The sequence below is a fragment of the Ornithodoros turicata genome, unplaced genomic scaffold (assembly GCF_037126465.1).
Source record: "Ornithodoros turicata isolate Travis unplaced genomic scaffold, ASM3712646v1 Chromosome16, whole genome shotgun sequence".
Lineage (NCBI taxonomy): Eukaryota > Metazoa > Arthropoda > Arachnida > Ixodida > Argasidae > Ornithodoros > Ornithodoros turicata.
Window position 1 is genome coordinate 1,815,824 of NW_026999320.1, and position 72,089 is coordinate 1,887,912.

Here is a 72,089-nt window from a genome sequence, read left to right on the forward strand (position 1 = left end):
TTGTTCGAGACTTGTATGCAATGGGACTTCGCGGTCGCATGCTGCGCTGTATTTTGAACTTTTGAACTTCCTCGAAGGGAGAACCTTCAGAGTCCAGGTGGGAACAACATCCAGTTTTTCCCACCATTTGTACAGGAGAATGGTGTCCCACAGGGGTCAGTTCTAAGTGTCACGCTCTTTATCGTGAAAATGAACTCAATAGCAAAAGTAATTCCTCCTTCAATTAAGTACTCGTTGTACGTTGATGACGTGCAGATTTCTTATTGCTCTTCAAATGTGTCTGCATGCGAGCGCCAGCTTCAGCTGGCAATCAACAGGTTAGTGAAGTGGTCAAATGAAAATGGCTTTCAGTTCTCTCCTGAAAAAGACTGTCTGTGTCCACTTTTCGAGGCTCCAGGGAGTTTTCCCTGAGCCAGCTTTGAAGTTGCGCAGCCACCCAATTAATGTACAGCCTGAGCACAAATTTCTCAGGCCCATCTTTGACAAAAAACTGACATTTCTGCCACACATGAAACAACTCAAGAATAAGTGTATTAAATCCCTTAGCATTCTAAAGGTACTTTCACACCGGTCCTGGGGAGCAGATCGCGAAGTACTGAACCGCATCTACATCTCCCCTGTCCTTTCTAGATTGGACTATGGATGCGCTGTGTATGGGTCGGCTCGAACAACTGCTTTGGAGATACTTGATCCGATACATCACCAGGGACTACGCTTAGTCCTTGGTGCATTCATAACATCGCCAGCGGAGAGTTTGTATGTCGAGTCGAACCACTGGTCACTCGCAAGACGGAGGTTTTTTCTTAGTGCCACATATACATACATACATACATACATACATACATACGTCTTTATTTCCATCAGAAAGATGGGAGGAGACGAGGCTAAAAGCTTCGCAGCTTGAGAGGTGCCTCGACTCTTCTACAGTAACAGCAACTGCAAGGGCCATAGAAATTCAGTGTAAATTCAAGACAGGAAAGATAACAGTAAAACAGGAAGGAGAAAAATGAAAACGTGGTAACACTGCATTAATCAATTAGGCACAGAACACTGGTTACTACAATAAGGCACACCAACAGCAATACCGCACTGTAGCTTGAAAACAGAAAAGAAAAGCGTACATCGCTTTATAAAGACAGCTGCACATATCAGGATGGCAAAAGCATCATCGGGATATTGTGTACGCGAAACAAAACAAACACATATCAAAAAGGGGTAATGATATTGTGGAACAAAAATTGTTTTAATTCACGAAAGGACATCGGAAATAAGTCGCCGTTATGAAGGCTTAAGTGATTTAAGAGACGTGGGATAGCCGCCTCAAGTCTTTGACGTCCGTAATTTGTCCTAGAGAATGGTTCAGAGAACAGGTCACTGGTACGAAGAGTGTACTGTTTAGTATTGTTGCGCACCAGTGCTTGCGTAAACAATTCACTGGGAAGTTTTAAAAATTGTTTGTATGTTAGTGCTAAGCGAAAGGGATACTGCTGGAAGATTGGTAAGACGTTATATTTCGGAAAAAGAGGCTGTGCGGGTGAGTCATACGGCGCCGCATCAATGAAACGGAGAGCCCTTTTTTGAAGAGTAAATAACCTTTGCAAAGACGTGTTGGACGCCGACCCTCATACAAGATTACAGTAGGTTAAGCGGGAATGGATTAGTGCCTGATAAAGTAGACGTTTGCACCATGGTGGGAGTAACGACTTGTATCTGTTGAGCGAACCGAGTGTCCGACTAATCTGAGAAGCGACATCAGAAATATGGTCGGACCACAAGAGATTGCTATCAAATGTGACGTGATGATGATGATATGTGATATGATTACGTGATATGATTTTTGTGCAGTCTGTGAACCTGACCTTGGAATCTCCGAGAAATAGATCCCGGCCAAGATCAACACGTTGCCCACGTGGTGCAAACGGCATAGCAACCGTTTTATGAGTGTTGATTGTTAGATGGTTAAGAGAGGCACAGGTAATAATTTCCTGTAACCCAAGGTCGGCAGATTGATAAACATCATCGCGTGTTTTCCCTGCAACGAGGAGAGAGACATCGTCGGCGTAAAGCACTATCCCCGGGTGAAGTGTTGTGATATCATTTATGAAAACTAAGAACAGTAGGGGGCCTAGAATGCTTCCCTGTGGCACCCCTGTCTTTATGCGGAGCGGACTGGAAACATCAGAATGACTTAACCAAACGAACTGACTGCGACCGGATAGGTAAGATTGAAAAAACAGAAGGAACCGAGCCGCGGACACCATAGTCTTTTAACTTGGAAAGGAGGAGACTATGATTAATGGTGTCGAACGCCTTGGAAAAATCTATATACAGGCCTAAGGTGGTGTTTTTACGTTCGAAATTACGTAGAATAAACTCTTTATGTCGAATAAGTGCATGTTGTGTTCATTTGTTTTGTCTGAAACCGTACTGCCGGGGGGACAGAATGCCGTTCTTTTCAAGGAAGCAGGTTAGTCTTTTGTAGATTACCTTCTCGATAACCTTTGAAAAATGGGGCAGGATGGAAATAGGCTTATAGTTGGAAAGTTTGTTGCGATCGCCTTTTTTGAATATGGGCACGACCTTCGCAATTTTCAACTGAGCAGGAAATCTGCTCCGCTGGATACTTATGTTAATAATGGAAGTGAGCAAAGGCGCAATAACATATGCCACGTGCTTTATGCTCTTCAGGTCCAATCCAAAATGGCTCACTATATGCACTATATGCACTCAATACAAGCAACAATTTTTGAATAAACCGTCACAATCACTTCCTTTTTGTATGCGCATCTCTCAGGAAGTTAAACGATGCAACTTTGCTGAATGCGATTACAAGGTCATGGAATTTAACCAAAGGCTGCCTCAATGGCAACCACCTCCAAGTTTCAACAAGTCACTAACAAAATTCAAGAAATCTGACACTTCACAGGCTGTTTTGTTACAAGAATTCCTTCATCTTAGAGAAAGCTTCAGCAAGCACACAGAATTTTACACTGACGGTTCAAAAACCAGCACAGGGGTTTCGTGCGCCATGGTTACGAGTTCACACACAAGCTCACACCGTCTCAGAACCAGCATGTCCATTTTTAGCGCAGAAATGTATGCGATAATTTTAGCACTCCAGTACATATTGCACAATGAAATTACATCATCTGTAGTATATACAGATTCTCTGAGCTCACTGCAAGCTATTTGCAACTTGCACCGAACTAAGGACTTGCTTGTTCACCATGCGAGGTGTTTATCGAGTATGATCTCGGAGAGGTCTTACAACCTGATGTTCTGCTGGGTACCCAGCCCTGTCGGGATACCTGGTAATGAGAGAGCTGATAGTGTTGCCACAAGTGCACTAACTGAAGATATAACCCCTCTTGAGGCCCCGATCCAGGATATTAGACGGGCATTAGGAAACGTCATCAATGACCAGTGGCAGATACTTTGGGACACGCAGGATAAAAATAAGTTACATTCTGTCAAGCCTAATCTCGGGAGAAACTCATCTCCACTTCCAAACCGTCTTACATGTCCATCCTATGAAGATGTTCGTCGACACCACTTCTATCGATTTTACAGATATTGTTTACCGTTTCACCCGGCCCTTTTGCTGGGTGATTACGCTGAAGTACCTTTTACAGCTGTGCATGAATATTTCAAGGACATCCAGCTAATTGGTCTCTTGTGATCTCATACTGTTATTTTAGTGATTTTATCAGTTATCAGTTATTTTATTATATGCGGTAACTGTCTCCGGTAGTTCTTAAATAATCGTCTCTGATTTTACTTTTGCCATTGTACATACCATTGCTTGGCACTCCATAGCCTTGGTAGCTTTTGCGCCAATAAACCCTAATTATCATCATTTTTTGGTCATGACCTCTCCTGGCTTTTGGTCTATCTTCAAAGCAGAACATGAACCAGCACCAACATACTTTGTTCCATCCCCATTCGCTCCTCTCTCTATCCGGTGCAGCACACCTGCATCAAGGCACACGCCTAATCCACTGTCAGGGCTGGGCAGTAGTAGAAGGGCAGAGATATGCAGAACCAAAGAGCATGGTGACCATCATTCCCCACCGCTGTAGATAGGAAGGTATTTGGAGCAAGAGCGTTCGCGCCAAGGAGGAGCACGCACCAAGACCGCCCCGCGCGTTTCCCGGCCGCGCGTCGCGTAGAGAGGGGTTTCCTTCTCGCATTTGAACATGCGTGAACATGCAAAATACATCTTATTCCCTTTCCACATCTTTTAATACATCCCCGAGCGGGGAGTTTTAATCGTCATTTACCAACGATCAACTCACCTATCAACTTTCTACACAAAATGGGAGCTGCATGGAAGCTTTTCACTCGATGTTTTGGAAAGGAATATGATGATGAGCGGGAGACGGCGGACGAGAAAAAATGGCGACTTAAACAAGAAATATATGAAGCAAAAGCAGAAGCTGTGAGGAGGTTCCTCGCACACGAGCGTCTTATAGAAATGAAGCGTCGTTCCGCGAAAAGTCAAGACGATCAAATCGATTGGTGAGATGTACAATAAATCCATTTCTCACACCATCACTTATTCATTGTCTCATTTACTTTTGCATCGTGATGTCTGACGCAGGTCGATTTGCTTTTATCCACCCTGCAAGGGTTATTATTTGCGGTCCTTCAATGTCGGGTAAAACCTATCTCATTCGTAACATTTTAAGAAATCTTACAGTATTCACTGTAGTCCCAGAGCAAATCTTTTACGTTAGCAAATATGATGCGACCTGGCAAAATGAATTCGCAAATGATGTTACATTCCAGAAAGAGCTACCAAAGACATGGGATGAGAGCGTGCCTACTTTGATTATAGTCGACGATCTCATGACTCAGAAGAATGTGATGCAAGAAATGGTTCATCTCTATACGAGAGCATCACATCATAAGAACGCATCCATTGTTTTTCTTTGTCAGTACTTATTTCACAACGACGTCAACTATAGAACATTATCTCACAATAGCACATATATAATATTATTTAATAATTTAAGGTCACGTACGCAGCTGGAACTTTTAGGACGCCAGATCTTCGGCAAAGCTCAATTACCATACTTTATCAGTGCATTTGAGCAGGCAACAGCGAAACCATTTGGTTATCTAGTGATTGACCTACACCCTCTGACGCAGTCTCAATTTCGTCTGCGAACAGGCATTACTGGAAACGTTCGACAGTTTGTTTTCTTGCCAAAATGAAAACTCTGCGTCATCATTTAACTTTTCTAAAAGTCCTTGCAACATGTACACCTAAAGAGCGCGATGAGATTTTAAAGGAGGCGCCACCTCATAGCATAGAAGCTCTTTCTGAAGTCTGTAAGAATATATTGAATGGTAATATTAAGCTACCGCCCAGATTGTTCAAAGAGCTGGAAAAGTATAAACACACCATTCGATACATTGCATATAAAACGCTGCACAAATCACCAAAAAGACTAAGATCCTTCCTCTATCGTCAGAGGGGTGGATTAGTGCCACTAATCCCCTTATTACTCACGGGATTAACCAGTGTGCTCGGTGGTGTCGCAGGTCGTGCTCTAGCAAAGACGGTAGGTGTCTAAAAAATGGCTACAAAGGTTGAGGTATTGACTCCTATCGAATCAATTCTGGAATCTAACGAAAGCGATGATATTAAAGTAAAACGAATGTTAACTGCTATGTACTACATTATAAAAAATCATCAGAAACCATCTAATGAAACAGAGCCAGCATCCACAGTACAGGAAGAAAAAAATGATGAGTCACTTCCAATGGGACGCTCATTTGATTACAATTCACTACCTTCTAATGTCAACATTAAAAAGTAAGACGTGTAGTCTCAGTGCTACCTAGGAGCTTGACTTGGAATGATAAGGGAGAAATCATTCATAACGACCAAACAATCGCTGGTTCTAATATAAAAGAATTGGTGTTGCATCTGTCCGGACACAAGAAAGGGAAGCCTGCCTGGTATCGAAAAGTGGCAAAGTTCTTGCAGCCACACAAAATACGTCAGAAGAGGAAAGCAAGGAAACGTATACTCTGGGAAACATATAAATCGCCCCAAAGAACAAAGTTGCTTTCATCATCATCATCAGATGAATATATCACAGAAGAAGAATGAATTATAGGGATCCAAACGCTGGTTTGGGGGGGGTTGCCCGATACTGCAGAGGTCGAAACATCTCTAAGAAACAGGCAATCGAAGAACTACAGCGAGATGATGTCTACACACTTTACAAAGAAGGAAGACGTAGATTTAAGAGAAGAAAGACCATCTCACTGCACATCGACGATCTTCATCAAGCAGACCTGATTTCATTCCTGCAGTACAAGAAACAAAATAAAGGATTTTCCTTCATACTCATTGTGATAGACTGCCTATCAAGACGACTCATGGCTACACCCATTAAGACCAAGCGTGGTGAAGATGTGAAGAAAGGATTGATCAAGCTGTATAGGAGTCATAAAGTCTATCCAAATCACCTGCAGGTAGATAGAGGGCGAGAGTTCTATAACAAACATGTGAAAGCATGGTGTAAACGTCACTCAATACATATGTATAGCTCTAGATCAATATACAAATGTGCTTTAATTGAGAGGGCGATCAGGACTATTAAAGCTAGACTTTATCGTTATTTCGCCAGTAAAGGTCATCACAAGTACATTGCTGTTCTCCCAAAGATCATCGCTGACTACAATTCATCATATCACTCGACTATCAAGATGGCCCCGAACGACGTCGATAAAAATAACGAGATTGAACTATTCAATAGACTTCACAGTAAAAATGACAACAAACCAAACAAGATTACATTGAATATTGGTGATCAGGTGCGCATACTCACAAGTAGATCAATTTTTGACAAGGGGTACATTGGGCACTGGTCCTTAGTTGTCTACACGATCACACGATACAAGAACTCGGATCCACCAGTGTTTTACATAGCTGGACCAGATGGGGTCGAAGATGATGCAACTTACTATGCCAATGAATTGAAACGTGTAGTGAAATCGCAAGACGACCCATACCCGATTGAACGCATAGTAAGTCGAAAGAAAATAAACGGTGTCACACATTATCAAGTGAAATGGCTAGGTTACGATGACTCATTTAATTCCTGGGTTCCAGCCCAAGATGTCGCGAAGTTCTGATTTTTACATGTATCTCCTATCCAATGATTGCATGGATATGCACCCGAACAACAGTCTCAATGACTTTACAATCACTCTGAGTGCACCACTACAAGTGAATGAAGAATATGAAGTCGGCCTGCATGAACTTTCCATCTCTAATGTATTCTACAACGTTCCACGGACTAACGATGCTACTATGCATATTACTTCCAGAAGCATTATTGAGCTGCGTAAGGAAGTTGTTGTGATATCGACTTTGGAACACGCGCTGCAAGATTTTTTAAAAGAATTCAACATCGCATTTGGTTATGTTGATGGAAGGTACACATTCCAACTACCTCAAATAATTCGTTCTATTAAGTTTTTGGATGAAGAACTGCAACAAGCCATGGGTGTGTCCACTATACAGGGTTTGAAAGTTGCAGGTGCTAAAGTTCCACGTCAGAACATGTACATGGGAGAGGAAGCTATCTCAAAGATGCTTTTAAAGGAAGAGGTGACTATCATTACACAATATGCTCCAATCATATTCATACCAGGTCGCCCTATCACTGTCACACTAAATCGCTTCTTTAAAAGATATGAAATCGATGGAAAGATACTATTTCAAAACAATACCTATACATTATTGGTCCCACGTCTCTTTGTTATCCCTGAACAACTCAAGAGACTCCTCAAATTAAACTCCAGTAAACTGTTAGAAAATACAACACAATACATTGGAGATCCATTTACATTCAGTTTTAGTGTTGTTCTAGAAAAAGTAATACTTGCAAGGGAAGAAGTCCAAATTCCACCAAATTATTACGAGACACCACGTTCGCTTCTACAAGCTATCAGAGGTGTGATAGGCAGCAATGCTATACTAACGTACAATGAAGATACACAGCTTTTACTTTCACTCCACTTGATGGAGTAACTATAGATCTTTCTGAATATTTGAGTAATATGTTGGGTTTCGCACCAATTCAGTCTATTGCAAACACCACCACCGGAACCACACCTCTCAATCTTAAACCATTGTTTCATAATTTCGTGATTTATTGTGATATTATCGAATCATCTCATATAGGTGCAAAAAAGTTTCCCATTTTGAAACTCGTCCCATATTTACATAAAGATGATCCCCAGATTCATTACAGCTTCCATAACGTGCAATATTTGAAGCTGTTACAGAACGAAATCACGTCAATTTCGATTAAGTTGTATGATGAGACAGGTCGTCCACTTCATTTTAGAGGACCAGGTCGTACAGCTCTAGTTCTACACTTCAAAAATGTATCTTAAAGAAGTGCCGGAGATCCATTATGGATTGGGACTTGGTGATTTAGTGCCGTATAAAGGACCTCTTTTTCAATCTGGGAATGGCTTCTTTAGTTCTTTGCGTAAGCTAGCATTGCCACTATTGCATCGTGCAAAGCCTTACATAGCCCGTACTGCGATGAGCGCAGCGAAAAATTTGGCGAAAAAGTTATCTGAAGGGCAAAACATCAAGCAAGCACTGAGAGCAAGCTCAAATGAATTAGGCACACAGATTTTGAAGGACATTGCAGGCAGCGGACATCGAAGGAAAAAGAGGAACAGAAGAGACATTTTCGATTAATCCTCTGTAACCATGAAATAAAGAAGACACTTTTTTTTTTTCATATGTTGATGTTTCTTCTTTATAAAGAAAAAAGGTTTTTCTATGGAAAAGGGTCGCACTCCGAAAATGGCGACCAAGAGGGGTTAGAAGTCGGGACAATGGGTCGCCCCCTTTCACCTGTAGAAAGTGTGGCGGACAATGCTTCGAAGCGGTCATCGCGTTCCGAAAAAACAGGTGGCCCCAGGTAGGGCTGGCTTGTGAGGGTGTTGTCAAAAGGTAAAGGGGGATTGGAGGACAATGATTCCAATCGTGAACGGGATCGCATTCAAAAAAGTGGTCGGCGGGGGGTTAGAGGAGTGGAACGGCTGATGGTTAGCAAAAACGGACCATGCTCGCCAGCGGACAATGTCAAATTGTAGGGGGACTGGAGGACAATGATTCCAATTGTGAACAGGATCGCATTCTGAAAACAGCGGGTCAGTGGGGGGTTAAAAGTGTGCATCAGCATCCAAGCTGGTTAGAAGTTGAGCAATGGGGCGCCTTTCACTTGTAGAAAGCGTGGTGGACAATGCTTCGAAACGGCCATCGCATTCCGAAATACAGGTGGCCCAGGTAGGGTTGGGTTGAGAGGGCGATGTCAAAAGGTGAAGGGGGATTGGAAGAGTCTTTTTGCTCGGGTAAGATGCTAACAAATAAAGCTATGAGGAAAGCATTGTACCTTTTCATTTGCAAAGATGTCGCAGGTCAACGTTGTACACGCACAGTCCCAGCTGGCTTTGAAGGGGGAGTGTGAGTTATTCAACATACCTCCGACCCAAGTTTCAATAGAATCATGCGAGGCGCAAGTTTATTATCCTGTTTCTACAATCAGCGGAGGAGAATCGACGATCGAATGGAACATAACAAATCTCTCAGACTTGTATCTCGATTTATCATCTCTGTATTTTAATATAACTATGCAGATATTGAGGTCGGATGGGAGTGAACCAATTACCCGAAGAGCAGACGGTATCACTGAGGACATTGTATTCCCAGTCAACAACTTGGGTGCCGCTTTATTTAAATATGTAACCATTCACTTGAATCAACGTCTTGCAAGCAGCAACTGTTTGAACTCCTATCGATGTATGATTGATACCCTACTTCATACGAATACTCATCTGCAGAAGACTTTAGATGATTGTGCAATGTATACATATGATACAGGAGAGCATGCAGCAAATGATCCAGTCGCTCGGGATGCAAAGTTGCGCATAGCTAGGACAAGTGGGGGGAAACTATTTGAAATTGTCATGAAAGTTAACACAGACCTCACAAACCAAGGGAGGCTTTTGTTACCCGGTGTGGGGGTTCGAGTGACTGCTCTACATAATACGGATAGCTTTAGATTGCTAACTGGCACCAATGAAACTCATAAGCATCAATTGAAAATCCACAGCGCGGCACTTGTAGCACGCAAAGTCAAAGTTAGCAACTCAAGTTTTATTGCACACCAGAAAGCCCTTAGATCATCCCCGGCATGTTACATCATGCGTGGACTAGAAAGCAAAGTCCGCTCGCTTTCGCCGGGCCTTCATGATGCAATCTTTGAAAACTTATTCCCTGATAGAATTCCTGATCAACTTACTGTATGTCTAGTTCGCACCGAAGCTTATCAGGGTGATTACAAGTCGAGCCCCTTTTGTTTCGAACATTTTAATGTTAGTTCTGTAACACTATCAGTTGATGGACACAGGAAGCAACTATCCTATGACTGGGAAAATGATCTGGGTAGAGCAAGCTACTACGAATTCTTGTATCAACTGAATGAAAAACATGTCGAGTTGAGTTATGAAAAATATAAAAAAAATTCCTTTATCATGCATTGGAACTTGAGTGCTGACGAAAGTTTTGGTTCCTACTTTAATCCATTGCGGAAGGGCAATTGCAGGATTGAAATGAAGTTTGCTAAGCCATTACCTTGCGCAGTGTCGGTTATACTTATTAGTGAAGCACCCAAGATTTTATCAGTCGATGGTGATCTTGTTGTTCGAGTGGACTAAGCATGAATGTGTTTGATCTGGAATTATTGTTTTCTCTGAACCATGAAACTTTGAATCTGTATCGCGGGACCTTCGGAATTGATATGGTACCAAGTTTAACGACAGAAGGGTTTATAGTTATCAATACACACCCACACGACGGTCCAGGAGAACACTGGCTATTGTACATGAGAGACAGGAATGACAAGTACATCTATGTGGACAGCTTCGGTCTACCACCGATTGAAGAAGAGCTGCTAGATCTACCTGTTGATCAGTATTGCGAGAAATGCATTCAAAGCATTTACAGCTCACACTGTGGACTTTTTGTTTGTTTCTTTGCTTCCCGCCTTTGTAAGAATTACCAACTCAAGAGCATTGTTTCCTTATTTGACAATAACCTTGTACACAATGACCTCAAGATAATAAAAATGATTGAAGAGGAATACCTCATTTAAAGAAAAATGTCTCATTTTATTTCTTCAATGTACAGACCTCTTTCAGATAGTCCTCCAGACTCGACACCTTGCGACAACCATCTTTCTTGCGACGCACGATGTATTCCGAGTGTTGGATGTAAAAGTTTCGAATTATTGGTCGCTTGAGTCCAGCATTAAGTATGGTTGGAGAGATATTGTCACCCTGACGATATCGTCGCAACAAGTCACACTTGATGGCGACGAAGCGTTGGAGCCTCCGACTAATCTTTCCTCGTTTCGTCCGCATCGGAAACGGGAGAATTTGCATAATGATACGAAAATCGGCCTCTGGCCCGTTGCAGTTCAGATAGGAGTTTAATTTCATCAAATCCTTGTACATCAGCCATTGTACCGTCAAAGCAAATCGTTCACTGGGCTTCATGGTTGATCCGAGCTTGGATGGCAACCGAGATAAGGTTGGATGTTATTGTCTAGCCAATGAGATGGATTCGATGACCACAATCCACCACAACGACAGCGTCGCAGATGCTCATCATATTGTATAAAGAAAGTTCTGGGTGGTGGCTTCAATGTCTTCACAAGAGGAAGATCCCCCGTCAGGAGACAATCAGAATCTTAACAAAGAATCACATTTTTAGAGAGGGAAAAACGGGAAAACTTTCTATACATACAATCGTCCTCAGAGACCGCGTAGCACTTCTGCGCTTCCATCGTCGACTGTGAGGGGGATGTTGAAAAGGAATCCGATGGAGAGGATGTGCATACTTTCCCTATTAGTTGCGTTTTTCCTTAGTTTGCAATTGGTTGTTTACTACAAAGACTTTTGCTACATGTGGATTTCTCTAGCCCACCATCTTGTTGCTAAAAGTTGTTTATACAAAGTAGGAGAGAATGTGATATGATAATGAGGATGCGTCAGCTTTAAAAAATGAAGATTTGGTTCCTAGAGCATCACTTGGAAGCAATATGGCCAACGATGGTGGTAAGTTTTGATGGTTTTTACCTTAAAGTTAGGTTTCTTATGAAGGTTGTCTTTCTCAGTTTTCTCGAGTTTTGAAGATGATGATGATAGTGGTGAGTTTTGGTGGTTTTTCTCATCAAGTTCATTTTCTTAAGAATATTATCTTTCTCAGTGTTCACGTCGAGCCCTGTGTTTTACTTCGAAGATGGTAAGGAAATGGTGAATATGAAAAGCGAGAAGTATCTAAAGTTCCATTCTTTTCAGCGCCTGAGTCGCCACCACCAAGCTGTATGTATTAGCGACATTTCATAGATTTCATGTTAATATATGAGTTTCATTTCAGATGAATCAGTTTGTGTGGTATCAAATGAAAGTACGTACCAGCATATGACTTTGATTACTTGATCTTAATAGCAAATATCTTTTTAGATGATCACAGGGTACCACCACCAGACAGTGAGTATAGTTATAGATCCTGTTTCCATGTCTGATCTTAATTGCAAATATCTTTTAGATGATCATCGGGTACCACCTCCTGACAGTGAGTATAGTTATAGATCTCGTTACCATGCTTGATCTGAATTGCAAATATATTTTTAGATACTAACTGGATACCACCTCCTGACAGTGAGTATAGTTATAGGCCTCGTTACAATGCTTGATATTAATAGTTGTTGTCTTTGTTTTCAGACTACCCGGGCCCCCCTATGCAGTGTATGTATTAGTGAACATTCTCTTTCAGGATATAGTGTTCCAGTGGCATATCGTTTTTATGTAGCCGATATTAATAGTTGTTGTCTTTGTTTTCAGACTACCCTGGCCCCCCTATGCAGTGTATGTATTAGTGAATGTTCTCTTTCAGGATATAGAGTTCCAGTGGCATATCGTTTTTATGTAGCCGATATTAATAGTTGTTGTCTTTGTTTTCAGACTACCCCGGCCCCCCTTTGCATCGTATGTATAAGTGAATGTTCTCTTTCAGGATATAGAGTTCCAGTGGCATATCATTTTATGTACATGATGATATTCATAGTTGTTGTCTTTGTTTTCAGACTACCCTGCCCCCCCTATGCATCGTACGTATATGTGAATGTTCTCTTTCAGGATATAGAGTTCCAGTGGCATATCGTTTTTTATGTAGCCGATATTCATAGTTGTATTTGTTTTCAGACTACCCTGGCCCCCCGTTTTCAGATTACCCTGGCCCCCCTATGCAGTGTATGTATTAGTGAACATTCTCTTTCAGGATATAGTGTTCCAATGGCATATCATTTTATGTACATGATGATATTCATAGTTGTTGTCTTTGTTTTCAGACTACCCCGGCCCCCCTATGCATCGTATGTATAAGTGAATGTTCTCTTTCAGGATATAGTGTTCCAGTGGCATATCGTTTTTATGTAGCCGATATTCATAGTTGTTGTCTTTGTTTTCAGACTACCCCGGCCCCCCTATGCATCGTACGTATATGTGAATGGAAGTGTGGATGTTGTTCTTAATATTTAGGTTCTCTTTCAGATCATTGCTGCTACTGCTGCAGTGAGTCATCTGGTTGGGTAAGCAATGTGGCGAATGCTGATTATATGTTATCTTTCAGATCCGGACGCCATTAGGGACATTATTCGAGAAAGTTTATTTCAATCACTATTTGATTTACTAAATATGGAATAAAAATATTTTCTGTTGTAGAAAATGTGTACTGTCTTGTATGTTTCTTCTGTTTCAGGTGTGAAGGTTTTTCCCCTGGGGTTTTCTCCTTCACGCAGATTGGCAACATAATTGGCAATCCCCAGCACCATTGGCTTTAATTGGCCTTACTAAGCATCATTGACTTTAATTGACATTAATAAAATATTTTTCACTTGTACAAATGTGTATGTCTATTGCTTGCATGTCTTCAGGATGAAAGTATGCTATGTTAAGTGCGGTAGGAAAACTCCCCGCTCGGGGATGTATTAAAAGATGTGGAAAGGGAATAAGATGTATTTTGCATGTTCACGCATGTTCAAATGCGAGAAGGAAACCCCTCTCTACGCGACGCGCGGCCGCGAAACGCGTGGGGCGGTCTTGGTGCGTGCTCCTCCTTGGCGCGAACGCTCTTGCTCCAAATACCTTCCTATCTAGAGCGGTGGGGAATGATGGTCACCATGCTCTTTGGTTCTGCGTATCTCTGCCCTTCTACTACTCTGGGCAGTATTACAAATACATTGTAGTATAATACCGTTACTGTAATACTTTAGAGTATTTGTATTACGTATTATAATACCCATCCGATAAGTGTATTTGTATTACGTATTATAATACAAAAAATTCGAGTATTACTTGCATTGTATTACTGCAAAACTCGTAATACTTATGACCTGTCCTGCCTGAGGTGATGGGTCTTACACGTGTATGCTTTCGGTACCATTCTAATCCTACGAAAACGACCTAGTTCTGCCAACAGAGGATCGCACTTCAACGTGCAACAAAGGGACGATTACAGGAGCTAGCTGACTCAAATTTCTGAGAAACTTCTCCACTCTGGGTGAACAACCCGGAGCCCTTAGGGGGTGATATCAGAATGGAGCCAGGGCAGTGCGCCAGAAAGTAAGGCAGAAAAAAGGAGATTATAGACACACACACCTGCGTCCCGCGAGAGAATGCCCTGAGAGCTGTCAGTTAGTCACTTCGTCGTGATCTTTTGTAATTTTTTTCCTGGACTCTCCAGGGTTAACCCGTAAAGTACCTGTCCTTCCAGGAAGGCACGTAGCCTAAATTTGAACGACCTGACCACTGTGCTCTTGGTTCCTGGTTTAAGTCACAGGCACAATGTCTTCCATAGAATGCAGTGTTCCTTGTTACAGCCATGCATGGTATAAATTCTGCATCGGGTTGACCGTCTCGGCAGTTTCTACGACGATCGTTAGAAGATGGCGTATTTGAAAAGATGCTGCTTCTTAAGTGCAATCAACTGAAATAAACATGCGGTGACCGGACCGGTGGCTTCAGAAATATGTCTGGGATTCCTTTTCTAATAACTGTCTGCCACGGCACAAAAGTATTGCTAGTATTACTTGTGTAATACAGGGAAGTAATAGTATTATGTATTATAATACTTGAAAATAAAATGTATTATGTATTAGTATTATAATACCATTTTTTAGCAAGTAGTATGTATTTGTATTATAATACAAATGTTATACAAATATTATATATACAAATATTATGACGGACAGTGGACCACTGTCCACCTGCAAAGCGACAACATGACTTTATAGTCAGGTAGAGATCACATTTTCCACTCTTTGCAACCCAAGCGAACCATTGAATGGTAGAGTTATGTGATTGAGCTAAACATCACTGAGCACATGAGAATAGTACTGTTTGGGGCATGGTTGTCCAAAATCTCCAGCTGGTGAAGCGATCCCCTATCGCTAATGTCGCACACAAAGGAGTCATGGCAATAGCTTCCCCGAGGGGAGGGCCTGCTCAACTGCTCTACTAAGCAGATGCCACAGAGTACGCAATGGTTCTCTCTCCCGACAGGTGGCGGTGTGTGGCCTTACCTCGGAGACTGTATCGGTATAGACCCTTCGTGCGCAACATTGCCAATAGGGGTCTTCTCTGCCATAGGCTGCAGATTTTAGACGACTGTGTCAAAAAAAGTACGAGCGAGCTGGTGTACTCTACAAAAAGCATTTTTCTGGGTTGAACCACAATGGGGTGCATGTTGCTTACTTTTGCTGCAGTGCAAGTGGCAGCAGCCTGCTGTGATGCTGCTGCTGCTATTATGTCTTCCATTTTCCCCATCATCTTGGTCATTTCTAAAAATAATGCCCATTTGAAATACAGAGTATGGAGAATGCCATAGAGCGGAGTAGAACTTTACCACACTTTGCCTTTGCTTTTCAAAGTTTTTTTTGAAAGCCTAGAATTTGCATATTCGAGGTCATCTATTCATTAGTTTTTTTCCTGGCAGCTTGCACACGCTGCAGTTTCTCCCTGTGTAAACCATGGAGGAAGGAAACACAAGGAGCGGCTCCTCCGACAATTTTTCCATCGGGACGAGCGTAGCCGGCTTCGCATTGCATTCTGGGATGCTCCTGTCCGCCACGTGTTCGCTAACGTGACCCTCCAGACAGCATGGCGCCAGCAGAGCAGGCACAGTGTGCAGAACGCAAAATCAGTACGTGGGACCGGAAACATCACGTGTGGCAACGGTTAGTTCCAACGTATATTATGTTCCTTGATTAAGAGGTAAAGAATGCCGTACTCAAAATACCATTACTCAAATTTGTATAACAACAGAAGATATGAAATGATTCTGCGGCACAGTCTGAGGTGCCAAATGAACAATTCAAGATGACTCAAACACACACGGGCGACTAAAACAACTGACCGTGTACTTACGAACAAAACGCGTTCCCGTAACAAAGCTGCTTTCAGTTCAGCCCCAGTTCAGTTCAGTTCAGTTCAGTTCACTTCAGTGGAGCCGCAGCCGGGACAGAAACACACTATCAAACGTCGTTTCTACAATGGTGCTCAAATTTTCGCAATAAATTCTTTCAAAAAGCAACATCATACGGAGAGCAGCGCGAGAAACAAAGCCTTGCAAAACTTTAGAGGGGATCATGTGGTGGACAGGAAGCGATGGCGATTTTGACTCGAGCGACCGCTAGAGGGCGGCTACGCTGGCCTGGAGCGAAGAGCCGCTCCTTGTGTTTCGTTCCTCCATGCTGTAAACCATCCAATGGACATTAGCTGTGCAACATAGTGAGCTTTCTGTTTACTAAGAATCATAACCATACCAAATGACATGAAGTAGAGAAGTTGATGAAAGATGTGAACGTCACATTGTGTCATGCATGGTCGTACTTGTGAACTCTTCATTAATCAACTATACAAATTGCTACAACCCTGCCCCTTCGGGCTTTTAAGGTAAATAAATAAATAAAAATAAATAAACAGCAGAAGTTATCAGTGGAACTGTAGTCTCGTAAAGAATAAACAGAGGCACTAAGTTCGGTTACTCACAGTGGAACCACATATATCTGACGCAAGTTCAAGAGTCTTTAACATCTTGTTTCGTTTTTTTTTTTTTTTTTCAAGGGCATCTGGAGCTCCTAGACGAATAGAAAGCAATACCTTGAAGCAGATGAACGTGTGATTGCAACACCGACTGATACTAATTTTATGAACATGCTCAAACTAGCAGTATTAGCACAGAAGCATATTACCAAAGCACACTTCAACTTTGTTCGGAAGTCCCAGAATAAAAAATGCTTGAAGTGTTGGTCACTCCACGTTAAGCCCATCTCATATTGCATTATGCAAATAATGTGTGCTTGGTTCTGTCACGAAAAGCTCGCTGCCCTTTTTTGCAATCAATGTTGACTAAAGCATGCGGATATCGAACCAGGCAGGGGCAAATCTAGAGGAGTGGGGGGGGGGGGCAGGATGTGCTAACCCCCTCCTCAATTTCTGTCTTAACATAGCGTTTAGTTTACCTATAGATCGTGTATCTACCGTGCTGGAGAAGGCTCGGGAAGATCCTGGATCCGCCTCTCTAGCCAGGCATGATGTAATACTTAAAAACAAGCCTATGACCCGATCTGGTGATGGCTTTAAGAAATAAATACCGACAGCGTTTAGTAATTCTGAAGCCACAGTGCAAGTTCTGAATACTGCACCAAATCTGATCGAGTGCGGCTACTGATCCAATACACATGGCATTCCATTTTTGTCATACGCCATTACTGAGACATCACAAAAGCAATGGAACAAACATGTCACCTAGAGATTTCACCCATTTCTTTCCTTGAAATGAGCGGAACTGTGACTACACAGACAACATATGCGGTGTCTATTGACAAACACGTGTATTGCGGTCGGTATTTTGTGGAGATTCCGACGCGTATACAAAATGCACTCAATATGGATAAAATAATAAGGTAAGAAGTACTCACCTGCAGCCACAATATACGCTTCAGCGGGATCTGCTTCCTCATTCCGTTTTAAAAATAATTTCTGGCCTTTCATGTCCTTCACGCTTTCGGGTTTGCGCAGTATATTTAATCCCACATTGACGTCTACGATAGCTTCGACGGGATACACATCTAGCACATTTATGCTGGGCCATTTTACCAAAATATACATCGCAGTGAAGATTAAACACAGACAAAAAATTGAAAGAATTACAAATGGCGCCACACAGAAACAGCAAACAAGCAATGAAGAATAAAGTAATTGGATTGGCTTGGAAAACATGGTATAGCCTGTAGACGCCCGTTGAGTATCAGTGTTGTCCAACGCAATCACTTTTTCGTAACACGCACTTCTCGCCGGTGTCCAGTTCGGGTACCGTACAACCAGCGATGTTGAAAAATAATGATAATTTCTCGTTCATGAAAGTTGCTATGAAACAACACCTGAATTGCGTGCAAATACTAGGAGGTTGTGAGTTAATATACAATGAATATACGAATATACAAACTGGGAAGACGCAAGAATTAAGTTAACGAAGTGCGACACCTGCGAAAAAAAGCGTCGAAGGTGGAAGGTAGCACCAGGCACCAGTAGCACATGGTATTGGTGCAGCATTCAGATATGACGTTCCCGCTATCCAAGGCAGGATTTCATAGTTTTTGATTACTGTTCCCAAAGATGCCTAAAAGGACATACCGTACTTGGGAACGAAGCACAGACAATGATGTACCTAGAAGTACGATCCGGCACAGTGATTTCCCCAGAAATTCATTGCTGGGGGGGGTGCCGAGCTTTCAATGGGGGGGGGGGTATGCTTGGTCAGGGTTCCGGTTACGGAATTTTGCTTAGACACGGAATGAATCGTGGCACAATGGTGACATCTACACAGCTTTCCCGTTTTATTTGTACATGTTAGAACACAGTACATTAGAATACAGATTCATCATGAACGGCATTTCAGCATTAAGATGCATAATGACACGACCGACAAAGAAAAAAAGACTAGCACCTTGTCTCACGAAGCTCAATGAATACCTAGCAACCAACGGTGAAAACCTTAGACGAAAAAAGCAGAATGCCTCGCTTGATTGAGTTGGGCGCAAATGGTTCTTCATGATCCACATTGAGTTTGCGGGCCTGCACGCATTTTTGCTCGTATATGCGCGCAATATATGCATATTGAACAGTCACTTTCAAATGATTTTAGAGAAATGCATGCTGCGATCATCTGCATGGCTGTGGTCCTACAGCCCAAGTTTGACAGTACATGATGTAATTCGCTGCGCCGGACTCCCTACCAGCTAGAATGTGCTGGTGGCCGAGTTGGTTGGGGTCACCTGAGAAATTTCAGGGGGGGGTGTTGCAAAAATGCAGGGAGGGTGTACACCCCCCCTGAGGCGGGTGTAGGGAAATCCCTGACCGGCATCGGAAAAAGAAGGGAATACAGTTCGAGGAATACGCGGGACACTCGCTTTCAAGCGATGTCAGCCGTGATGTGCCCATAGGATCCGAAAATGAAGAAGGATGCAAGACAAGCCAGTCGCTGTCAATAACAAGTTGTGAGGATGTGGTGCATCGTGGAATATCTCCCTCTTCAAGTTCTCCTGTTGAGAATCCATCCATCTCATCCTGTAGCTCTGCGTCCGTCTTCGAAGAACGTTCGAACAATTGTCATGAACTTGTAACTATAGTTGTATTGAAATATTTTTCTGTGAGCGTTTATCAGACTAAACAACGTGAATTAGTCGAGGCAGGACAAATGCGAACACGTAAGCCTCCAAACAGCTAAGAATCAATTATTGTTATATCTGACCGCAAATCAGAAGATCCAGGTTAGAATCCTTGCGTCATTTCTCCTGAGTTGTTTGATGATAATTGGATGATGATGTTTGGCGTTTTCATGGCGCATTGACAACACAGGTCATAGTACGCCAACACTATGATTAAAATTAGACTAGTAAAAAGTAGGTGCAATACTTAAAAAAATGAAAGAAGTAACATCTAAAATACAAGACTAAAACTACAGAAGACTTCCAATTTCAGTGTCTCTTAAAAAAATTAAAAATACTACTCAAAGAGATGATAGCCTCATCACCAAGCTAAGTTGTTTGATTTCGTTTGTTAGACTGATGTATTTCTGGGATTCAACAGCTTAGCTGGCATAAATGTGCTTTCATTGGTCAAGCAAGTTTGTCTGGAAATGAGCATTGATTTTTCAGTTAACACCGTAATCAAAATTCAATATTTCTATAGATGTCTGGGTACTCAAGCACTTCCTCTGACGACGGATCTGACGAGGACATCTCGACTAAGTCTTCAAGCCCAGATTTGGGCCCCAGTAGCACAGATGAAAGACAGCAACTGGTAAGACACCTCATTGTTTTCGTTTTCATTTCCTGTTTTCTTTTCTTGCAAGAGGTATGCAAATACCATATGGCTCGAAATAACAAGGAAATTCTCTGATGTGTTGCAAATTTCCATTTCCAGAACAACCCATTGTATTAGGGCGCTCGACTCACTCAATGCACCAGCCTGCTCTTGATTATGGCACACGTCCTCAGGCACCACGATTCAAAGGAGGCTACTGAAAGCTTGCTCAAGATAATCGAAGCACACCTCCCTCAGAGTACCGACCTCCCATCGACAAAATATATATTCTTCAGGCACTTCACTGCTACTAAAGTGTGCTAAAAGCTCACTTTTATTGTGAGTGTCTTCAATATCTGTGGAAGGACATCTCAGATCCCAGCAAACCATCGACATCTGCTAAACGTCCATAAGACGTTTGAATTTAGGCAAAGAGATGTCTCAAAAACATCTTTTATCATCCGGGTGACATCTATGGGACATTCTGAGGATAGTCCTAGTAGCATATTTGGACATCCAGAGGATAACCTGTAGCATCCCAACTGTCATTTAATAGACATTTTGTGGACCACTGGCAGCTGTTGCTTACTGACATTTTTAGGGTCACTTATCGCATTCCTCCGCATTAGCCGGCATGCCACATGATTCGAGGTGGTCCAGTTTCGTTTCCGGGTCTTCCTGCTGGTCATATGAGACTCATAAGTCGCAATGTACTGGACTTTGCGACCGTGCTGGACTCCCTCGCTCTTTTCCGGTATGCCGGCTAATACGGAGGAGTACGATATATAGGCGTCGACGCCGCATTCCGAACATTAATTGTCAAATAATAACAATAATATGGCTTTATTTGGTTGTTGACTAGACTCATGGTGTAACATCCTGCTACACACATACAGGGTATGCTTGTAACCCATCATTTAAAAAGAATGTCACAGTTCAACAAGTCCCGAGACCCTCAGCCTAGCATTTCTGTTTACCCAATGACTGAGATTAATTAGTCATCGTTATGCAGTTGGGACTAGAGCAAAAATGTCGATGGGAAAAGTTGTGGAACGGAAGGAATCATCACAGAATCTGCTATCCATCATTACGTACTACCTCCCCGATTTTTTTAAATTCCAAAAAGTGTTCGTTAAAAATATATTGGGAAAGCTAGTGCTGAAGCTCAGTGTCACATGGTAGTCAGAAAGAGACAAAAGGATGTGCTGTGATGGGTACTGTGAACCAACCTCCGGTTTCCATAGCCGATAGCCTCTCCACTATAGGGGAACAGCGAAAACAGCATTTGACCGGTCGATTGTTATTTTGGGGGATGGGCGGGTGCTGGTATAGTATCACTTGTTGTGAACCCTGCTGAAACCGGGTGAAAAAAAATCCAGTTGAAGCACAATTAAAGAAGACTGCTTATCTGGGACTTGCGTGAACAACTTCCTGGGGGCTTCTTTCATTGTGCTTGGCCATTGCTCTTACAGGTGTTGTCAATAAACGATACCATACCTGCCGACCGCGCCAAAGTGAAAGCCGACAGCACAATTGCTTTCCACTGTTCTCCGATAGTCGGACGCTTATCGGAGCGAGGCCACGGGAACGAGCGATTGATTAATGGTGGCCATGGCAGTACATATTCACGAATAACAGAATCTGAGGCCCTCTACAACTTCCCTATTAACAATTTTGCTACAGTTCCGAGAGCTAAGCAGATGACTAATGAAATGCAATTAATGAATGAACTAAGAAACAAAAATAGGCTGAGTGTCTTTGGATCCCTGCTAACACTATGCGGTAAGTAAGGGGGACAACGTAAACTGAACACACAGGATACACAGTCTTATCACGGTCTCATGACGGTCTCTTCTGTCAACGTGTGAGTTTTTGCATTAACCCTCTCAGTGGCATGGCGTAACCAGTTTTTTTGGCACCTTCGACATCGTCTTTCGTTGCACTTGTCAACTTTTTGTTCCTCCTTATTGCCTCTGAAATATAAGAGTTCCGTAAGTACCGTATGTGCATAAAAAAAACACACGACTTGACGACTGATCTACCTCTGGCAACTTTTCTTGCACAAGGGAACAGCACATTTCTCCAAGAAAAAGAGGTGTACCAGAACCTGTTTAATTCATGTCTCCATGAGAGAGCGGTAGAACAGGAAGTGGTATAGAATTGATCATTTTCTTTTGTAGACTTTTGTTTCATAATTATGTGTTGGTCGCATATGTGCCAATGTGTGCATCCCGGCACATTAGAACGTGACCGCACCCTCCCCTGTGTTAGTCTTGACGTTGCCCGCCCCATGCAAGCCCAACTAATGCAAGCAGTGTGGACATTACCACGACTGCCATCCATTTGTTTGAAGCAACATCCTCAAACTCACTGAAGTACCATGAATTTAACTTTTCTTCTGGTATTCCATGACAGAACAGAAAAAATGGAAAATTTGTAGAGCTGTGCAAATCCGAATATTCAGAGTCCATCGAATAGTGCTGCATTTTTCAGTACTGTGTAATGTAGTGTAATGCAGTAGTGTTCAGTAAATTGTGTCCACACCAGTATTGTATTATGTCCAAGTATTCATATTCAATTCTTATTCAAAAATTTAGATGTTCGCACACTGCTAATTTTACTCACAACAGCGCCAGCAGATCTACTGTTAGACCCACTATTGAAACAAATCATAAGAAACTGGTTTACACTCACGAAGAATCACTACAGGAATATGAAGAAGGCAGAACTTCCTTTTCCTCTTTTGTCCTTTCCAACTGTATTCAGTTGCAACCTCGTCAGTCATCAGGTACTGCAAAATTGTTCGGGTTGCTGCCCCCACTTCATTTCCTCCAAGTTGGGCTACCTCTTTGACATGTGCATCACAAAGTTAACAACTGTACGAATTGGAAGAATTAGGCAATGCGTACTGCAATGGTGTACATCTTCGTGATATATTGATCTTGATTGCAGAATCCCGGTGAAACAGGGGAAGTCAAGTCCGATAAGAAATGTAGCACAATACAAAAAGCAACACTGAAGTGGTGTGAAGTTCACGTATACAAAGTATACGGGAACTTCACACCTCGTACCTGATGAAGTGTGGTCCCCCACGCGAAAGCTTGTATATATTAAACTAAGGAAGCTTCGGTGTTGCTTTTTGTATTGTGATATACTGATTCCGAAAGTCCCAGTCTATGTACGACTCTAGCAGAGCAATACTTCTGCACAGTGGATATCATGCATCTGTGGTGACCGCACACCCTGTGGTCATACATACGCAAGTAATACGCAACACAAGTGTAGTTTCTGATCGCGTGACAAAAATCTGACAAGGCGTTCCTTTTTGTTCTCATTTAGCGATGAATTAAACTCTTCAAGCTGGGCTGGTGTTCCGAACGGGGAAGCAATGAGTGCAGGGGGTGGGCGAGCATCATCTTCAGAATGCGTTTTGCGGCTGCACAGTTCTTGGAGCATGTCACCATGCTGCTGTTGGGCCAGACGCACCATGTAGAGGGTCCTGAGGACTTGTTTCTGGAATTCTTTGAAAACAATACACCAGCGAATAGCTCACAGGCGACATGTCCATTATGGTGCAAAGTAAGGCACGCCACATTTGACTAGACGAAGTGTTACACATGAAGACATTAGGAAAAGTATGCATGCCGTCTCCGGAAGACTGCTGCCTAAGCTGTCAAGCTGTCGCCTCTGTCAAGACACCTCCCTTGGTTGCTGGGTTTCTGTAAGTAATGGAAGACAGAAAAAGAACGTTCCCTAATTCCAAAACATATGCTGACCACAGTCACAACTTTGACTTAGTAATATGCAAGTAAGAGAGCTACTTACTAAATAGTTAGTAATAGCTACTTGTGTCTACAAGTAATAGCTAGCTACTTACTAATTAGTTAGTAATAGCTACTTGTGTGTACAAGTAATAGCTAGCTATTTACTACATAGTAATATCTAGTTTGACTTAGTAGTAGTAGTAGGATGGTGGACAAAGGTACCGGTGAGTAGAGATGGAACAGCTGAAGGTGTCAAGGACCCTAGACTAGACATGCGGCTCAGTTGTAGCTGTTGTGAGAGGTGTCATGAAAGGGCAGAGAAGTATTCTGGTCTTCGTATGCTGAAAACCAACAGCCAGATGAACATGATTTTGCGTCATGTTTATGTTTTTGAACATCCCCTGCAATTACATTACTATACTTACTTTATTTACAATTATCTAGCTTTCATTACTGTATGCTTTTAATTTGACATCTGTAGGAAACAGATTTGGCCATGGGATTTTGACGGATATTGCTACGTGTGTATATGCTTCTCATATGTACCTTCCACCTCGGCCTGCGATGAAAATCCGACGAATTGATGACCATCTGCTGATGTGGATGCATCAGGTCGGCTTCCTATTAGGTAATTGCCAATAACAATATCTGAAACCCTTTTTAAGAGCGTTCATGGTTTGTATAATACATTGCAAGAAACGCCAGCTAATTTTTATCACAATGTTTATGTATAGCTGTAAACCCCTTAAAGCCATAAGATAACGTCGGAATTTCCCGTCCCAAAAGTACTGAACTTCGCTCACTTGTTGAGATTGCTTGTGGAAATGTTTCAGGATTGGGGGGCGGATCAGGAACAGAGAGAGAGAGTCATCACTTGACTCCGAAAGCAGGGGGCGTGTACGCCTTCTCTTTGTTGATGAAAAGAGAACACGCCAAAGGTGAACTGCTTTGTCACAAAATACTTGTTACAACAGCATGAAGATAAAGAGTGGAAAATAAATACATTTGTCTGCGACATCTTCCTCAGTCGATTCTGTCAAGTAGCGTTGTGGTGGACACCGCTTTCTCTTTCGTGTGTTTTCGTCAGGGCCACTAGTCATGTCAGATGTGTATTGGAGACGATTGAGCTTGGCCCGTGCTTCCTCATAGGTGACTATGTGCAAGGATCGATTTAGAAAGTGTCATAACTTTTGCCCGATATTTAGTACAAGGCTTGTTGTTCTGTTCAACAGTTAAGTTTCATTGGAAGTGCTTACGTGCTATTACTGTCTGGGAGCAAAAGTTATATGTTTAATTGGGAAAGTTTTACGGTGATGCACAGCAAAATGTTAGCCACAACCTACCGAAGACTCCCTTAACATCCACATTGTAGACATCCCAGGAGTCTTGTGGAGGGGAGCCCCTTTTGACTATCTGTTGAACCTTGTGCGATGCCACCCTCGGCCATTTGCAAGTTGTGCCGCTGATCCAACCCGCAGGGACGATCTCAACCTCATTCTTCTCGATGGAGTGTACAACAAAAAACATCTGTGTGGATAAATTGTTTTTAACCACGTGTCGCACTTGCCTTACTTGATTGCATGTATGGCTGCACAAGTTATCAAAAAGAAGTGATACCTACATTGCAGGCAATGTGTGGACAGCCTGCGTGAAACAGTGAAACAGCATGAAACAGTGTGTCTGGACCCCTCTGTTTAGTATCATGATGCTCTCTTTCTACAAAAGTAGCCTAGTATGAAAAGGATGTGACAACAAAATGAAAGATACAAACACAAACTTTTATGTCCACTTCTCTGGGACTAATAAAAAAACAACGCTGAATACAAAGGTGTAACACAGTACAAGGTATGATGGAGAGGGTTAGTCTGAAATACAGCAAGCTAAACTTTGTGGCTTACAGCACTCGTGAAGACAATGGATGAGACATCAGCATGCTTCACACAAAACATATAACCTCTTACACTTCAGGTTGAAGAGGCGATTAACAGCTGTTATTTCGAGCAGGCTATCACTGCAACAGGGGAAGAGCTACATGATCATCATTAAGAGGAAGCAGTAACATTTTCCTGGCGTCCTTCACTGGCCAATACCTTAGGCTTGAAAGCTCAGAAACAACATGAATGTTCAGGCGTGATGATTCATAAGGCTTGCTATACAGATCTTGCTTCTTGCGGAATTCCCGCCCAATAATACATAATTCAGACGTTGCCCTTAAAATGGCAAAGTTCAAGATGACAATAACATGACTCTCAATACAACAGCAGTTGTCCCCGTCATTTGTGCTGAAAGGGATAGTCGCATCCGGAAGCGTGTTCCGGAACTGTTATGGTCACGTTCCCTGTCGTTCATAATGTACGCCGGCAAATTTTCTCCGCACAAATCCACTTGGTTGACTCAGAAACGATTTTTAAATGTTCGCGCTTCCGGCGCGCACGGCAATCCCCGCAAGGCGCCGACACTGGATGACGTCACCCGGATAAACCAACCATCAGGAGGCGCTCCTTCCCGCCGGAGTTCGGTGTGTGTCTGAGCGTGCGTCTGACCATTTTTCCTTGTTGTCTTGTCGCGTTTGCTTTGAAGTACTTTGAACCACAGCGTGTGCCCTAGGATTTCACGCCGTTGACGTGCGATGTCACAGTCAGGAAATTGGTGCTACGTGCCCGGGTGCACAAAGACTTATAACGTGAATCCCGAGCTTACATTTCACCGATCTCGCAATGGCGAGACGGAGCGGAAGTGGGAGCCAGCGATCGCCAGTCACTACTGTGGTGTGGCCCAAGGATTGAATGTTTCACGCGTCGGTTCCTGTCATTTCGCCGACGATGCCAATTTTGATGAAGATGTATTGCAAGTTCGGCTCGGGCTACGGCAGAAACGGAAGCGGCTCAAGATTGACGCCGTGCCTACCATATTCGATCAGGAACAAGGGCAGGAACCAGTAACGGAGGTAAGTGAGAATCCTGCGTGGTCACAGTTACGCTGCGATGAAAAATATCAGTTGTCACAGTAAACATCATCGCGAACACCTGGCCTCGCCGCCGATTGTAACGTCACACCGGCTACTAAGGTACACAAATTATTACAATGATTGCAGCATCCTGACGCAATAGTACGCGTACTCTCGAGAAAAAAGATTGGTGTGTTCTTGCTGTGCTAATGGTCGCCTGTATTATGCAGGAGTAATAACGTAACACTCCCACATGACAGCGTTATTCTAATGTTATTGCAGCCAGTGGATGTTTCTGCAGTTCATAGTGTAAGCCTGATGGCAGCATTCAGGGATGTGAAAACATCGCAATCTGTGTTTGGCTACGTCCGAGACACTTCACGTTGCATCAGTATTCGACTGCAGCCTTGTTGCTAATTTCTGGCTCTATTTCAGGCGGCAGCAAGCACGTCAACGGAATCAATCAACTGGATTTGGTATGTTTTGTCAAGCCACGAAAATATTGGAATTCTTTTTGCACGTCCCACAAAATAATGGATATGTACGAGCCCTAAAAATTGTCGAGTTCTGTGAAAGGAGTCTTGTGTGATGCGGCTGCCAGTGTTTATAACGTAATGTGGACAGGCAAATAACTGTGCCAGTGAAACAGGGACTGCAAAGGGGAAGATTTATTTGCATAGTCATTTTTATGTTTGTTATTGTACCCGCTAGGCCCTCAACGTATTCTTTTGAGTGTTAACACTCAATGCCATATTTCAGATGCGGATGTCATGGCTGAAGCAAGTGCTGGGGACCCACTTCCCACTTCACGGCGCATCTCACAAGGGGGTTGTTATGCCCTGATTCTAGGAAGAGGAAAACAAAGGACACAGACTTGCATAGCGTATTAGTACACCAGATATCGATCTGACAACATAAACCCTCTTAACATTCCTGTGGCAGCATACCTGTAACCACCCAGACTTCACACCACATTGATTTAGAACCACAGCACAACATAATAAAATAGCATAGGTTTATTTGCCTCCCATACATAATGAGAGGCAAATAAACCTAAGCTATTTTGTTATTCCCACTCCGTCATACTCCACTGTACAATAAATCGTTACAATTATAGGGTCATTCTTTATTCCCGTCACTACACCGCATTGACAATCTGCACAGAGTTCAAAATATTCCCACCTCGGCACTAACTTAGTGCAGTACAGTCTGGATTTGATGCCAGAGCTAATACTGCCACGTGTAGTAGTTTTTGCTGTACAGACGGGTAGACAGTCTGTTGACTGCAACTGGAGATACAGAGTGACAAGACAAAACATCCCCCTCACTGCAATGACGAAAAGACGAAAATTTTGCCGACATAGGCACACTACGTGTAAATGAGCCCTTGGTCATCCCCCTTGCCTCCCATCAGAGGTTTTCGAGGATACTATAGGTGTGTGGTGTACGGATAAACCTATCCGTACACTACGCACCTATAGTACGGATAAACCTATCCGTACACCACACATCTATAGTATCCTCGAAAACCTCTGATGGGAGGCAAGGGGGATGACCAAGGGCTCATTTACACGTAGTGTGCCTATGTCAGCAAAATTTTCGTCTTGCCACTACAAGTCTCCAGTTCCAGCCATCAGTATGCGCCAGCTTGTCTCTCTTGTCAAGACACCCAGCCTTGATAAGACGTAGATGGGAACTCCCTCCTGATTGCTCGGACAACGCATCCAGGAACCTGTCGTCTGTTCCTTGGACCAAAGTATCCCCAGACCCATCTTGTGAATGACGAGTATGCCGTGAACCTCATGCAGCTGGAAAATACAACTCCACAAGACATTTCTTTTTGTTTAGCATCATATCTTGTGGGCATTTGCATACCTGCCAAATCTCCCGCAGTCTTGGGAAGACAATGGCCAGAACAGACACTATCCCAACCTTGGAGTTCAAAGCCTGTGCATTCCTTCCTTAGTTCCAGGGTCTCCCGCAAGTTGAATGTGGAAGGTTGGCAGGTGTGCAACATAGTACAACAGAAAAATGTCCGCCTTTCAGGATGCGCCCGATTCCAACTGCTAACTCCCTCCCAAACCAGCTTCCCTCCAATTTCGGCAAAATCCATTTTCTCCCAAAATGTGTTACTCTTACATTCTTCAGTAACATGCTTCCCCACTTCATTGGCACCTCAAATGCTTCTGTTTTCAGACTTGTAAGACTTTCCTTCGGAGTTTAAAATTCCCACTGGATATCTGTCAATCAATCAGCTGTTTTGTGTTGCCAATCAGGCCATGGCTAACTGGCATAATTGAGAGCATGTCGAGACTAGCTGAGGCGGCTGTGTTGCTTCACTTTTCCTAATGGAATTGTTGGACCATGATTCTCTGGACCGTTCCATGGCTGTAGTCCACGCTTATGATTTATGGGGGGGGGGGAAACTTGTGTAGGCCAAAAAGCTGCTGAGAATAGTCGCCCTTTTGTATACAGCCCTTGTCCTTTTTAGGTGCGACAATTTGCATAACCAACAACACCCGACTAGCACCCGAGTTTACCCTTCCGAATCTTGATGGGGGGTCATTTAAACCGAAAAATTCATTACGGTCGTAATCATATAGCAAACGGGAGAACACTGCAGCTGGCTTACCTGTGGTCCTGGAGATTGAGTCGCCTAAAATGTTGATCATAGCGGCAGAATTGAGGCGCGTACACCACTAGAAGCTCTCTACGGAGGCAGATGTCCCTGAGTAATGCACTGCACCTGTTATGCACTGCACGGCGGCACTGTTGCACATTTCTACAACCCTGGCAACAGAATGGCAACACAGGCGCTCGTCGGGCTCCTGTGGGTCGCAGACTGCACACAGACACCTGCCGATTTCAACATTCTAAACTGTTTCGCACATCCGACGGCAACCATGCAAAGAGATACGTCAACTAAAAATGTCATCCCGCGGGTTAGCCGCAGCCACATCTCGTGGATGGTCGGCGGGTTCCAGAGGCATTGGGTCCGTAGAGTATGGGTCATCATCCAGCATTAACTCGTCGCCGCTACCGCTAACATGTTCGTCAGAATCTCCCCCACACAGAGAAACATCACTCTCGTTTTCCGACTCCATGTTTGCTCCCTTCGCTTCGCGATCGCCAAACAGGCGCGCGGCTCGCATTTGCCCAGGGCGCACGCTGATTGGCCTTATCCGGGTGACGTTTGCTCCCACTTTTAGAGAGCGAGGGCGCAAGCATTCCGGTTTCTTTTTCATCGGATTCCGCGAAAAGTACGCCGCGGATCGAAATGGTATTTCGGGCCCACTTACGTGGTCGGCAAGGAATTAGAATTCGCATTAGTTGGGAAATTGACCTCGGAGAATGCGGCTCTCCCTTTAATACGAATCCATGCACTCTTAGCTCTCGGTACTCGGGTGCTCTGCATTGAGGTACCATTGGGTCACCAGAGTAGGGACGTGAAGCGCTAAGGCAGTGACTTCCTACTTGTGATGTGGACGTACCCCCTCTTTCGGCAAACCTATTATATAGCTGTTCAAGTGGAGTGTCACTCTTTCGTAGCTGGCGCTTCAAAAACCTCATGTTGTTTTCGAATGGGAAAGCCGTAAAAGAGTCCAACTGTCCATGCTTTCGAACATCGTCTGCCAAGTGAATACAGCAGTGCACGTTATACGATGCATGATGTTTACCGTAGAAAGTGATGAACTGAGAAACAAAATAATGAAGAAGTGACTTAGCATAGTCTGCATAGTCACGGCATGGTTCCTTGTTTCCTGAGATGCTTACAGCGCAGTGCAGCTCACAAAATTTTAATACAATTCCTGATGTAGAACATTCTTGAGGACACAGGGCCCAGTATAGAAAATGAACTTCCGAAATTCAGAGGCCTTCCAGCGGTCAAGATCTGCCATACTTCTTTGTTTACTGACGAACGCTCGTGGTATGTGCTTCTGGAAAGACACATTTCTTTCAGATATCCTTTTTCTGTCTGGTGGGGCAAGAGCGCGTTTTGGCCCAGAAATCCACAGGGTCAGAAGTTTTTTTCATTACACCTAAACAAATGAAGTGCATATAGTCGAGTGGCGCGACTGAAACACAGTCGACCGGGAGTTCTGTAATAACACTAGTCCCTTTATGGTAATCAGTGTCATGCTGTGCACGGAAGCTTTCATCGGTACGCAGAAGTGCGTGCAATTCAAGAAAACACATTCTGTTAACCAAATATTCCCCTTCGACTGTGCACTTTGGACAGCAGGAGCGTGCGTTATGGCCCTTTGTAGAAAATACGAATGCTCGAGCTGGAGCATCGCAAATAATGCTTTCAAGCACTACACCGTAACGCCTGCCATTAACAGTCAATCCATTGGCAACCACAAGCTTCAGTTCAGCGACGAGAGGTTCGAGGCTCAGGTTAGCGCACTCAGGCTTTTCATCTCCAGCATACACACCAACTAGAAATATCACCTCAAGAGTGCCAACCGTTACGAGGCACTGAATTGGCCACAATTGGAGCTTGCTGCTCTTGCTTATCGGAAGTCCGTCGGCGTTTAACTAGAAGGGAATCACAGCGGGTATATCACTCCTGCCTTCCAAAATGGATAGGAGACCGTGGCGCAGCCCAAAATGACAATACCTTCCTTTACCCATCGCCAAAACGTGGGACGCTGTGCCAAGCGGAATACCCAAGAGTGTGCGGGCATCCGTAGGAAACTCGGAATGAGCAGGATGCCTCTTCAGTAGCTTTAGAAGGGCGCTTAACGCGGCGTGAGTAATGTTAAACTCTATTGCCCATGTCCTCATACCCGTCAGCAAGTCCGGATCATCCTCGGGAGGGCCTCTTTCATCACTTGCACTGGATGGTAACGAACCCCGATGGCTCACACTGCTGGGGGAATAAATTTCGGGGCGTATCGTGCGTCCGTTGCATCAGGTGGGGACGCAATCGGCGCACACACATTGATCTCGCTCCTGGCCGGGAACGATGGATCACTTAAAGTGCCAGCTTTATGTGGTGCCGGCAACGGCTCAACAGTACTTGTTGAAGGAAGTCTACCGCTGGAGTCATGATTGATAACCTCAAATGTCTGTTCGCACTTTCGCAAAGTCCGACTGTGGAGTTCACAAATATGCATCAAAATAAACTCACAGTTGATCAAAAAACAGCAGGAACGATAGACGAAGGGCCGGTTAAACTGTTCTGGCGGCGCCATCCGCGGGAAGCTTCCGTTTACGCAATGGTCCAGGGGAAATAGAGGGCGCCAAAACCACGTGATCTCCAGGAGCCACTCACAGCGGCCCTGAGCTGCACCGCGGGAAAAAGGTGGGGTCCAGTGCGCATGTGCAGACCGACCTCGTTTCCCAACCTCCTTCGCCTTCTCTCCTCGGGTTTATCGCCCCTCTTCTCGACCCCCTACCCCCCCCCCCCCCCCCAGCCTCGTCCATTTGTCTTCGGCGCTTGCTGTCTTGCTGTAGAGCAACGATCATGCTGTCCCAAAGCAGACAATCAAAAAGCCGATGGTGCATGACAAATCAAGTTTATTTGTCCTCGGGAACTGCCTCGAAAAAGCTACAGTAGATATCTTTTTACGTCTTGTAACAGGCTTCACTGGAGCTTTAGTTACTTCGACATCGAAGGGCAGTTCAGAAGCCAATGCTGAGCTATGTGCGTCGTTGTTGCCGATGGCTGCGGGAGAACTAAAACAAAACAAAAAATCTATTGATGATCCGTAACTCTGCACGAAAATCACTGCTATGATAGGCAATCGATCTTGATTTCGTATTTGAACACCAAAGCGCATTTGTCACGAATGTTCGTAGATCACAGTGAATGAATGGCTGCGACGTGCGTGAGGGGCAACTAGCATAACCACACATAATTTGGTTAGCGGCATATCAGAAATGTACAAGTTACGGCAATGCACTCCACAATGAAACGCCGCTAACGTACCGAGTGACTCGTAAATGTTGTACGTAATACACTTAACGTGATAAACCTGCATTACTTCCTTCGGTGACAAAAAAGTAATCAAACTTGTCTTACCGTTCACCTGCAGTACGTTGGAAAGAGTGTAGACTTCTTCTCTTACGATTTCCGCGTCCTTCGGAGGTGCAGGGATTCCATGTCATGTTCGTCTTCCCGCTGTTGTGATGACGAGGTGGATGTGCCATTCCGTTCTCACATTACCAGTTCGCCACAATCTAAATCTAAAGCATTCAAAACCCTCAAACTACCCCCTAGCGTCTGCGTGCACAACGATTGCAGTCAGAGAGAACACGCGTGGCCGGACAAACGCGATGTCTCCTCTGTCGTTTTTCTTTCTCCTCCGTTCGACCGACCGTTTGGATACGCGCGCCTCAATCAAATGACTCTCGCCCAATCAGCGTGAAGGAAACTGACGCCAGTTCTGGGAGACCAAATATCCAAAAACATCCAAATATGTATACATATAATGCGCAGACAATCAGAGATCCTCCGAGCGCGCGCGCCGGTGGCGACAATATTTTGGAGGCGGTGCGTTTCGTTTTAGAGCCGCGGCTGGCGGCGCTCGCGGTGCCATAGTTGATACCAATGGGGATTCCTTGCATTTTTCATATTCCATAGGTAGAGCGGACTACCGCAATAGAGAGTTTTGGTTTCAGAATGCCTTAGAGCTTTCTGTCTGGGTAATATGAGTATTATAAATAGATTATTATTTGACTTGCGACAAGAGACGGCGCGTAATATCCCGAAAACTGAAGGTGCTAAGTGTTTTTTTTTCTAAATATCTTGATGTGATCCTTTTATCACCGTGATCTATTTGAAGTTATTTAATTTGCCATGCATTTCCTAAAAAGTACCTCAAAATGTATGTCAACACGTCAAAAATAATGACGGATAATTTAATTTGAGCAAATTCGAAAAATTTAAAACTTTTAAAATTTCAAGTTCCTCATGCTCCAACAAACTTATGCCAGTTTTCTAAAAAACAACAACGTTTAGTGTTTAAAGTAGCACAGAAGCCATTTTTAACGTCCTGTTTTCTTCCTATAAAACTGTTAAGTATGCCAGTAAGAGGCACCATCAGAAGTAATTCACACCACAGAGTCATAAGTATCGTATAAATTTAATTTAAAGTACGCCGGAAAAAGCGACTGTGCGCAACGGCGGTGGAGAGCAGTACAAGCCTGTGATCTGCCTGGAACCTCGCGCTGAAGCTAGAAGTATCACGCTCACTAATTGCTCCAGAGAAACGTTGTCTGCTACCCCGCTGTCGTCTGCTACTCGGTTGTGAGGGATTCTGAAAGAGCATTGCTATTGGCTCGGCCGCTCCTCTATTCCCAATTCTCTGGGAGAACTGGCAAAACTGGTTTAAGGCGGCAAAGGGACAAGGCGCTGACCTCCACTGACCGGCGAACCAGAACGAGTGCTCCCTGTAACGTCAGCGGTGACGTGGCACCATACCTCCTCCTCCTCGTTATGGGTGAACGTGCGGAGCCCTGTTTATGTGAGTTCTTTTTTTTAAACAAATTGTACACATCAAAGCCTTTCGCGCTATTCGATAAAATGACACACACGCTTCCATCAGACGTCTTAATCTGAACTTATGGTTCAGGTGCAAAACGAATTGAACAGTAGGTGACAACATGTATAGCAAGCACTGTCAATGAGTGTACCTGTAGTCCAAAAAAAGCATTGCGCGTGGGCCCCTGATTTAAATTTGTCAAGTGTAACGTAGGTTACAGCGGTTTGGTTAGAGATGCTCTCACGGATAAATAAGGTAGAAACTGCATGTGCTCGCACTTTTGTCATATGTGCCATGTACAAGCACGAAAACAAGACTTAATTGCAGGAATTCATCAAGACTTTTTAGTTAGTTCATCATGGTACTCGATTAGAGATAGTGCTTGCTTGAACAGGCACTGCACTACAATCGACTGACACAATGGAAGTATGACAAACAATACCTGCTCTAGTGCTGCAGTGCTTCCAAGTTGCTTGGCTGGCTATGCAGTCGAGAAGTATGGCTCCTCATTAAATGCTTGAGACTGCAATGTGACAATGCTTTCGTCAGTGCAGTGTCATTTGCAAAGCAATATCGATGAAACAAATTAAAAGAAACCTACAGGATCAGACATCAAGTTTTCATTCACGCATCGCAGTGCACTCTGCAGATTTGTGAACGTCCCAGGGTGCACTTCGGTGTTTGATACTGATGATGTCATGGTGCACGAACATTGCTGTTGTGCCTTGAAGACTGTGTGTGGTAAACAAATTTCCATGATGGTGGACATAAGTAAAGAAGATACGGCGATACTACTATATGGCGACCGCGATGGCGACTCCGTCCGTTTCTGGCTGCCGCAGGTTTTCATGCTGCCGCAGCGCCAACCAATAGGCGCGCGCGCATTCTCCTACGCGCATACTACCTACGTTACGCAATTTTGCTTCCCGGCACACTCGATCGACTCACTCGCGTAGCTCGCGTGCTCGCGTTTTCTCTTACCACGCCTAAACCCCCACGTGACTCGATCATATGACAGCGCCACCGCTGCCGTTGTGTGCGTACCTGCATATTACGCACACGTCACGATCACGTATGTGGATACGGTGGATACGCGCGCTTTCGATGCCGTCGTTCTTAAATGAGTGGTTGCGCTGGCGATCAGGCTAATAAATCTCACAGAAAAAGCAGTAAAAACCATGGAGTTAACCAGAAAAACAACACTATTTTCGTGAAACTTTCGAGCGATGCTGCTGTAAAACGCGCCCCGTACGGTGCTCGTTCTTTCTTTTCTCCCTCTGTCTCTTACTTTGATTCTTTCAGGGTGTTTCACACGAGATGATGTAACTAAATTCAGAAAACACAAAATACTACAGTGCTTGGAATACACGCTACATACTTTGGCACCGATTTACACTGTTTGCATTCGTGTCACCCTACATTTCAGATAAATTGTGTAACTCGAAAAATTGCCAAGCAAAGGCGGTATTTTCTTCTTGAATTCGTAAGACCCTGTCTATAACACACTATTCCTATTAAAACCTAGGAGATTTTCAAAAGAAGTCGACAAAAATTCGACAGTTGAAAATCAGTCGCTGAGAGAAGCACGCTCGCTGCTATTTGTACATTTGCGGAGCTGTTGGCTCCGTCGACTGAGTCCAGATTCCCTCCCTCCTGCACAAAAAGAAAAGAAACCACGCCACAATCACGCCGCAATTACACCTTTTGCATTTATCGACGTGACCGCCAGCTGCGCGAAGAGGCTCTCGATCGGAATAGGACTATTTCGCTCTGTCCACTTCGCATCAGTAAAGATGGAGCCAAGAGTTCCGCAAATACAAATTTCACCCGACATGCTTCGCCCATCGACTGATTTTCGTCTGTCATTTTTTTCTAGAAATCTTGTCAATCTTGTGTGTTGTTGTAGAAAACATCCATTTGGGGCTGTTGGTACAACGTCTTGATCATAAAAACGCTAGAAAGACGAACACAGACGATAAAACGTAGAGCACTCTATGTTGCGTCGTTTGTGTTCGTCGTTCAAGGGTAAGATGCATTCACCAAACTGACGAATAAAAAGAGGTCAAAACTGAGGTTCGGAATGGTTGTCAAATATAGGTGTAAAATCTGGGGAGGAGAGAAGAAGCCTGTACGCCCAAATGCAAGGTTGGAAGAACATTCCACAAAAAATGACAAGCACCTATAGCACAGATAAGAGATAAACTGATGTTCTGAGGCTGGAACAACATAGAAGGGACAGAGACACAGGGGCAGGGACAGGACATCTTTCATCGTTATCTATACAACGTTCGGGAATTCGATTTGACCTCACTGGTGGGGGGATAACTGGATCACTCAACATTACCAAATGACTTAATACTAATACACTAATGGTGCACAGTATGACAAATGCCTTTGAACATAAACAAATGTAACACTGTATCTTTCTCACGACAACGACTCTGCACCCCTCCCCAATTTTCTTACAAACTCGATAACTTCATTCTGCCTCGAGCATATTCTTACAAATATCTTGACGTTCATATTCAACAATTACTGCACCACGACGTCAGTAAGTGCACTGAAAGCCGACATTACCTTTCGACCTTAGCACATCGTCGTACCATTTCAAGGTTATCCCTCTTACACCGATTTTTCCAAAGCATTCGCACAGATGAATCGCCAATCGGTCGTGCCGATGTCATATTTCCCCGTCTAGATCATGCTAATAAAATCGCAAGTCTGCACTGCAACAGAAACGCATTTCCGAAGCCATTCTTTTGTTCCGCCATAATCATTTGCAATGACCTGTCACAACACATAGCCACTACTCACGACTACCAGTCACTTCTGAACATCATGGGCCCGTTAAACTGATTTTTTTAAAGATTACTTGCAAAGTGTATTGAGTATGTTCGTGTTGTTCACTGGTGTACTAACTGTACACCTGTCACTGTTCACTGTCTTTTTCTATTATGTCCTCTTCTCTTTTCTTTCTCCTCATTGCAAAATGTTAACTGTATTTTGTTTGTATTTTATATACTGTATTCACTGTTTGATCACTGTATTTCTTCCACAGTAACTGTGCTGCAATTGTAACTGTATTTTCCCCACCCCCAATGCCGGTAAGGACCTTTGGGGTAAAATAAATAACAGAAATCATGCTGTGCCGAACAAAAACGTTTTGGGAAACACTTGAAAGACACTGATTTTAAGTTTCCCCTCATTACATTTCGATATCGGAAGACATAACCTAGTGTTCGTGGTGAAAGATGGAAGTCACTGAAAAGGCTTTGTATGTATTTGTCCTTTCTATGTGTTCCAGCCTCAGAACATCAATTTCTCCTGGTTTAGTGCTCGTGACGGCTGGTGCAATGACGCGTTGACGCAATGCGTTCGCAATCATGGGTTCACTCAGTGCGTTCGCGCTGACGCAATGCTCTTGTAATTCAATGGTCACAGGCTGTGAGAATTGGAAGTGTAATAAGTTAATGGCGCGGCCAAAAAACATGGGAATACGGGATGTCGCTGTCTAGACGGCGGATTGTCCCTTGAGGCATCTAATCCCAAAAAAGGACTGTGCCCTTGGCAAAGAACACCTGCTGCAGACGACCAGCGGGAACAAGGGGTTCTGGGCAGGTGGCTGTGAGCGCCCACCCTTTATAAGGAGGACCCAAGGTCGGCAGTGGGGAGCTTGAGTTCGGACTTCGTCAGGGAGATGCCGGCCCAAAGCCCATGTGTATCTTCCCTTATGTATTTGATTCCCGCTGCATATAAAAAATTGTTTTGTTAGTTGCCGACTGTTGCATTCCACCTCACCCGGATCACCGGGAAACTTCTCTGAAGTTATTTAAGCCATGTCCGAACCGAAGCCCAAAGCAGAGGAGGTATAACCGCAGTCTGCCGTATCCTGTCATAGTCCACCTAATAATGTTCGCCCGCCTGGCTAGTACTCTCTCATTCCACGGAAGGCTCCGCTGCTCCGATTCCAGGACGACAGTTTACAAACTTTAGCCGGCAATGCGTTCAAAGGAACATGACGTACTGTAAAACGGTGAAATATCTTCCATTGACAAATTGTTTGCAGTGCGCTTGAGGACTTCGTCCTTGGGAAATCGCGTTGCCTGCAGTAATATTCCGAGTAAGGTTTCTGGGAACCTATGGTTTCGTTTGATCAAAATGCATGCGTTAATGACCCAATTACCCAACAAAAATCTCCAATCGTCGATGTGTATCTTTTCTCCTTTACTTTTTTGCTGAATCTCCCGACCCATTACTGCACATGTGCCGGAAGCGTTCGATGTAACCTTAGGAATTCAGACCTATTATTTCTGCAAATGATCCGCTACCTTCATCGCTCTTCTCCAAATGATATTTATACCAAGACAGGCAGCGGTTTACCAATTCTTCAGCACTGGGGTAGTTTGCGTGAGACATACTGTATTGGTGATGTCACGCGACAAGTGATACTCATTACAAAAGTGTGGTCAACAAGACTGAATGGAAAACGGTCAGTCACCACAACAGCCACCACAATGGAGCAAGTCGCATATTACATAATGGAAAGAACAAACGGACAAGTCATTATTCCTTATCTACTCAGCCTCCTGAACAGAGCGCACGAGGAAAAGCTTGCAGACGACGCGACATTATCCGACCATCTTTCCCGTCTGGTGGCGTCACAGCGTAGTCACCGCTAGGGTGCCCTACTAGTCGCGGAAGTGAGGCGAAGGTGGTACTAACTGACGATCTCGGTTCGCTACACCAGCCTGACACGCGCTCGCAGATTATAGACAACCGTGTCGCATACAGTACATATTGTGTAAAATTTTATGATGCATTGCCATACCTGCCAGCTCTCCCGGACTATTCTTGAGATAAATGAATTTCGTTCAGTCTCCCAATTGCACGAAACATGCCCTCCAATCTTGTGGTTGACAGAAGCAACGGTAGTGCATCGCAGCTCGACTTCGAGTGTACAAAATCAACGCTCAGCAGACCCCACGGTCGTGCTGCGGGCATCCTCCCAAAATTTTTAGTTCAAGTTGGCAGGTTGGATAGCATATCATTATAGTTTTCTTCAATCTGATCTGCTTAAAGCAGTCCCTGCGCAGTAGCAGAACCGCTCTTCCAGACAGGTGAGCTTGCCATTATAGCTGTATCGCACGGACTTTAATCGCTATTATGGGGAGCCTAAATGATTTAGGTCTTCTAACGCTTCAAGTTTTTGTGAGCATGCCTGAAGTAAATTTAAAGGGACGGCCTTGTACCCCCTTCCCCTCTTAAAAGTACCATTCGATTGCCCATTGTCTAAAATGGAATGCTGCAAATTTACCCGACAAAGCAAAACACGGTTATTCAGTAACCCAATTAAATTCATAAAGATCACAGAGCATGCAGCGTTCTGTGTTGGCAACAATAACAATGGCTACGTCACCCTGTGGAAAAGTCCGTGATAGGATACAGGAATTTCTGCTTTGTGCACGCTAGTGCACCAGCGTGAGCAGACGACTTTCAGAAGTGATTAAGTTCCGCTGCAACTCGTACATTCTTTCAGGCATCAAGCGAAAAACACGCATTGTAAAAAGTGGCCCACATGCTGGTTTAGAACAACTATGTTAATCCTGAGGTATAAGTTAAAGGTCACAGGACAACTGCACCCACAATCACAAATCTGAAGTCGCCCGTCATAGGGGTCGCGTTACAGCTCCAACCAAAAATATATTATGCGTGCTTCCATTACACTTCCCCGTTGTACACTGATCACGTTTCAAAATGAAGTGTCGCTGACGACGAACACTGAGAAAGACTGCATGGTTATTTAAAACAGTGTGCATTACATACTCTGAGAAAGAAAGCATGTGATCTAGCTTTCACGTATCAGATTATGCACCCAATTCTCGGACTCCCCACTGTCAGTGTACGGACTACATTCTCCGCTCTTGGAGATACACGTCTGAGCGTCCCCGTTTCGAGAACAAAGGGGATGGCTTAACCCAAGGTCCTTACTGACTTACCCGCAGGTCGACGTCATGCATGATGTTGCGTGAGAGTGAAGCGCAGGTTTCGTCTGCTATTACGGCATGTTTCGACGAAGTCCCGAAAACAAGTTGGTTATTGTTAATGAAACTTTGCTGGCTGTATGTGTAGAGTACTTGTGAAGATAGTTTTGACTAAGTTTTGGAATCTCCCGGGCCGTACGAGACCGTCCCTTTAATGCAGGGGAAAGAGGGGTTCCTAGTCACTTGTGCTCTAATTTCAAAATATACAGTATGCATGCACCACTACTATATAAGTGTTTATATATGTGGGTGACTTGTGATGCACACATGTATTTGTGTTTCAATTCAAGGTGCTTCCCAACACATGCAAGGCCCACAAGGAGTATCAACTCCGGAGCACCATTAACTGTCTGCAGGAAGAGGGTCCACATGATAACTTGCTTGCCATGAAGAGACGTCTGCGTACACTGAATTGACTCCTGCGAGCCGTCCCTGGAATGCATCTGACAATTCCATAACTCCCACCACGGCACCACCTGTGCTGAACAGCTGCGGAGCTGATGAAGTACTGCCAGCACTCGCAATATCTGAAGGTAATTTGCCTTCCAAGCAATGTGCTAGGTTACACAGTGCGAACTTTCTTGTTGTACAGTCGACCCCCGTTTATCTGGACGGTGCCGTTCCCGGCGAAATCGTCCGGATACCGGGGCATCCGGATAAATGAAACGACAGAATAGAAACGTCCTACAGAGCAATGTTTAATTAAAACACAGAAATCTCGTCAATGACAGCTGTTACATAGTAGTGTAGGCACTCGATTCCTGCAAACTTTTGCTAGTTTCATAGAGTTGAGCCAAGCTGTTACGTTGCTCGAAGGATGTCAGTGCGGCCGCAAAGTGTCAATGTCGGAGCCTTGTTTCTCACTGGCGTTATCGGCACCGTCTTGCTGCACATCATCGGAGGCAACAGCAGCAATCACACCGTCATCAGTCATAGCTGCACACGCGTCATCATCCTTATCAACGTCAACGTAGTCAGAAACCACAGCATCATCTACGGCAGTCGCAGTTAGCCCCTGCATCAGTGATCGCAGCAGGCCCTCGGGTTGGAGTTTTCTCCTCTAGAACCGGACAGTTGCTCGAGATATTTCCAAATGACTCGACTGGTCAACGTGACCCAACGCACACAAATAGAAAAGGGGGTCATCGTGCACGGTTATCTCCCCTACGGAGGAGCTAGGTCCCTAACGTGTGACGGGAATAACCCCAACACAGCGAAAAGGGTGACGAAGCGGAGTCAGCGTCTCCTCATACTCATGGTAGTCCGGATAACTGAAGCTGGATTACAAGAATTTTCGACTTTCGTTCACTGGAATTCTTGTCCGAGTCCGGAAGCTGAAGTCCGGATAAACGAGAACAAAATACATGGAGGAAAATCCGTTCCCGTGCCTTTTGTCCGGATACCGCGGGATCCGGATAAATGAGGTCCGGATAAACGAGGGTCGACTGTAATTGACAATGCAGCCAGAATTCTGGCTATAGTTTTCTGTATTTACCAACAAACAAACTGCTTCACTCGCTCTCTTTCTCAAAGGTGCTATGTGATATAGATGTGAGAGATGTGGGGCAGTAAAGTGTTGTTAGTTATGTATGCGGACCCTTAAACTTACTTTTAAACAAATGAAATTCTGTATTTCTGACAACACCCGGGATTTCTGGGCAAGCCGTTATTTCTCTCTCTTTTTTCCCTTTGAGATTACAAATGTCTATTTAATACATGACCATGAAATATGCAACATTGACGATACTGCAGATGACCTTATTTTGCCTACTCTGAGTGGAGCTTGGAAGATAATTAGCCACGTGGTAGAAAAATTGTTTAGCTGCAGCAATGGGGACTCCCGCTGTGTCATATAACAAGGGTTGTCAATTGGGATATCCGGAGATCCCGTAGTCACTTGCGGTAAATGGACTTGGAAGTAGAATACCGAACGGCACACTATAAGAAAGCACACTGAGTTGCCCAATTTCTTACGCGTCTGTACTGCCGTCGCTCGAAATGTGATGTAAAATGTCGCGTACAAGGGCGGAACAAACGCTCATACCGTTATGCTGCAACAATGCCTGTGTGTCATTCTTTATCCATGTTGCGTTTCGTATCATCATGCCTCAAGTCACAAACGACACGCATTTCCACCTTTTTGCCCCCTGCATGCACTGATGTCGTACAAGAAACCATGCACAAAGGCAAGGGAGTACTACTCATCAGCGTTCATGGCGTTGCGGGTAGCAGGTCGGGTGGGAGTGAGGTTTTGAAAAAAAAGATATGTGGGCTGATGCAGGTCTCAATTTGTGACGGAACGCAGGTTGTGTGTCGGGTGCGGGTTTGAACCTGCGGGTACAGCTCGGATGCGGGTCAGAGAACTCTGTCCCGCACAGGACTGTACTTGGAATCCTATCCCGTGATTGACAGCAAACATCTCGAAATCCCGGGACTGCAAAAATGGCCTGGGATTGACAATCCTATATACAGGGTGTCCACGCTAAGTGTGAACAGATTTTTTAAAAATATATATAACACTTTTCCCAATATGAAATCAATTGCAATAGAGCATATGCTAAAGGGCACTCCCTAGCAGGGTATTAGCAATTAATTAATTTTCATTAATTAACTTTTTAATTATAAAAGCTACAAAGTTGTCCCAATGAGAACACCTGTTCCTTTCGGTCACCTGATATCGTAGCCGTTTTCAGAACAAAAATCCGTTCCATAGAGCTCCCGCAAAAAATTCGTGAAGGAACGCCAGTGTTTTTCTTTATTTTGTTCATTGCGCTTCTTAGAAGACGCGTCTTTCTTTCATCCTCAATGTGAGAGGGAGAAAGAGCACACTATCGCCTCTCACGTCCTGGAAAAAGATTAAAAGGAAACAGAAAATACAACCCAAGATAAAGCCAGTTCCGATAGAGTCACCCGATACATTTGTTTTTGTTTTGTTTCCGCAAGTTAAAGCTCATCTTCGATGCATGAGGCGGCACTGTGCTCCTTCCCCCTCTCCCGTTGGGGATGAAGGAAATACGCGTCTTCTAAGAAGCGCAATGAACAAAATAAAGAAAGAAATGGCGTTCCTTCACGAATTTTTGCGCGCGATCTATCGAACGGATTTTTGTTCTGAAAACGGCTACGATATCAGGTGACCGAAAGGAACAGATGTTCTCATTGGGACAACTTTGTAGCTTTTATAATTAAAAAGTTAATTAATGAAAGTTAATTAAGACATTTCCTTTGGACTTTGCTAATGCCCTGCTAGGGAGTGCCCTTCAGCATATGCTATATTGCAATTGATTTCATCTTGGAAAAAGTGTTATATATTTAAAAAAAAAATCTGTTCACACTTAGCGTGGACACCCTGTAGAACCACTTGTTTAAAAGCATGAACAAATAAAACTTATTAATAGGACGAAAACTTTTCTTAGAATAGTAACATGAAGTGCCCCTCCCACTTCCCCTTTTCTTCTCCCTCCTCGAGCATGCCCTATAACTGCAGTTAGGCTTCCTTTGCTTACAGTCACAAGGCTAGTTACACCGCACTTTATTGTGGCTGCATTTTTCCTATGAGCTGCATTCTGGGCATTTGTGAATCGAATGTTTTCTTGTCAAACCAGACATTGAAACAGTACAAGAAGTTGTGCCACCTGTTGCTGTAGAAAGAGACTCAATGGTAAGACTCTCTTCAACCTGTACTTCACAGATGAATACATAGTAAGGAACTGCCCACTAGGTGCTAAAATTGTGTGTTTCCTGGGTATTAGTTTGAAGCAGGCCGAGCATTATTCGGCTTAAGTTGCTATCTCATTTCCAAAGAAACAGAATACCAGGTCCATAATCATGCAAAGAAATGAATGAAATGTAAAAATTCAATGGAGCTTTGGTGACAGGTATTGATGAACTTCTATTTTTGGGGATATGTGGCATTTCTCGCAAAGAACACCTTGTGCAAAAAATGTTTAGGCTATAGTGCCAAAGATATCCCTTTCTTGATATCTTTGTTTGCCTACGTTTCCAGTTCCGCGCTGGGAATGATGTGTGGCTTCCAAAGACTGTTTCCCAAGACAACGTCTTCTCATCAAGCAAGCGACGCTGGCCATCTGACCAGCATCGGTTCTGGCAAACAGGTCTCTCTGTGGTACCCTCTCGAACAAAGCCATTGCGGATGGGCACGTAAATGCAAAACCAGCACTCACTACACAAAAAATGGAGGCACTATATTGTGAGTATCCTTTTCTCTGCTATTTTTGAATCGCTGCATGATTATTTCTCATAATTTGCATGCCACCTCCGAAACTGCTATCAGTCTCTGACTGAATCTGGTTACGGAAGTCAAAACTTGAGATGGCGTCGTGGAAGTTGCACAACAGCTGTCTTCAACAAAATGTGAGCCTCATTAAGCGATCATACATGCTTTTTAGTGATCATCATCATCACATTTTTGTGACATGAGGTGTTTTGCGTTGTTGCCTCTGCTGCTTCCTTAAATCCGTAAACTCAACAACCCCCGTATCAGAATCTCCGGAGCTGACCCGAGCATATCCGAAGAGGACCTCATTGATGAAATCAATGAGAAAAATGATCTGAATCTCTCAAAAGAAAACTTCATCGTCAAGACAGCCTTCAGACAACGAGAGACAAAGACTTGGATCGTTGAGACCCCCCCGGATGTTTTCAGGGATCTCATGCATCGCCAAACCGTCTACATTGGATGGCTTCGCGCCACAATACAGGAATCTATCGAAATTCGCAAGTGCTATAACTGCATGTCTTTTGGACACAACACCAAAAACTGCAAAGAACTACCCAACAGAAACTGCTATAAGTGCGGAAGCTTCCACACTGCACAGGACTGTAGAGCTTCTGTCGGTCATGTCCGCTGCCTTTGCTGCCAACAGGCAAACTTAAAATATAAGACAAGGCATGACCTGCACCACATCTTTGCGACCAGTGCCTGTCCTTCCCTTAAGCGTTGGGAAGAGATCATTGTGTCACGCATTAACTACTCTCCCTAGATGAAGTACGCAATATCCCTCGGCAAGCCCTTCGGCACTCTTCCTCCCCCCCCCCCCCCACATGGATATCAAGTAGCTCAATTCTTTCCACCCTCACCATGGTTAACATCTTACAGCTCAACTCAGCCCGCTCACAAGCAGCTCACCTCAACGCCCTCAACACAGCTGTAAATCGCAAGACAGGTTTCCTTCTATTGTAAGAGCCGTACGAAGGACTTCATTATGATGAAACAGCTTTCAAAATCCACTCCATACGCAATATTGAAAAAGCTAAGACCGAAATTGTCATCTTCAACGACTTATGGGATATTTTTCCAATCTTAATAACGGAAGAGATTGTATTCATAAGATGCTCTCACAAAACAGAGGATGTCCTAATAGCCAACGTATACGCCCCTCCTAAAAATAATTTCAACACCACCCTAAAAAATCTAGAAAATATTATCAAAAAGCCAACTTTTCTTTTCTCATAATAACAGGCGACTTCAACGCAAAATCTACCTATGGGGTCACTCTAACGCCGAAAGAGGAGACGTTTTATTGGACTTCCTCATCTCCAACAATTTATCTACAATCAATCATCCCTATTCACTGCCTACCTTTGAATCAAATAACGGCAGATCCTGGATAGATCTTACAATAACTCCACTTAACACTACTCATAAAATTCGACACTGGAATGTTTTAGACATAATCTCTCTCAGTGATCATAGATTTATTGAATTCAACACCTCCGCCCCCAAAAAAGAAAAACAACTAAAATTCACAAAAACAGTCAATTACAACTTAATCAACTTATCACACAAGACTCTTACTTCAACCAAATTTCTAACTTCTCAAATAAAACAAACTTAAAAATCACTCTAAAAACCTTCTCTGATAAATTACACTCTTATAGAAATAAAGCCTTAAAAACTGTTTACTGATGTAAAACTTAACTGATGTAAGAACTAAAATCAGAAAACTACGTAGAAAATATCGAAACGAAAAAAATGACGAATTAAAGCAACAACATAAAATCATATTCTACCAAGCCTTTAATAACTATAAACAACTTATAATTGATGCTAAAACAAGCCACTTCCAATAAATTTGCTCAAAAGGTAACCCTAATAACCCCTTTACCCTCCCATACAAAATTGCCACAAATAAACAAAAATAACATTGCATCATTCGTCCTTTGCAGACTGACAATGGAACTACAGCAACACTCTCCGAATCAATAAAATGTATAATTAAAGGGATGTTACATACCCCCATTAGCTATACCGTATTTCAACTTGAAGAAAATCCTCCCGCAATCGAACTATTCCCCACAATCACCTCAGAAGAAATAAATAAAACTCTCGATTCACTTAAAACAAACACAGCCCCAGGACTAGATAATATCAATCTCCCATCACTCCGTGCTCTACACAATGCACACCCCAACTTTCTCACTCTCTTATTCAACTCCATAATAGAATTTGAATACATTCCAGATCATTAGAAAAATGCCACATTAATCATTATTCGTAAACCCAACAAACCCGCCAACATTGCTCATGCATACAGACCCTTAAGCATCATACCCATCATCAGCAGAATTTTTGAAAAAATTACCTTTAGAGACTTTATTACTTCATACACAAAGAAGCCATTATTCATCCAAACCAACATGGATTCATTTACAACAAATCCACTACAACAGCACTAACAAACTTAAAGATATAATTGATAAATCAAAACAAGAAAAAAAAACACGTAACCATAGTCTCTTTAGATCTTCAAGCTGCATTTGACTCAGCCAACCACCAAGCAATATTAGATCAGCTTAGAAAAACAAAATGCCCTCACTACATCTTTAAACTCATCCGAGACTTCCTTCATAACAGAAGTCTTGCTTTCCAAACACCCTCCGAAACTCTCACTTTCCCTATTAAGCAAGGATGTCCCCAGGGCTCAAGCTTAAGTCCACTACTTTGCGCCATTTTAATTAATGATTTATTCACTGTAAACCTACCCGCTGTCAACTCCAAGCTTATGCTGATGATATAATACTCACCATTATTGGATCATCCAGACGCGAAATAGAAATTAATGCTAATCATTCACTAAACCTTATTAATTCCTGGGACTACAAGAAAGCATTAATCACCAATCCTAGCAAAACCAAGGCCCTGAAAATACCTTACGGACAGAAATATCAAAACAGGCCTTCAACCCTCAAAATAAAGAACGAATCAATAAAATTCACATCATATCTCAAAATTCTTGGTATTACATATGACAACAAATACAACTTCCTACAACACCTAGACGAAGTCAAATCAAAAGTCACCGTCATGACAGCAAACCTCCAAAAATTCATTGGACAACATTGGGGATTAAATAAAAATGTCCTACGACACATATATTTGAAATCAACCGAACGAATTATTTTATACGGAGCTAACGTATGCTGGAAAAATACCAATAATTCTCACATGCTTAGAAAAGTTCAATCCATTCAACGAATTCCTCTTCTTGCTATTAGTAAGGCTTATCGAACTACCCCTAATGAAACCCTACCGCGTCTATGCAATACACTTCCAATCACTAATAAAATCAATGCCGAAACGAAAATACAATCCATCATGCACCTAAAAGAACCCACTTTTATCAATGAAAAACTTATTACCCCCGCAGATATCCTTTACCCACCAAACCCCTGGGCATTCCACCCTTCCAAAGAAATACGAATTCCATATGTTGACTCTGACTCTAAACCTTTCGCTAACTACGAAATTTACATACAATCCAAACAACTTAACAAACACATCGGTGCCGCTTACATAATCTTAAATACACATCACAATGAAAAAGTTTGCAAAATCTTTCGCGCATCAAATGACTCCAATAATCACGAAACCACGCTTATAGTTACACTATACGCAATTCAGTTCATCAACGACTTCTCTAATATTGATACAAAAATTAATATCCACCTAACAAACATATCTATTCTTAAAGAATTTAACTCTAACCACCGCAGAAATCCTCTGGTTTCTCAGGTTTTACAATTTCTTCAAACACTATCCGCTAAATCAATCTCTATTATTTATCATCAAAAACTCTCTCCTCCCCTGCATAGAGAATTCAACAAATCATTAAAAGAACATACATTACTGGAACTTACATCCCCTTAAAACTTGACAAAAATCGCATAAAAACCCTCATTTACAGATCTGAATATAAAAAATGGGAATCTGACTGGAAATCTTCTCATAAATATACTCTTAAATGGTTGCCAACAACTAACCTAGCTGGATACCTTTTCCCTCTTAAACCTCAATTAATTCAATTAATAACAAACCATGGACGATTTCCATATTATTTTCAATCCATTAACCTCACCAATCATTCTCTATGTAGCTGCGGAAACTTAGCTAAAAGTCTAGATCATTATCTCTACCAATGTACTATAACAAACGATTTTATTAAAAAAATAGAACAGGAACTCAATCACTCACTTGACGAGTCTTTTTATCCACAATTAATCAAAGAATCAAAATTCACCCATTTCTCATAGATCCCGTCAACACAATATCAAACGCTATAGACAATATAGAAATACCTCCTTAATACAGATGTACCCCAGAATTTCTCTATAAACAAAACTGCTGTCTCACGTATCATCACGTCACAGCATGATTATTTCTTGGGGTACATCCCTTCATAAACAACGTAAACAACCTAAACAACACCAACAACACCAACAACATTAATAACTACCTCTATCTCTATAACAATCACATCCATCCCACATACCCATCTTCAGTTTTCATCTTCAAATCCCATCATCAACCAACCATCCTCAGCAAGACCACCCCAAGAAAAGACTTCACCGAAGATGACACCGAAGAGGATCACAGAGTATTTCAGGAAAATTATCACTGTATATACTTAATTCCATCTTAATTAACACCTTCACTTCAAAGTAATAAGCCTTACTTCACCCACGGGAAAGTACATGTTAATTGTATAATATCATTCACTTTTATATTTTTGCTCTTTTAAATAATTCACAAGCACCCTCTAGTTTTTATATAAATTTCTCCCATCTATCCTCATATCAATGTATCTTTGCACTGCAATGCTTGTATCTATCTTATAATTTATTCAATAAATCCGCATTTGCCCTGCTTTGACCCCTTGGTTGCGGTTTCGCTCCCCTCCCTCTCCCTCTTCATCGTCCTTCACCGCTTACTCCCCCTTTCCACTTTTCTTTAAATTGTTTTTACTTCTTCTCACCCCTATTCCTGCAGTACCTCGTGTGGCACGGGAATAGGACTGATTAACCTTCCTCCTTTTCTATTAATATTTTTATCCTTCTCCCTCCCAGGGAACCCTGCACCTTGCTCTTTTATATTTTCATTCAAATACTCAACAGCTGTCACATATTTAAATAACATGATGTTGACGATGCAATCCTTACTTGTCACTGAGAACCTTTGCTGTTGTGAATTACAAAGAGCGAAAAAGCGCGGCAGGGCAACACAAGCAAATAAAATAAGAACTCGTATATTTCTGTAATTTCATTTATTATATATTCTATGACCAATAATTCATGCTGCATATCGTCCTTTAATGTCGTATGTCAGGGCTCGACTACACTAGTGTATATTAGCATAAATCGTGGGGTAAATTTCACATTGCACACGGTAATGTGTGTCGACGTGGTACACAGCGTCATGAGTAGAGCGTGAAGTTTTGTAGAAATAATTTTTCCCAAATTGGGACGGTAAAAATCGGGTACGAAACGTGCTCTAAATTAATGCAAGTTCGGGTGGAAAACTCCCAGTATGCTAATTCCTGGGGAAATCTGGCTTAGTTACTCCAATTAATTGTACCAGTTTGCTACAAACGGTTGTTTAACTGCAATTGCTGCCAAACAAGTTAGTGTGCATTCCTGCAGACGTATTAATGAGGGCATTTTGTTCGGAAAAAATGAGGAGGCAACCTTCAATTTAGGGTGCAAATTGGAGGAAGAATCGGGTTACACTCTAAAACGTCGGGGCCTAGTCATTAGCTGTGTTTCCATGCAGGGGATAAAAACCTGCCTCTATAACTGGTAACTGCAAACATGGTACCTGTTTAAAGCTGCGCCAAACGGTCAAGTGGTGACATTGCACTCGTCAATGCGGGGAAAATTGATACACTATGCATCCCACATGGGGACAATGTTATTTCGCGCGGATGACCAGTGTCTTACGAATCATGTGGGGTTAGAAAAGCTATTACAGTAAGATAATGGTGAGTCATTCGCACACGAGGAAATAAATGATATTATTCATTTACTTACCTTCTATCAAAAATGCTATCTGGACAATGTGCTCAAAAGGTTTACACCGAGCAACTGCTAATATTGTAAAACCTATTATTTAATAGTTCGAAAGTTAGCAAGTGAGTTAGAAAGTGAGTGAGCTAGTGAGTGAGGACTGCAACAATTTAGACACATGGTGAATTCGCTGCTGCTTTTTCTGCTGCTTCCTACCGCTTTTCCTTTGGCTTATATAAGCCAAAGGAAAAAGCGGTAGGGAAGCAGTTGCTGGTCTATTTATTCCAAATTTGTAATGTATATGAAAAACACCCTTCAGCACATCATTTTGCATTTCACTCATTGCATTGCTGGTTATCTATGTGCGTGTTTTTGTCCATCGATTGTAATACGTACCGCAGACCACCCGATGCAGTCACTACGACAACATTGTGTTCCTGTATATATAGTATCGCATGAGTGTACAGGATGGTGCACATGCCCATATGTTTGTACTAATATATTGTCGGGGTGGACCTTACATATACATGTTATCTCGGAGGATTCCCGAGTTTCTGTACGTAGGCTGTACAATAACCCAGACAGAACACCATCTCCTACGGACGTCCGAAATAGATCCCAATGTCCATATCCGGTAATGAACCTTCGTGGGACTTCCCTGGCATATTTGTGAAGGGATACCCGTAGCCATATATCCGCGGGAGGTCCTGTCGCGGTTGTTTCACGGATAGTCCGATTCAGCTCCGTGATGGGATGCTGTATGAATCATGCATTGCAAGAGAGGGAGAAACGTGGGACGATGTAGCACTGCATAAATTCGACTTTTCATGGAACAACTAACTTTCTCAAACCGAATGAGTAAGAAACGCAGACGTTACCCAGACAGAACACCATCTCCCACGGACGTCCGAAACAGACCCCAGTGTTCATGTCCGGAAATGAACCTGTGGCGGCCCGTGTGTGATGACGAAGACGTGCCTCTGCTGCCACGCGCTACGGCGCTGGCACGGCAGTTCTACCGGCACCGTCCTAGTGTGAGGCCCGACCATCTGCCCGCTGCGACATTCCATCATCGCCGGTCAGGACTCATGTAGAGGGACACCACCTCCTCTACATTTGGTGACCCGAACAACGAACACCATGTTCGGCATAATTCGGCCCAGTACCATCCCAAATTTCTGCACGCCCACCTCTGAAGCCATCTCCGAAGGTACGGTGCATCGTTCTACCGAGGAACCGCTAGGCGACGACGTCATTCACCGCGTCTCCACTCATCGCAACGCCCGGCCGCGCAACACCATGGTTCTACTCAGCTCGCATCGCCATGGTCTCTCACTCTGCGTCACGTCGCCACATGCTTCGCGATGGCACTCCTCGGGCTTTCACCAGCGGCGCCTTCACGAGCATCACGCTCCCATACCGGTCGCGGTACGCCGCTGCGGCTGCATGGCCCCATACTCATCGTCATGCCAGTCCCAAGAACCCTGCCCGCCTTGCCTTCCCACCAGGCTTCGATACAGGGTGCTGGCAGCCCATCCAATGGCGCTCAAGAGGCACCGGGACCAACGTTCCACCGGGGACACGCACGGAGGCCACCGATTTCTACTCCCGGTCTCCCCGTGCTTCGCGATGGTCCTCCCCGGCACTCTTCTTGGCGACACTACGAGCTCACCGCTCACGAACCGGTCGCGGTTCTGTCGCTCCATCCTGCATTACGTCCTGCCTACAAGCCTATTCTGCTCTCCACTTCGGCCCGCCCCTGTAACCCTCCCGGCCAGCTCTTGTCCGAACCGTTCATCCCGCCACTTCTGCCCTCTCAGCACAAGACGCAAGACCAGCCGTCCCTGTTCCACGTGTCGCCCGTCTTCCTCCTGTTCATGTATCGACGCAGACCCCAACCGCTAGCTCTACACCGCTCCGCGTCTGAGGGGGGGAGTGATGTGGCGGCCCGTGTGTGATGACGAAGACGTGCCTCTGCTGCCACGCGCTACGGGGCTGGCACGGCAGTTCTACCGGCACCGTCCTAGTGTGAGGCCACGACCATCTGCCCGCTGCGACATTCCATCATCGCCGGTCAGGACTCATGTAGAGGGACACCACCTCCTCTACAAACCTGCGTGGGACTTCCCTGGGATATTTATGGAGGATTATCCATAGCCGTATACCGCAGGAGGTCCTGTCGCGGCTGTTTCACGGATAGTCCGAATCAGCTATGTGATGGGATGCTGTCCCAGTCAGAAAATTCTGTCCTACGGATGTCCACCGAATATACTTCCACGGAGATACCGATATCCGAGGAATAGTGAAATTCCTCCAGCGGTGATACTACGGAGATCCACTTGGCCGGGCTTCGAACTTCTACGAACGTGCACTTTGCGGACATAACCTGGAGATACGGACAGAAACAGGAGCTCTCTGGGATGTAGGGTGTATCTCGAGCGCGTGTTACTTTTTTATTTTTCAGAAGTCAGGATACGCTTTGTAGTAAAATATAAAGCGTGTTTCCGCCATTTTTTTAACATCTGCCACCGTCGGCGCTCGTTTCAGTTTGTGTTGCTCAGCTTTGCTTCCCATGAGGGAAAATCAGCGCGTCGTTTCTAAAATAAAATAAATCAAACAAAATAAAAAGAAAAGAAAGAAGAAACAACAACAAGAGATTGGGCCACTCAGCCGAAATGCTTTGGAAATGAAGTTTCCAAACAGGGAACAGACACTGTACATTGGTGTTCTCGCGAGCTTCTACACATTCGAGAGGCCTGTTCGCCTGTGAGTTGAAATGAAGGGTGAGCTGTCTAAGTTTAATTCGATTGCGTGCACAAACAACGATGAAATGAAAAATTGTTTAGCGTATTAAGTCGGCGTAGAGGTAATGTCTCTCTTTCTTACTCATGAAGCTTGGGAAAGTGAGTTGGTTCATGGAAAGCCGAATTTCTGCAGTGCTACCTCGTTCCGCGGTTCTCTCTGTCTTCAAATACATGATCCGTACAGCATCCCATCACAAAGCTGATTCGGACAATCCGTGAAACGGCCGCAACAGGACCTCCTGCGGACATACGGCTACGGATATCCTTTCATAAATATCCGAGGAGAGTCCCACGGAGGTCAGTTTTCGGATATGGACATTGGGATCTATTTCGGACGTCCGTAGGAGATGGTGTTCTGTCTGGGGTATGGATCATGTATTGCAAGAGAGAGCGAAACAGGGGACGGTGTAGCACTGCACAAATTCGACTTTTCATGGACCAACTCACTTTCTCAAACCCAATGAGTAAGAAACACAGACGTTATCTCCATGGAGACCTAATAAGCAGGGCAATTCCTCATTTCAATGTTGTTTGTATACGCAATCGAACTAAACTTAGACATCTCACTCTTCATTTTGACTCACAGGCGAACATGGCTCTCGAATGTGTAGAAGCGCGCGACAACACGTATATATAGTGTCTGCTTTCGTTTTGGAAGTGAATGCACACAGTTTGCAATACGAATGCCACTTCATTTCCAAAGTTTTTTTGCTGCGTGGTCCAATCAGCTGTTGTTGTTTTTGCTTTTTTGAAACACTGCGCTCATTTTCCCTGATAGGAAATAAAGCGAAGTAACAGAAAATGAAAGGACTGGCGACGGTGGCAGATGTTAAAAAAATTGCAGAGAGACGACTTTGACAATAGACAAATTGCAGAACTATTCTACTACAAAGCGTATACGCACTTCTAAAAAATAAAGTAGCACTCCCCTGTGAGCGTTGAACTTCGTTCAACGCTCTTCACCCGTCCGGTATCAACAAATCATAAGGCACCTTAGAAACACTTCACAAATAAAATATGCTTTTCCCTTCTACCTCCACTATCATCTGTTATGTTCTCCATGGCCACTGCTTTCTACTTTCTTTATTGCATGCCACAACTTTGCATTACAAATATTTAAATAAAAAAAAGAAGAAAAAAAAACCTTTGCTGGTTCTGGAATTTTCCCCACGTAACCACTAACCTCCTTATCTTTCGCTATGCTTGCCAATTCTTGCCTGTTGTCCCGTTTTGTCCACGTGTTCGTGAACCTTCCATTTTTCTGTAACCGGTCTGTAGCCTAGATCACTACGTTCACATAATCCCCTCCACACTCTAACAAAGCAGCCATTCACTCCGGCCATAAGAGCCCGTACGGAACATTTCTTCCCTCCGGGCTGTTGACCCACAATTTGCATGAACCTTTAAACACGTCACACCTAACCCTTTAAATACCATGCCAATGATGAGGACGGTGCCCAGAAGAAGAACAGTCTCTGTTCGAAATATCGGCGGCTTCTGTCCTGAGGCAACTCCCTTCCTACATTCTACCGGTTCGCTGGATTTCTACCCATCTATGCATACATTGTGTTAGTGGTTGGTGTGAGTTGAACCACTTGCAAATTGAAATCGGCACAGTAAGGGGATATTCTCCTCGTCTCAGCTCTTTTTATACTGACGTAGAATTCATGAACTCATGTGATGTCTGATAGGCAAGCTGGTAATATACGCTTTCATAGAGCCTACGGAGTGGAACACGTTTGTAGGAAACACCTGTGCACTGAAAAGAAGAAAAACTATGCATACATTGTGTTAGTGGTTGGTGTGAGTTGAACCACTTGCAAATTGAAATATGCACAGTAACGGGATATTCTCCTCGTCTCAGCTCTTCTTATACTGACGAAGAAGTGATGAACTCATGTGATGTCTGATAGGCAAGATGGCAACCTACGCTTTCTTAGAGCTTACGGAGTGGAACACGTTTGTAGGAAACACCTGTGCACTGAAAAGAAGAAAGACTATGCATACATTGTAGATGGGTAGAAATCCAGCGAACCGGTAGAATGTAGGAAGGGAGTTGCCTCAGGACAGAAGCCGCCGATATTTCGAACAGAGACTGGTGTTAGTGGTTGGTGTGAGTTGAACCACTTGCAAATTGAAATCGGCACAGTAAGGGCCATTCTCCTCGTCTCCGCTCTTCTTATACTGACGAAGGAGTCATGAACTCCTGTGATGTCTGAGTACTTACAGGGTGTCCATTGTTCACATTGAGGGTTACACGCAACAAACTTCTCCGTCGTTTGGACTTGTGCAATACACTGGCACAACGACAAATCTAATGATGATGGCTTTCAGAACCAGCAAAACCGGCAGCAACCCAAACCCAATCGTTGTCGTGGTGGCCCTACATACACGGTAGTATTTTTTTTTATAATTTACGTACAGGGTGTCCATTGTTCACATTGAGGGTTACATTTTTGATGGAGTGATGTGCTTTCACACATTTTAATTGCTGCTTATTTTGCTTGATTTCTAGTATCTTGGACTGCCTGTAGCTAGCAGACAAATTGATTAACTTCATAAATGTTGCATTATGTATTCCAAGACTCTGTGGATTCTGAAGGGTCTCGCATGGACGTCAGCTATGACATAGTGCACACAAATGAAGAAAACACTTCAGCGGGTAAAGCTCACTTGAATGCTCATCTCACTTCAGTTGCACAGAAATAAAATAGCCGTCTACTTTCTTTCAGTAGGAAGTACTGCACCAGCGGCTGGGGCCGCACACTCATGTAAGAACAATATTCTATACACTCTTGTGCTAACATTTGCTGAAACAGAGCCTACAAATCAGCGTCAAATAATACTAATGGAGTACGGAAAAATGTGACGCCTGCTATCAATTTATCGTTTAAATTTTCTGTTCAGCTTAGTCCAACGTGCGATACTGATATAACATATCAGTATCCCACGTTGAACTACTGTCTGACACACAACTGTCTGACTGTCTTGACATACGAATTGCTCTTTGGAGTTAGTTGTGGGTGGCGTTATAGAGCAATGCTTTGGCAGCTTGGCAGCTTTGGCAACTTTTGGCAGTGTTTGAGCGTTGCTGACATTGAGTGTATCACCTATCTTAACATTGACTGTTGTCAATCATTTGCCCATGACTGTTCGTGCCTTCCCCGTACTTGCATTATAAGGGCCCTTATCATTTTGTAACTAGTTGATTTCCTGCTCTTTTCACTAATAAACTGCTTTTGTCGATTGCAGCCTCCACACTAGTTCCTGGGCTTGTGCCGTCGTAACCGTTGTACTCCATTGTTGAGTGCAAGGTACGGTTCAGAATGTCTTGCACATAGATTTCGCAAAGCCAGCTTCTATTATAAGTCTATCACGAAGGGCAGCCCCAGTTACAAAATGAGTTCTGAGATGACAAATGTTCTGTGCGAAGTGCTGTAGCTTACTTTGCAAATATCCAGGGTGTATATCCACTGTATTCTCTTTCTTTTAATTCATTGCACAATGTGAATTCATAGTCTGATACTGCATTATGGTGTGTGTATGTAAGAACTCTGTGACATGATTGCAGTGTCTGGAACGTTTGGCATGGAATGCCCCTCTGTTTTACTTTGAAAAGGCCAGGGGCATGCCATTACGTATGGTAGTTATGGCAAGAATAATTATTCTTTATTCTCACGTAAACTAAGGATCACAGGGAAAAAATGCCTCTGTGCTCTGGTGCATTGTACAACTTGATCAACACAGCAAACATATTTATCGAAGTGTCACAACCCCTATAAAGTGGACTCTGCACCCACCATGATTTTAGCTCACGGAGTTACCAGCATATAGTAGCAGTAGCAGCTAACGAGGCTTACTTAGTGCTCAATATGTGGCCCTGATAATGTGTACAATTTGCAGCTTCATCTTGGGAACAACTTATTTGTTCCCGAGAACAAGTTTGCCTTCACACAGCGGGCTACAACGGACAAGAAGCTTGTCAGGGACCTCGCGCAGCACTTTTGGACAACTGAAGATAGCTCATTAAGAAGCGTTACAGGGCAGCCCTGCCGCCGTCCGGGCATTGAAGGGCCCGTGAAGCAGCAGACCACACCGGAGAAGTTAGAGGCATTAACAAGTAAGATATGCTGCCCCTGTTCCAAAGAAAGATTGCGCCGAGCTGGGCTGTAATAACGTAGGGGCAACTGAGAACACATCCGGAACAAACGTAATTTCTTCCCCAGTGAGCAGTGTGTAGTAATTCTAGTCGAGCAAGTCTGGATAAAAATCCACATAAATGACAAATGTCCTATGCCAGTACATTTTGGAATGTCATTCATTGCAACACAGGTGATGGCAGGCAGAGCAGTCATTATCAGAGCGCCCTTGTATTGGCCGGACACATCACTTTCGTCTGTGTGTCCAGTGTTTATCATCATCATCAGATCTTCAAACACAACAATTCAGGTTCCGCAGTTCTCCTAATAACTACATCTGAACAGGTGTAGTCTTCCTGCCTCTTTTGCAGCCAGCATAGCTGCAAATTTGTGGCCTTGAGACGTGGTCCTTATTACAAAACTACCATCTGCTCTGGCATAATTTTCTTTTGTAGCATCTGTCTAGGCGAATATCTTAATAACAGTTCACCATTATTGTGGTTGGCCTATACTATTTGGGCAGAGTAGTTCAGTAGTGCTATGTTTAATGCAACCAGCAACCAGAACAGCTTGTTGATAATATCCCACATAAAACAATATGCAGACAAATAATTAAGCGCTGACACAAGTTTTTCTTTAAATGTTTTTTAGTATGCCATATGTAAGTGCTGGTTTATGAGGGGAAGCACTGCAAGCACCAAATCGTTGAAATGTTAAAAAATTCATTATATTATCAGCATATTCAAAATAATACAGACAACGAGAACCCCTCAGGAAGGTTTGCTGAAAATAAAAATTTTCAAAGATCCTAGCCATTACAAATAATCAAGCAGGAGGAACTTCGTGAAACACCCAGCATATCAGTGTGCTCAGTTTTTATGAGTTCACTGGTGTTTGGCATATGAAGGCCCTGGCAGAATGGCAACCACAGATATATGCCACATACTCATGTGTCTGACACCTATATAGCGTATAAACTGTTTTTCTTTTTTCTTTTTTTTTTTTGCTTTTTCAGATGGTGTGTCAAGATATATTGACACTCACGGCACTGACTTGCCGAAGGAAGCAAGAATGAAGGCAGTCAGGCGAGCCATGGCCGACTTTTTTTGCCGACACTGCACGCCAAGGCAAGAGGCGGAAAGTGCGCATAGGCAGGCAAATAAAGTGTTCGCAACAGAAAACAGTACATATGTTGCTCTTGGACTGGGGTATCGTACATGGACTTGGACTAGCCCTACCACATCAGCAAGCTGGTGAGACAACAAAGGATTAATCCACCTGCACCACCTGGTCGCCGGCAGGGCACACGAACTGATCACACTACTCACATACACTCTCATATGCGAAGTTAGGGTCTGCCAAACATAGAATCAGCAATTCAGTAGATCCAGTCATTTAAACAAGAAGAAAGGGTCTGCCGAGCTCCAACCAGTGTCGGCACTGGAGACCCATTGAAAACAAGTATCAGTAAACCCAGTGTTAATAATCCGGTGTGATACTGGAATCCGTCCAATATACTGGTTATTTCAGCAGGAATACTCTGTCTGTGCGAGATGGATGGGCTGCTCTTCCTTGGGCAGACAACTCTAGAAGAAGAAATACCCATGGCTAATGATAAAACAGAATGAGGAAAAGTGGGATGGCTTCATGGGAAGGACATGTTTCCTTAATTTGTAGTATGATATTGAAATGTCGCGGTACTGTGCTGAATAAGTCAGACTAATTATGCTAGTTACTGTCAAATGCAGCAGCATCTCAGGGCGTCGGTAAGAAAGCACTTCCAAGCAGTGGTAACTCGGAGTCATGCGGTGGCATCAGTGTACGGATATTCAATGGACAGGGTCTACAGCTAAAAAAATGTAGCTAGGTTCCGAGTAAGTTTGCCTTTCGCATCGCATCGTTGCCATTTGGGTAGCTCAGCAGCGGATGTCGTAACTGCTGCATTTGTACGGAATCAGTTGCTTCCCCCACTTTGAAAATTTAGCCCCACGGAACGTGCAACTCAGGTGACAAACGCGGAAGGTGGTGCATTTATAATGTACGCCGCTTACGAAGGCGAAGGGCTGGTAACTTACCGAAGAAGTGGACTATTTCTGCAGGACACAAGTCGCCAACGGTCTCGTCGTCGCCTGTCGAACAGATCAAATTCAGATATGGTGCAGACCGCAGAGGACTGTGGACTGAATCATATTTCGAGGACCATATTTCGGGGCAACAGGCCAGGATGTTCATCACACCTTGTACATCTACACCGTTGCACGTCCGCCTTCAGCCTCAGAGGCACTGGCCCAGCCTTCACGAACAAGCACGGAAATGTCTACATCCTTGAGAGCGATTACGGTGGTCTAGTCCCCCAACCGCCATTTGTTTTCCTGTTACACGTTCTAATCAAGCAAACCGATAACTCAAAACAAATATGCAGACAACCAAGTCTGCATATTTTGCAGACTTGGATTGGATTAGCTTAGGGTTTGCGACTGTTCAAACAGCTCAAGTCCAAATCGATCCAAATTTCCGGCTACCCTAACAGTGACAACAACAGGCGTAAAAGTAACCTGAAACGGCAATAAATTATCTCCGTCAACTTTTCATCAATTGAACTGAATATCTGTGGCTAACACATTTGAAACATGATTTGAAGGAACACTTCAAGAGAAGTACCGGATGTTTCCGCTTCCGTCAAACATAATCATTCAGTGACGGTTGGCGATAGGCGCGAACTGTGAACACGGGTGAACGTAGAGGGTGAACGCCATGGAACGCACAGTTCCGGTCGTCTTTGGATACTTCTTGCCCTTTTTCGTCATTCGTTCATCAAGCCAGTCGCACGTATATCGACCAACGAATGCTACCTGCCTCAATTGCGAAGTCATGTGAGAGATATACTTCATTTTAAGCAGCATTTCAGCGTCTTTGTAATGCCGAGGCTACCTAAAAGGATCTTCTATCGGGGCCGCAGAGGAGGGTTGAACGTAGCTGCCAACTTCTCTCGAGTGATGACCAGGCATCACTCTTCGCATTGGATGAGGTTAATCACGTGCAAAACGTGCCGCTAAATGTGGAGGTCAATACAGCTGATGCCCAACAGCCTGAGGACTCCACTGAAGCAATTTTTTTGTATTGTTTGTTAGCGCCACGAAACAACTGTGGCTATGAGCGGCGTACATATGTGGACAGACGCAGAGAGGACAGCAGAAAGGAGTGGGGGATAGGGGGATTAGTATGCGTCCTGGGCCGACTTCAGGGGGAACTGTGCCGACATTCGTCTGGAAAGCCTTCGGAAAGCCCAGGGAAAACCTCAGACAGCACAGCCGGAGGTATGATTCGAACCCATCGCCTCCCCGTCGTCAGCACGACCTTGGTTGCCACCAACGAGCGAACGCCTTAGCCCACTGAAGCAATTGAAATTGATTCCCCTCCCACTCCACTGCAATGTAGTACTCCCAGTAGCCCTCTCACTACGTTAGTTGAAGATGGTCCTGGTCTTTCTGATGTGCCGATTAGCACTTAGAGTTCTGACAATGTGGAAGGAGGGTCAATGTTAAAGCAGTTGAGGGCTTGGGCTACTTAGAATTTTGATGTAGCATCCTGCTCACGCGGACCTCCCGAGCAGTGCTAGAGCTCTACTTAATACGCCAAGAACGAACAACATAATTCAAATGTCTGAAGGAAAATACTGCCATTTTAGGCTGAAGGATAGCCTTGAGTATGTGCTTGGCACTACAGAGAATGTTCCTGATGTAATTCTTTTCAACATAAATATCAACGGCCTTCCCACTGCAAAAAGTACGAAAGAGCAGCTCTGGCCGATTTTGTGCAAGGTTATGAACTATGATGAGCGATTAGAGCCATTTCCTGTTGGTGTGTAATATGGCACATCAAATGCACCTTGCGTAAATGAATTTCCAATGCCATTTCTCAAGGAGGTCAGTGAACTGCTATGCAGTGGGGTAGAACTTCGAGGGAAAAGCAGGAACATTAAGATTTCAGGGCTTACATGTGACTCACCAGCCCGGGCGTATGTTCTTGCAGTCAAAAGTCACTCTGGGTACAATAGCTCTACAAAATGTACAACGGAAAGAGAACATGTAGAAGACAGAGTGTGTTTCCCAGAAATAGGCGCACACTTGAGGATCAATGGGAGCTTTCGTTCCCGTGAGCAGGAGGAACACCACATTGGCACATCAGTGATAGAAGAGCTACCGATCGACATGGTTGAGGATATGCCATTAGATTATGTGCATCTCGTTTGCCTAGGCGTGCAAAAAAGGGTCCTTGCATTCTGGTTCAAAGGAAACGGATGTCACCGCCTTAGTCCCATTTTAGGTGAAACTGTTTCCGTCCAGCACGCAACTTTTGCGGCTTTTGTTCCAACTGACTTTGCAAGGAAGCCTAGGTCTATGTCTGAGCTTGACAGATGGAAGGCTACAGAATTTCGCACAATCCTGCTTCATACGGAGCGCCTCTCATTGGCAACATCACTGCCCAGAGTTCAAACATTTGTTGAAGCTGCATGTTGCGATTATGGTCAACCTTAGTCTTTCCCAATCTCACACTGATTATGCAGAGAAGCTCCTCAGCGAGTATGTGAAGAAACCTGGGGAAATTTATGGAAGGGCATCCGTTTCGCACAATGTGCACGGACTGTCTGACCTGGCCAATGATGTTAGACACCACGGCCATCTCGACCACTGGAGCGCATTCCCTTTCGAAAGTTGCCTCCGTAAACCCGAAAAACCACAGGAGCAACTCCATAACAGGATCTTTGAACAGAGATGCATCCGTCCTCAGGCTATACTCACCGTAGAAGGGATGCACATTTGTCCAAAGAGATGCGTAATGAAGCTGTGATTAATGTAGAAGACAGGACAGAAAGACGGGGTGAAGATGTTTACTTGTGCGCAGGTGATACAAGGAATGACTAAGTGCATGTGGCACGAGCCACGCTCTAGGGGCAGACTGTCGTCGTCTGTGAAGGTTTCAACATCCTACCCCCCGACGACGTGGAGGCGGATGCTAGTACGTTGCTGAGATGATGCATTGAGGAGCAAAGTGGGTCTGCGCGAAGTTTCCAGAGTCCGAGTACGGAACGCCAGGTCCGTCTCTCTGAATCAATAAATCTCCTCATCCATGCAGTTGAGCGCTGCAAACCATTGATGTCGCGGTTCCTCAACTCGCCCTTCTGGGTGTGCCACAGGGGTGCTACTGCCACAGTTTGCGTCTCATCCTTTTTGGAGGGCAGTTGACCACTCCTGTGGCAGTCTCGATGCTTCGGAGATCGTGTTCGGATTTCAGCGTCTCCACGGCACGCTTCGTTGCCATCAGCTGGGAAGTCCAGTTGGCACAGGCAGATGGTCCGGTCAGCGGTAGAAGCGGCCACGTTATGTACCCATGAGAAGTCCGCAGTGATTCGTCCTTCCTTGTCTAGATGTGGCGTGACAACTGCGCTGCATCCAGGCGGTGTAGCTCCCGTTGCAGTGTTGCACTGCGGTCTTTGCTGAGGAGTAAGTTTGCAGCTGTCGATCGAAGGGTCAGAAAGCTCCGGCTGAAGCTGCGGTTGGTTATTCATCGGAACGTTTGGGTTTTGTGGTATGTCATGCTGGCGGCTCGGCTCTCCATGACACCTTTTAATCGCTATTTGGGGGAGGAGCAAAGCTTTATGGTGGATGACTGTTCGTCCTTCAATCATTTGGCATTCATCAGCCAATGAGCATGTCGTTTCACTTGCGGTCTTTGAGGAGGTGGACGTCATTGCGTGTTCTGATGAGCCGTTTTGTACGCTCTGACTAACTTCCACAACAAGCGATTCTGCCGTCACAGTCTTGCACAGCACTTCCTCCGCATCTCCCTCTTTATCGTTCCCACCGAGAGTATCCTCAACAGTCACGGTCTTGCTGTCAGGTCCGTTTTGACCCTGATTATCAGTTGGAGGCTTGGCATATCCCCGTTGCGATGTGCAGTCTTTCTGGGGACCTGCGTGTGACGCTGCATGCCTGGCCTCTATCGTGCTGATGATAGACATTCGTCTTGCGGTGAAGTAAGCCTTCATCCTGGAAATCGCAAATGCGAAGTCGCCCTGGTAATTCAATTGCGTTAGATATTCGTCTTCGAATTCTTGCTCATCGTAGTGAGCATCGATTTCGTTGTCCGTATTCCTCAGGGCATCGTTGAGGTTCAGTAGCCGTTCCACGTCCTCTTGTAGTCTCGATCCTGTAGTCGGTTGCTGTCGATGAGACGCCATTTGTCGTTCCATTTCGTTCATGACGGCTCTGACCTGTGCACGTAGCAAGTTCCTTTTTGCGTTCAGATGTAGTCGTTCCATGGCTGTGGTCAGGTCTGTCGTCCTCACGTTCTCTCAAGCGATCCTGGTGACGGCACCATGTAGAAGACAGGACAGAAAGACGGGGTGAAGATGTTTACTTGTGCGCAGGTGATACAAGGAATGACTAAGTGCATGTGGCACGAGCCACGCTCTAGGGGCAGAGTGTCGTCGTCTGTGAAGGTTTCAACACCTAATGAATGCCTTCCTCCCCTCTATAAGCAAGTAGCAGTGTCAGGCCGCTTCCGTATCTGGAAGAATGCACGTGACAGCACGTGTTTTTTGTATGATGGCACCTTCATAAAGATTACAGGTGCGGCTGTTAGCGCTTCATCAGGCGACATATGTATTGTTGCGGGAGATCAAGGAGGGCAGAGGATTTATAGACCAACCCATGTGCCTCATCTTTCCTTGGCATTCATGTGGTTTCGCATCTTTCTCGTGAGCACGTGTGGCCTCTGGCATCCGTACGCATGAAATATGCACTTTTGCTCTTTTGACAAACAGTTATGTGGCATTCCCACTGCCACATTCCCACTGCCACATAGTGAACAAGTGTAGCAGTTTATCTTACCGTGTTGAACATAGTTTTTGCCCTGCAAGTTAACCTCATCGTCTGCTATAGTATTTTTCCTTTGAACACTGTTTGCCATATACAAAAGCCACCGTTGTTCCGGAATAGCAAGCCGACGTCCCGTTTGACTGACCTTTCCCCCGTTTTTTTTTTTTTGCTTTTCGTCTAATAAATATATCCCCCCCCCCCCACCACCACCACCACCGTCTAGGGCTTCCGCAGGCTGTGGTAAATGTGTGCAGGTACCCTCACCATTGTGTATCATCTATTTAGGAGAGCTCTTTTTGTTTTAGATATGTATTGATCGCTCCCACCGGAACACTGATAAGGTGGCTTTTGTAGCCTTTTTGGTACTTGGCTTTGCAATCACAGTAGAGCTGGATGACTTCTTGATCGTCAAGTTTCCTGAGGACGATAACACTGTTGCGGTTGTTCAAGCAATTGGATGATTGGTGAAAGAATGTGCTATTGGCCACCACATCGAGAAGAGGCAAGAGTTGCTCTATATGTCCGCAGGCGGAAAGACCCACAGTCGGAATGAATCAAGCTCACATGTGTGATACTGGCAAGATACAGTAAGAACGAAGCATTTGTTGCTTCTGTATGCCTGAATCTTCTGCTTTGCAGGAACCTACCACAAGGCCATGCAGATGCTACCAATGGCTGAAAACACGTCAGACCTCAATGCAGAGAAAGAGGTTGGTCGTGGCAGAAGGAAGCGCAGGGTACTGTTGTCAAGCAGTGATCATGATGATTCACCACGCATTTTGCTGCCAAAACACCACCCAAAGCGTAAGTGAAGTGCTTTAAATGGCATGGTTCGGATGATGTAGCATCCTGTGTGCACCGAATTTCTAGGGAATGTAAACAGTGATGTCTATGTGACTCCAGCAGCAAGTTTAAAAGGGATCACTCTGGTTTACACTTCGCAAAATAAACTTCGAGAATAAACTCCTCGAAATAAATCACGAAAAAATCCACGGTGTAAAGATCAACTTTAGCGATTCAAACGATTCAGATTCAAACTTTCAAAATAAATCGTCTCTGATTGGTCGACAGGCACGACAGCCTTAGAGCAGCGAAGGCTTTTGGCTCTCGCGTCTCAAAATAGTTCCCCGCAGGGTGAGGCTTTTTGCGGTGCGCTGGGAACGAGAGTACCGAGTCTGGACGAATTGTTTACTGTATTCTCCGCCGGGTATCAGGATTCTGTTGACACCGCAGTGAATAATTTGTTCTGCTGCTCGCCTGTCAAACTTGAGTATGTCGAACCCTGAATTCGTGTCGTGTCACCATATGAGTTCCCGGTGTTGGTTCCAGCTATGGTGGACACCTGCTATATTATGAACATTGTCGCGAACATCGCCATTCTCCTGCAGGGCTGCCTTGGTTGTGAAATCGTAGAGTTGAAAAGTGACGATCGACGAAAAGGCCTGATTCCGATACCGTGTGGATGTGTTGTGTTTGTCCGTCTGTATGTGTTTGTGTGTGTTCCAGACTCAGAACCGTAGAATCGTGAAATCGGAACCTGCCTGTGGTTTTCCTTGTGAGCCTACGTTCTGATGAACGCAGGGAACATGTGCTGGACAGACTCTCGAAATGCATTTCTGCAAATAAGCTGCATATGAATGTGAAGAAATTGTTTGTTTGTTTGCAAGAAAACTATTTTCTCTCGGATGAATAACTTGACTCAGCAGAGGTGCCCTAATTTTTTGTAACCAGCATACTGTAATCTCAAAGTGTAACGAAATAAGATTCTAATTTCAAGAACATCCACATGAATTCGCGCACCTTCCTACATAACGATTTGCCATGCAAATGCTGCAAAAGATGTATCTAGACATAATACTTCAAGCACTTTGTTTTCACTGGTCTTTGAATACCTTGGAACCTAAGCATGCCATTTTGTTAAATACCATGAAATTTTCTTACTGAAATTTTTGCATCTTTTTTATTTACGTGGATACACAGTGCAAATTCTGGTTATCAAATGTCGGAACTGAAGAAAACCAAGCGCAATAAGTAACTGAAATCAGAAGTGCGAGAAATGAATGGCACCCTCTGTTGTATTTGTTTGCCTTCCTTTCTCTCCTATGACCTTCACATTCAGAAATCCCGAAGTACGTTTATTAGCAGGTCACTCTTTATGCCGAGCACCCACGCCAAGAAGAGGTCTAAAATTTTCGGTACCAGCTACTTCATTGTATGGTACCCTTGCACCTATTTTTACAGCTTATAAATATTGTGCTGAAATATGAAATCGCTATAAAACTTGCATCCTGCACGACAGTACATTAAATGTGCTGCTTGCAGTTCTGCAGCGTTGTTTCTTCCTCACGTTCAAGTGAAAAGGCAAAAAGAACGCTCCGAGACTTACTCTCACACAACCATTATTTCGGGGCCACGTCCTCGCACTAAATGGTCACAAGCATACTTTTGACAACTATAGCGGCATATAGGGAAACTGACGTTGCATTTGCACCGACCTTCTATTTCCAATAATTACACGAGACCTAATTAGTACATCCACTTCGGATGTAGAACATGTTGTCATCCCTTATAACTGCAAAAATATGATTTCTCTAAGAATAAAAAAAAATCAGTCCATGGACACGCTATATGCACCGCACCTACTAGAAATTAACGGGTGCTTGCTGGAAATATACTGGTATTTGTGTTTTATGTGATGTATGGTCCAGATTTTCTTTTTGACCAGCTATGCCAGTGTGGGAGCTCCTACGCCAGACTAGCGAATTCCTCCTCTTTGTCCTCCATGCGGTCACTCCATGCGTATATGTTACACTACGAGGAAGCTAGCTGGTACCACAGTACCAAACAGGTGAATTAACATGAACACAATCACATAGCAGAGTGAATAACAACCACCATTATTGACTTAGGTTGCTTGGTGGATGGCAACTGAAGGTGGCATATTTCTTTCCTCAGATTTTTTTTTATTGGTTTGTTCCAGCTAAAAACAGAAGCCATACATTGAGCAGCAGGGCATAATAAAACCCTCCATAAGCATCACTTTGCCTATTTGCAAGGCAAGCATGGCTTTGCCTCCACAAGCATGACTTTGACATAATTGTTTTGTGCCGTGATAGAGGGTACTATGACTGTGTTCGCAGTACGATTTAAAACGTTGGCACCTATAGGGCTAGATTGTAGCCCCTTATTGCGTGCAAATATTCTGATGCCTGCAGAGCTGTAAGCTGTTCTTCCTGGTGAAAGAAAGCTTGAAAACTGCATAGGTTGTGGCTGAATGCCAAAGAGATACGGTTGGAGAAGAAATTGCTGGACATAAAGCACGGTGAGGCATGCTCCACCCAGGCCACAAGGAGGTACTATTACTTTGAGCCACGTTCTGTTAATGCGGCAAAAACACATATTTCCACTGAAAGAAAGACTGTGGGCTTTTTTTCTGTTGCGGTTGAAGGGCACACGAGATCATAATAAATTGTTTCCAAAACCTGTTACGTCGCATTCTGACATGATCTGAGCCAATATGGTCAGCTGATGCTATAAGATCTACAGAAAACACATGCCAGCAGATTCTGAACATGCTATAGGAGAGGGTGTGCCCTTGAAATGATGAGATTTGTTCGCTTTCCAGATGACTTGAGGTATGTGAAAACAATCATAAATGTTTACAAAGCTGTTATGAAGCAGCGACTGCAACTAATCTGTAGAACTGGGCAGAACAGTTGAATTCAAAATTTGTTCAAAGTGTGCTATAGCTTCATACAGATGGGATATGAATGAGCTGACGAAACATTTTTCTTGCTTAAGAACAAATACACCTGTAGGCTCTCAAAATGGAAAAGCAGAGCGTCGATTTTCGCAGGAGAGAGCCACAAAGGCATCTTTTATTTTTTTTGCTTTCTAGATGGCCTCAACTGACGAACAAGCTGCAGCACATTATGGTGACAATTTTTTTTTATTTTGTTAAAGAAAAATAAACCTGTAGATTTTCAGTATGTTGCAGGAGAGGACTAGTTGTACAAAAAAGGGAAGGTTTCTTTTACACGACCTATATGTGAATATACTATCTAAAAAAAGTAATTTTTTGCAAGTGCTTGATATTCACGAACACATGGTTAAACAATGAATATAGATCAGCTTGATATTTTTATGTGAAGCTAACCACAAGCAATCAGTTACAAGCATAAATAATCTGGGGCTCCTTCAAGAATGCTAATTTATCATAAATTTATTGTAAACTTGACCCCAAATGTGCTCCGTTCTTGAGTTCTCACCACGTCACCAGATTTATTCTCGTTCTACATACTCTTTGGGATGGCGGACCTCTCTATGCTTCCCGATGCTTCCCCTCTAACAGCAGGCAAGGAAAGCGCACAAATGATGTATATGTAGATGTCAGAAGGAAGCTCGTATGGGATAACTTCATATTTCAGCACAGTTTAATGTGCCCCCATTGTTCAAGAAAACAAAATGATGATTTACATTTGATATATGCATCGTCTAAAAAATGCACACATTTTTTTTCAGTGATGTCTAAGAGAGTCAAGCTACATCTCTGGCTGGTTTTGGCTGGAATAGCCCAAGTTGACAGTTACACAAGCTGATGTATGTCAGCATTGAAAATATAAAGGAAAAAAGGCAATTTAAAATGCCTCACTCAATTTACTAATTTTCATAGATTACACCTTGACAGGTGTTTTTTTATCCTAAAATGGTTTCATTGCCAAAATCAACGAGAATGACAGTCATGACATTAACAAGTTTCAACTGTATACCAAGTAATAACAAACGTGTGCTTACTTTTTCTGCAATCAAGATGTGAATTACATCGTTGAGTTCCAGGCTTCAGTTAAAAATCACTGCTTGTGATGTCACTGCTGCTGAGTACGGCACTGCTAGTGACGCAACATGTGGTTCCAGTGTCTTTCACCCCACCCCACGTTATTTCATGAGCAATTAGCATCAGAATCAATGAGCTTGGATGATGCACTTATGAAGTGTAATTTCATGTGTGCCGATAAACATACTGCAGTGCTAATTTACAATGTAGTTTGTGGCTGTGGAGCACACTCATATTCAGTATGCCATGTGAACTAGAGGAGCATTTGCTGCCATAAACATTAGATGAGCGAAGATGCCAAAAAATGTAAGCACTGTTTACGTGCATTTGACAACCTGCATTTTTGTTACTCAGAGGCTCCCTTCGTAGCTAGAGGGAAAAAGTGCTGGCAATGTGGCACATGTTCATAAGATGTAGAACCAGAGGCACAGAAAAAATATTACAGTATATCATGATCTCAATCATGTCATTGTGTCCGTGTTTCTGTCTCCTGTTCTGCATTTGTTAATCTTTTTGTGTAATTGCTGGATTTTAGCCCAACAGCCGGGGTCAGCAATTAGAGAACATCCAGAACATGCAAGGCATACATTTCCGCATTCCTCATTCAAGTAACGTTGAAGAAGTAATCATGCGAAGAAACAATACGACAGTGAAGCTTCAGTACACTACAACATGTCACATGTAACAATATACAATATGCCTCAGTGTTTCCTAAACCATTGAGGCCGCGATAGCCCAAACGGGGCCCAAGAGAAAGCAGATGAAGCGAGCGCAATATGCCACAAAACCAAGGAAACTGTCTCTCTACAACCGCATTATATTGAAGTTGTTTTACAAAAATGCAAGTTCAGTTCAGCGCACAATTAGTCGGGAAACAAGCTAACTCGCAGCAATGCTTTCAATCAAGTGTGTCGCAGTATTGCTCACTGTATCATGACGAGACCCTGGACCTACATCAGACGCTACTTGCACGCACTAGTATAACATTCATATTTATCTATTTATTTATTTCAAAAAACCCAATTCGTCCGGAGGACATTACATGGGGGTGGGAACTGGAGCGTAAGATACATTTACAGCAACTTGATAGAAACAAACAACCAAGCAAAAAAGAACAACACAATTAGCAGTAAGTAAACAGGAAAATAAAGAAACAACGACAGTACAAACTTATATGAAAACAAGTATTAAAGCATGAAACAGAGAGTTTGTTCACATAAGTACAGATAATTAACAAATATGATAAGGGGGAGGTGAAAAATTTCATAGCAACTGACATACAAGCGTGGTGGTCTTGTGGGTGGAGTGAACGGGAGAGGGTGTTACAAAATACTGTATGCTCGATAATAGTTGTGAGAGGTGATGGGAGGTTGTTCCATTCGGTGGCAGTTGAACAAAAGCATGATCTGGATAATTTTCGACAACGTGTCGTGTCGTCCCTCCTCGGTCCTTTTCTCGGGTTCCAAATTTTTTTCACCATGTACCAGCTGGCCTGCACCCTTGCCCTTTTGCCATTATCTGGATAATGCATTGGTGTTACAGTGAAAGCGTGTGACCTTATTAGTGTGGTCGGTGCGAGGAAAAATGACACTCGGGCGGGTGATGGGCGATTGGTGCGGTGGCAAGATGAAAAAGAACCTATGGAAGAGCGCTAACTTAGCAAGACGACGACGATGTTCGAGTGAGTCGAGATTAAGATGTGATTTTAATGTGGTTACAGAGGTATCGAATTAGTAGTCGTTGGAAATGAAACGGGTAGCCTGATTCTAGATGGCTTCTGTGGCGTTGCAGAGATACTTTTGAGGAGGGTCCCAAATAGGCGATGCATATTCCAGCTTGCTTCGTACAGGAGCCGTGAAGATTAGGAGCTTAAGATGGAGGGCGCCAACCTGAGGGTGCATCTAGATGCAAAGCCTAGGGAGCGAGAAGCGTTAGTCATTATGTGGTTGATGTGCTCGTTCTAAGTTAGGCTGGAGGAAAGGTGGATTCCAAGTTAGCTGTAAGAATATGCTCAGGTTAATATGACATCACTTAGAGTGTAGGGGAAGGGAGGAAGACAGGAGACTCGTCTTCGAGAAAACGACAAAATGCGACACTTTGCAATGTTCAGAGGCATTTGACACTCATTGCACCAACGCCGGATTAGTGAAAGGTCGCTTTGTAAGGTTAGTTGGTCAGAAGGAGAGAGGATTTGCCTGTACACTACACAGTCGTCAGCAAAGAGACGAATCGTGGAAGATATGCCTGAAGGAAGGTCATTTACATAGATAAGGAAAAGGAGAGGGCCGAGGACTGAACCATGAGGGACACCAGAAAGCACAGGTACATTTGGGGATAGGTGGTTGTTGCAAGTAACAAATAACGTACGATTAGTCAGAAATTAAGCTATCTAACGGACGACATACGGGTCGAGGT

The 72,089-nt window shown here is 43.8% G+C and overlaps 2 long non-coding RNA genes across 2 annotated transcripts; both read left to right on the forward strand.

Moving 5' to 3' along the window:
* The first annotated feature begins 11,513 nt into the window (after positions 1-11,513).
* Positions 11,514-12,346, forward strand: LOC135372653 (uncharacterized). Its single transcript, XR_010416055.1, has 3 exons — positions 11,514-12,162; positions 12,222-12,254; positions 12,314-12,346. It is a non-coding gene; the product is annotated as an uncharacterized LOC135372653 (long non-coding RNA).
* Positions 12,347-12,404: 58 nt separating this feature from the next.
* Positions 12,405-12,768, forward strand: LOC135372643 (uncharacterized). Its single transcript, XR_010416049.1, has 5 exons — positions 12,405-12,429; positions 12,485-12,514; positions 12,571-12,597; positions 12,656-12,682; positions 12,742-12,768. It is a non-coding gene; the product is annotated as an uncharacterized LOC135372643 (long non-coding RNA).
* The last annotated feature ends 59,321 nt before the right edge of the window (positions 12,769-72,089 follow it).